This window comes from Rhamphochromis longiceps, linkage group LG14 (assembly GCF_057381845.1).
Source record: "Rhamphochromis longiceps isolate RC_006_pf linkage group LG14, R_longiceps_female_GT1.1, whole genome shotgun sequence".
Taxonomy (NCBI): domain Eukaryota; kingdom Metazoa; phylum Chordata; class Actinopteri; order Cichliformes; family Cichlidae; genus Rhamphochromis; species Rhamphochromis longiceps.
The window spans coordinates 21,338,377-21,399,015 of NC_140570.1; the positions used below are offsets into that span (position 1 = coordinate 21,338,377).

At 40.0% G+C, this 60,639-nt stretch overlaps 4 protein-coding genes and 1 long non-coding RNA gene across 5 annotated transcripts; 4 read left to right on the forward strand and 1 right to left on the reverse strand.

Annotated features, from left to right (window-relative positions):
* Window positions 1–2,040: 2,040 nt before the first annotated feature.
* Window positions 2,041–4,826, forward strand: dus4l (dihydrouridine synthase 4-like (S. cerevisiae)). Its single transcript, XM_085379837.1, has 6 exons — window positions 2,041–2,375; window positions 2,494–2,615; window positions 2,799–2,916; window positions 3,128–3,250; window positions 4,160–4,386; window positions 4,484–4,826. Exons 1-6 carry the CDS (start codon window positions 2,284–2,286, stop codon window positions 4,747–4,749), a joined length of 948 nt encoding a protein of 315 aa, XP_085235963.1. The 5' UTR covers window positions 2,041–2,283; the 3' UTR covers window positions 4,750–4,826.
* Window positions 4,827–5,313: 487 nt separating this feature from the next.
* bcap29 (B cell receptor associated protein 29) lies at window positions 5,314–9,619 on the forward strand. The gene is made up of 8 exons (XM_085380761.1): window positions 5,314–5,416; window positions 5,931–6,068; window positions 6,781–6,881; window positions 6,964–7,111; window positions 7,184–7,319; window positions 7,726–7,828; window positions 7,967–8,067; window positions 8,433–9,619. The coding sequence occupies exons 2-8, from the start codon at window positions 5,977–5,979 to the stop codon at window positions 8,466–8,468; spliced, it is 717 nt and encodes a 238-aa protein (XP_085236887.1). The 5' UTR covers window positions 5,314–5,416; window positions 5,931–5,976; the 3' UTR covers window positions 8,469–9,619.
* A 1,119-nt stretch (window positions 9,620–10,738) lies between these two features.
* LOC146653991 (solute carrier organic anion transporter family member 1C1-like) lies at window positions 10,739–59,131 on the reverse strand. Its single transcript, XM_085429178.1, has 15 exons — window positions 58,663–59,131; window positions 54,763–54,931; window positions 37,120–37,261; window positions 32,395–32,527; window positions 28,997–29,118; window positions 28,769–28,915; window positions 27,434–27,532; window positions 25,073–25,321; window positions 22,863–23,027; window positions 21,694–21,889; window positions 20,405–20,570; window positions 17,867–18,039; window positions 13,536–13,600; window positions 13,222–13,339; window positions 10,739–12,789 (listed from the first exon to the last, which is right to left on the reverse strand). The coding sequence occupies exons 2-15, from the start codon at window positions 54,856–54,858 to the stop codon at window positions 12,552–12,554; spliced, it is 2,109 nt and encodes a 702-aa protein (XP_085285304.1). The 5' UTR covers window positions 54,859–54,931; window positions 58,663–59,131; the 3' UTR covers window positions 10,739–12,551.
* On the forward strand, window positions 41,156–48,423 carry LOC146653992 (uncharacterized). The gene is made up of 3 exons (XM_085380539.1): window positions 41,156–42,001; window positions 42,195–48,297; window positions 48,365–48,423. The coding sequence occupies exons 2-3, from the start codon at window positions 43,014–43,016 to the stop codon at window positions 48,421–48,423; spliced, it is 5,343 nt and encodes a 1,780-aa protein (XP_085236665.1). The 5' UTR covers window positions 41,156–42,001; window positions 42,195–43,013.
* LOC146653993 (uncharacterized) lies at window positions 48,440–49,566 on the forward strand. Its single transcript, XR_014914750.1, has 2 exons — window positions 48,440–49,316; window positions 49,510–49,566. It is a non-coding gene; the product is annotated as an uncharacterized LOC146653993 (long non-coding RNA).
* Window positions 59,132–60,639: the final 1,508 nt, after the last annotated feature.

The window sequence follows — 60,639 nt, forward strand, 5'->3', positions numbered from 1 at the left end:
GGAAGAGTGAATCTACTATAGGCAAGCAGCTTGGTGTGAAAAAATCAACTGTGGGAGCAATCATCAGAAAATGGAAGACATACAAGACCACTGATAATCTCCCTCGATCTGGGGCTCCACGCAAGATCTCATCCCGTGGGGTCAAAATGATCATGAGAACGGTGAGCAAAGATCCCAGAACCACACGGGGGGACCTGGTGAATGACCTGCAGAGAGCTGGGACCAAAGTAACAAAGGTCACCATCAGTAACACACTACAACGGCAGGGACTCAAATCCCGCAGTGCCAGACGTGTTCCGCTGCTGAAGCCAGTGCATGTCCAGGCCCGTCTGAAGTTTGCCAGAGAGCACATGGATGATACAGCAGAGGATTGGGAGAATGTCATGTGGTCAGATGAAACCAAAGTAGAACTTTTTGGTATAAACTCAACTCGTCGTGTTTGGAGGAAGAAGAATACTGAGTTGCATCCCAAGAACACCATACCTACTGTGAAGCATGGGGGTGGAAACATCATGCTATGGGGCTGTTTTTCTGCCAAGGGGACAGGACGACTGATCCGTGTTAAGGACAGAATGAATGGGGCCATGTATCGTGAGATTTTGAGCCAAAACCTCCTTCCATCAGTGAGAACTTTGAAGATGAAATGAGGCTGGGTCTTCCAACATGACAATGATCCAAAACACACCGCCCGGGCAACAAAGGAGTGGCTCCGTAAGAAGCATTTGAAAGTCCTGGAGTGGCCTAGCCAGTCTCCAGACCTCAACCCCATAGAAAATCTGTGGCGGGAGTTGAAAGTCCGTGTTGCTCGGCGACAGCCCCAAAACATCACTGCTCTCGAGAAGATCTGCATGGAGGAATGGGCCAAAATACCAGCTACTGTGTGTGCAAACCTGGTAAAGACCTATAGTAAACGTTTGACCTCTGTTATTGCCAACAAAGGTTACAAAGTATTGAGTTGTATTTTTGTTATTGACCAAATACTTATTTTCCACCCTGATTTACGAATAAATTCTTTACAAATCCTACCATGTGGATTCATGGATTTTTTTTTTTTTTCATATTCTGTCTCTCACAGTTGAAGTGTACCTCTGGTGCAAATTACTGACCTCTGTCATCATTTTAAGTGGGGGAACTTGCACAATCGGTGGCTGACTAAATACTTTTTTGCCCCACTGTATATACACACACACACACAACAAAGACCTGAAACAGGACCTGAGAGTTGCATCTACCCATACAGTTTATCCATCTGCTGTTTGAGTCAATTGAGAGAGGACTGTCAAGAAGGAACTACATTTCCGTCACTTGTGTTTGGGATCTTGTCAGAACTGATGGAATTATGAACATGTAAAAATACCATAATATATTCATCCACTATGCAGTACCTTCTGGAAAGCATCTTAATGGCAACAGCTTTATTTTTCAGCATGTTAGTGATGCTAAACACTCTTCTGGTGCAATAAATGCATACCTACAAAAGAATTGACTTTCAAGCTCTTTAGTACAATACAAATTCTGCTTTTGCCTTATTATACTGTAATTCCACGCACGTACATTTTTCAATAAATCTATTTGCACTTATTTTCAATTTTCCTAACATAATGAAAAAGGTGTTTACTAAGCATTTGGGTGGAACTTTATTTTTAAAACATAAATCTTCACAGACTGTGTTTTTTGTTATTTCTTTAGCGTAAATATCTTCATCTTTTCAAATCTCACCTATCAATCAGCAAGCTTCTATTCCAGCATTGCTCTTCAGTCTCGCGCTTTAGTCTTTTGAAGGCTGAAAAGCTAACTTCCCCCGCAGAACCTGAAGGTCGCATTGCGTGACGTAAAGGTGTGGTCGGGGCGTCGAACAACATTTTCTTTATTTTTCATGATTATTTATTTGAAAAAATACACATTACACTCCGAAATAGCTATAGCGTATGTTTGGAGGTCATAATAAAAAAACAAATAAATTAAAAAAGATTAAATACATAAACATACATCTTGTTGCATGACGTAACAGTTCATAAGTCCCAAACACACGCCCGTATTTTTTCCTCCCCTGTACCACTGAGTGGGCACATTTCCGTGAGTGTCGTCTTGAGGTCCATGTAGTCATACCTGCGTATCTCTGTTTAGCAGAATGGCGTTTTACACTGTGAGGTGGGGTCTTCTTTTAGCCTTGAAGTAATACGTCGGACAATAGTACATTTAAACCGCGAAAGGCTTCACGTGCATATTGAGATAGTTAGCTTGTTACGCTACGTGGCTAACGTTTGGCCGCTTATGTGAAGAATGAAGACCGCTAACGGCAACACGAGTGTCATGGACATGTTTGAAAAGGGACAAGTACTGAAAATTTGTGCCCCAATGGTTCGATACTCAAAGTAAGTGAAAGCTGTCATTTCTTTAACTAATTTACAAATTTCTTTGCTTATGGATGAATTTTGGTGAAACACGAGTACAGTTAATGATGCTCACTGTGCTAATATTTATTTCCTTCAGGCTTGCTTTCAGGTCCTTGGTTAGGAAGTACAACTGCGATATCTGCTTCACTCCAATGATCGTTGCAGCCGACTTCTTGCGCTCAATCAAAGCCAGAGACAGTGAATTCACTACTAATGAACGTGAGTAACATTGTAATATGAGCTGGAATGAGCTACTAGGTTGATTTCTTGCACTTCATACCTAGTTTCTTCAAACAGAGAGATTTTCCCTGCGACATAATGTAAAATTTACTAATGCCAGTATTGTCTGTATTGCTATTGCTGATATGATGATAGTTTACAGCTCTTTGTTTATCTGCTCAGGTGACCGACCACTGATAGTGCAGTTTGCTGCCCATGATGCTCAGAGTCTGGCTGATGCAGCCTGTGCAGTGGCACCTTTCTCAGATGGAGTTGACCTCAACTGCGGCTGCCCCCAGAGGTGCAGCTACTGATAGTTTAAACTAATGCTGTCACTTCTCATTATTTAAACAATGTGATTGTACAGAGTAGCTTTTTCTTTGTTGATTCTTAATATTTACATTTTATTCCAGAAAGTAACTAAGAGTTACTGGGACCAGTAGTTAGGTACAAATCTAGTAAACTCAGTGTACTCAGAACGCTTCAGTATCTTTTTTGTGTGTTGTTTTCAGGTGGGCTATGTCAGCTGGGTATGGTGCATGCCTCATTAACAAGCCAGAACTTGTTAAAGACATGGTGAGACACGTCAGAAATCAAGTGGACAATCCAAACTACACAGCATCAATTAAAATAAGGTAAAAAAAAAAAAAGCCACACATACTAAACTTTGTTTCTTTTTGAAGAATTATGACCCCTTTATAATATATAACTTTATAACTGTACCTGTCAGTGATGTTTGTGAACGACACTGTTTAGGTACAGTATGGAGTAAATGGAAGAGCGGCTGGAGAGGTGGAGGTATGCACTGGACAGAAGAGGAATTAAAGTGAATAAAAGTGAGGCAGAATAGATGTTTGTGAATGAGAAGGAGACAGGTGGAATGGTGAACATTCAAGATGTAGAGGGTGTGAAGGTAGATGAATTTAAATACCTGGGGTCAATCATCTAGAGCAATGGACAGTGCATAAGAGAGGTGAAGAAAAGAGTGCAGGCAGGGTGGAGACGAGTGTCAGGGGGTGATTTGTGGAAGGATAGCAGCAAGAGGGAAAGGGAAGATTTGCAAGATGGTAGTGAGACCTGCTATGGTTTGGAGAGTGTGGCACTAACAAAAAGGCAGTAACCGGAGCTGAAGTTGGTTGAGCTAAAGATGTTCAGATTTTCATTGGGAGTGACCAGGGTGGACAGGAATAAAAACAAGTACCTCAGAGGGCCAGCTCTGATTGAGCAGTTTGGAGGAAAAGTTAGAGGGGCAAAGTTGAGATGGTTTGGACATGAGCAGAGAAGGGCTGGTGGAAGGATGTTGAATATGAAGCTGCCAGTTAGGGGGAAAAGAGGAAGAGCACCATGAATGTGGTGAAGGAGGATATGCAGAGGGTTGGTGTGACAGAAGCGGATGCTAGAAACTGAGTGAGATGCAGAAAGATGGTCTGCCCTGGTAACCCTAAAGGGAGCAACCGAAGGAAGATTATTTAAAACAATACTAGTTATGATTATGATCCTACTTATTATTGGTATATTAATACCGTTACTGTTATCTTTCACAGAATTCACAAGGACCTAAGGCAGACAGTGGATCTATGTCAAAAGGCTGAATCAGCCGGTGTGTCATGGATAACAGTCCATGGTCGTACAACAGAAGAACGCCACCAACCAGTCCATTACGATGCTATAAAGACAATTAAAGACAGTGTTTCTGTCCCTGTCATTGCCAACGGCGACATAAAGTATCTCCGGGATGTGGAGTCAATCCACGAGCTCACAGGTGTTGATGGTATGTTCGTTTTCAGCAACATTGTAACAAATATACTTCTAACTCTGGCAGTTTTCTTTCTATTTGGCTCATGGTTTTTTCTTATCTTTTTTATTAGGTGTCATGGCTGCACGTGGGTTACTTGCTAACCCTGCTATGTTTGCTGGCTATGAGGACACTCCTTTGCAGTGTATATGGGACTGGGTGGACATATCTGTTGAACAGGGCACTCCATTCACATGCTTCCACCATCATCTTATCTACATGCTGGAGAGGGTTAGCTCGCAGCCGGAGAGAAAAGTGTTCAATTCTCTGTCCAGTACTTCAGCTGTAATAGATTACCTCCAGAATACATATGGATCAGTACATGATCTCAAGACATGACCACATTGAAAATTAACGGCGTGACTTTAGTTTTTATTGTTACTGTTTTTATGCTCAATAAAATTTTTTAATCTATAGCTGTGCAATTTCTGTCTCTATTGCTTTCCTTTTTCCGCAAGTGTGCGATAGTAGGTTATTAAACAGAATATAGAATAATCGTGGGAAGAGTGCATCTCTGTACATGCGTAGTTTGTTTTTGTTTGTCATGTTTATGTAAAGCATTACTGAGATGCAATATTTCTATTGGCTTCAGGGGTTTAAAAGAAAAAGATATTTCAGTGTTCTGAGAGTGGATAATCAATATGAAGTGTAAGAAATTTATTTCGTTATTTCCTTGTCATGAAGGAAAAAACGGCTTCAAGTAATTAATTATTTGCCTTCAACGTAAATGTCACAATCTTCCCTATAACGAAAATCTTCAATATCATGAAATGAAAGGGGTGTTCAAACAGCACTACAGTTTAAAAATGAATAGCAATAACTGTGGAAAATAATTGTACATAGGACGGACCGCATTTATATTGTTAGATTAAAAATTGTAATAGCGCCGCGGCTTTTATTTTGAAAAACTGCAACGGAAGCTATTCTTTCGGAAGAGGCGGTAGGAGGACTCGCTGGTGCAGGAAGACAAACTTACTTTGCCCTGTTTGATTTCAGAAGCTAACTAGTAAGTATCTCAGTTGCTGCTTTTACGGTATTTTGGAAGTTTCATATATGTCTACTTGGAATCTAGCATAACGTGTTATAGCAGGCCTTATAATAGTCTTAAATAGTTAAAAAAAAAAAATGTATGTTTCTATATCACCTGCGTTAGTTGCATGTTAGCGTTAGCTCATGTGTTAATGCAAGCTTGATACTGAACCCTGGCTAAAGATGGAAGAGTGAAATCGTTGAAAGTAGCTAGCCGTTAAACATATAAACGAGCACTCTATTTGCACGTATTTGTTGCGGTGATGCTGTGAAACCAGGTTATAGTAACAGCGGTTTGACAGTTCACTCCAAGCCTCTGCGAGCTTCCGTTAAGGTAAATAGACTGGGTTCGAGATTATTGCAGTCTTTTTCAACGGTAGTGTTATTACTGAGAAATGGCCACGTACGATAGGTAGCTTACCTTCTCTGTACCTGATAGTTTGTTGAGGGAGGTGAGACCAATTCCTTTTCCTTTTCTTGTTTTCTGTTAGGTTTCCGGTCTTTTGGTTGGTTTATCTTCAGAAGCCATCAGCAAAGATGACGTTGCAGTGGACAGCTGTCGCTCTCTTTCTCTATGTGGAAATTGGCGTCATTGTCATCCTCTGTTTACCCTTTATCTCTGCCAGGAGGTAAGTATAACTGTCGCTCTGTTCTCAAGTTGAATATGGTTTTGCACTCAGGTCTCTGTTGACAAAGGAGATCCTTTCTTCTTCTTTTGGTAGCTCAGTTTCGGGGTACCCACAGTGGATCCATATCATTCTATCTCTTCTGTCAAACCAACCCTCTGCATGTCCTCCTTCACTACATTCACGGATCTCTTCTGTGGTCTTCCTCTTTTCCTTCTCCTGTTGAGTAGCTCAACATCTTTTGTCCAGTATATCCACTATCCCTGTGCACATGCCCAAACCATCTCAACCTAAGATGTCCCCCTGATCTATGCATTTCTAAGCTTGTCTGTTCTGATAACTCTCAAATTAAAATCTGCCAACATCTTGAACTCACACATCATAGCAGGTCTCTCTGAACATTTCCTTACACTTTTGCTGCCATCCTTCTGTTACAAATTACCCCAGAAACTCATTTACACCCACTCCACCCTGCCTGAACTCATTTCTTCATCTGTATTGTGCACTTTGTGGTACTTTGGATTGCTGAAAAAGGTACTAACTAAACACTAAAGAATGAATAATGACGACATTGTGCATATGTGTCAGGTTTGTCTCACCACTGGCAGCAAAGTGTGGTGTTTGATTCTGCGTCAAATATACTGTCAGCTGTAGTAATCCTGTAAGAAATGTTATGTTGTGCACCATAGTGATGTGACTTCAAATGTTTGTGCAGATGGCAGAGCATTTTCCATCTGAGGATCTGGAGTTGGATGTCAAGATTCTGGAATAAAGTGTTTCTCACCATGATCATAATACTCATTGTTCTCTTCCTCGGTAAGCAAACAATCATCCCTGTCTGTATTTTTAAGGCTACGTTTGGACTTATGGGGGATTTCTTTTTCTTTGGTTTTTAAAGATGCTGTCCGTGAAGTGAGAAAGTATTCATCTAAAGAGCACGGCGCCGATGCCAAGCTGCAACCAAATATGTTCGACCACTTGCACATGAAGCTTTTTAGAGCCCAGAGGAATCTGTACATCTCTGGTTTTGCCGTCTTCCTGTGGCTGTGAGTCTGTGCTCTAATACAACACCTGGACTTTGAACCTGGCTTTCCTCTAACCTTTGTGTGTTTTTGCAGCGTTATGAAGCGGCTGATCACTCTGATTAATCAGCTGGCGTCAGCGTCTGGGACTACGGCTGCTCTTCAAGCACAGGCTGAAAATGCTAACCAGACTGCTGAGAAATACATGAAGGACAATGAACTGTTGAAACAGGTAATTGCACAAAGATCTGTTATTTGTAATCAATAACCCACTTTGAACTGCATGTGGGGAAACTCATATAGGTCAGGGAATAAGTTACACAGTTATTGAATGATAAAACAGAATTTCAAAGTCCAGATTTTAATAGCACATATTAGCTTGTTGCTTACATAATCTAAAGCTATATTAACAGAGTACCCAGTTGATTGTAATCATATAAAGATGAATTGAAATGGAAGCTACCCAACTCAGCTTTAACCTTTAATCCACATCCAGAGCATATTTAATGTTTATAGACTGCTCAATGGTTTGACTGTTCAGTTTGTATGCCTGGAATATGCTTTGTGTTTTCCACTGGAGGTACTGGGATAACTATATTTGACTGAAGATTTGAATATATGTATTTTTATGTTATCAGACTCTGATGGAAGGGCGGGGTGATAGGGCTACTGCTGAGGGCATGGACCTGCTAAGGAAGGAAGTGGAGAAACTGAAAGAAGAACTGAAGACTTCTGGAGATGGTTAATATCTGTGTATATTTCAGTCCTCTACACCTTCCCTGGAAACAAATGTAGCTTTTATAACTTGTCAGTTTCTGTAAACAAAGACATGGGGGGTGGGGATTCCTTGTTCTCATGTGTCATTGTTTTCCTCTCCAGGTCTGAAGAAGTCCCAGTCAGAGGCAGATGTAATGAAGAAACAGATGGAGGGCCTCGCCAGGGAGTATGACAGGCTGTTGAAAGAACACCAGGAGCTCCAGGTAATGCTGAGCTCTGAACACAGCAGGGTGATGATTTGCTGGGTCGTTCACTAGCTAGATGTAACAATTCAAAGTGACATTCAAGACAATTAACATCAGGCAGGCAGCCTCAGATCAGCAGTGTGGTTCCTCCATATTTCGTGATCAAAGAAGCCATCAATTTATCGTTTAAGCTTAGGCCTCGAGTATGTTTTGTGGAAACATTTAAAGCACAAATCACTAGTGAAAGACTGCAAATTCTGTTCACTTTCAGGTTTTCATCCATTTCTTTAACAACTAACAGACACTTTGAACCTTTATGGAGTGTGGAATTGTATAATACAGTATAATATTTTAACTGATATTTTCATTTTCTCTCCTTTCAGAATCTGCGAGACAGTGGAAATAAAAAGGAAGATTAGATGAAAAGTTAAAGGTTAAAGTGTTTACTTAGCTCAGTCACAGACAATTGCACCACATGCTTGACCATCTGTAACACCGTGTGTCATACTATTTAATTACAAATTAAAGACTGGCTCATCTGAGGAACATGCTTTCGGCTGGTAGCAGCAATGGTTTCAAAAGTCTTAAACCTTTATTAGAGCACGAGACTGGCTTAAATGGAATGAGTAATATCTGTTTCTGCCTGGTGCAGCCTGACTAAGAGGATTTTCTTTTTCAAGGGTGCGCTATCGGGCAGATTAATTGTGCAAAGCAATTGGAGTTCAGTTAGTAAGTGACTCAGGACTGATCACAGAGCACCTAATATATCAAATATCAAACAAAATGAGTGTTTTCTGTCTCATTTGTTTTTGCCACTTTGCACAAGATATGGGGAAAGTTGAGTCGATCTATAAATGTGGTAAATGGTTACAAAAGTATTTTTATGCTAAAGGTTTTCTCTTGTTTTTGTGCAGCCACTTGCAGCTTAACTTTAGTATGCAAATACAGACTGCATGTACAGTTGCACTGAGATAAATGAGCTTCACTTTTGTTTTGCGGTGTTTCAGCCGATGTGCCAGATGTTTTTACCTGTACAGCTGTAATGGATAACAGTAGGTAGAGGTTTTAGCCAGTATCTGTTTGTTTTTTGTTTTTGTGTCTGTGTTTAGTTTTTTATTTCCTTTTATTTGAAGTTGTAAAAAGATCTGGCACATAAAGTAAAACTTTTTTTTTTTTTAAGTCCTAGTTAGGTTTTTGCCTGGATGTTCTTCACATGCTCAGTTTTGTGTTAAGGTGCACAGTTTGCTGGGATTCATATTTTATGTCACAAAAAAAGATTGTCTTTGTTTTGTTATATATATTTTTTTGTGTATCTTTTAATTATCCAAACAAAACAAATCCATGTCACTGTGAAACAGGACCTGCGATTGTCATCACCACATATTTAAATGTTTGCTTTTTATTAGTGATTTACCATTGTTCATTTTCCCGGTAATATAAATACATGTTCATGTTGCGCTCTGCTGTTTGGACGTAAAAATCAGATTTAAGTGCCTTTCCAGTGGATGTAGAAAGCAGAATTTTCTTTAATAAAGGTTATTTTTTCCTGCGCTTTGTTTTGACTTCTTAACACAAACTCTGTTAATCATTTATCTGAATTTCAGGAGCAGGACCACACTTCCCTTCTGGTCCGTGTGCCTCCTGCACTACAACCATTTTTTTTTTTTTTTTCATTTTCCCAGCTAATGAAACAAATCACAAAAAACCCATAATGTGATTGGGTATTAAAATTCTTTATTTTAATATTTCATTTAAGATATTCCTTGAAATTTTACAAAAATAATCCAAGAAAATTATTTACATTCTGATTTCTTTAATGCAAGCAAAGACCTTACATTATTGAGATAATGACTTTCTTTCTCTACACCGTTCTGAGTTTGTCAGCCTGAAACTGAACCTGAAGATGACACAGTCACCTCATGCTGCAACTTACCCAAATAGTACGTGTGTTGTGGGTCCACGGCTCCTTTGAAAAACGTGAATTCATGACCTTGAAATAAAACTGGTGACTGCAAAATTATATTGAATGCCTTTTTTGAGTTACACTGAACATTCTGTTACTGGAACAATATCACTTCACCCTGATATCTAAAAATAAAAAAATGGGACTGACTAAATCTGATTTGGCACTTGAGTGGAAAGTTGCAGGTAACTTCAGAATATTCCTAACAGCAGTGCAATGCAAGAAATCCTCCTTCAATCCACACGCTGTTTTTAAAGGACGCAGTTTAACATGTTTTTAAAACCCAATTTTGCCTAATTTCATCCATCCACAAATCAAGCAAATACTTTCAGTTAAGGTCCCCTAAGCTACCAAACCAGAAGCCATATTTAGATTACAGGTTCTCATCAGCGATGAGATGCTGATAGCCCACAGCAGAACAGCAATACAAAAGCTACATGGTAAATAGTGTTCATTTTCAATAGAGTTTATGCTACTATAAATATTATCTATAAATATTATAAACTATGAAACCAGCATATTACTTAAAACACACAGCTCCCGTTGAAAGTGACAAATACCACAACATGTGATGTTGAGGCAAGTTTTTTTCACTTGTAATAACAGGTCAGATGATGCTTTTTGTCATGAAAATATACAATCATGTAGGGACATATGTGTATAAATATATATTTGTATTTATGTATTTTATTTGTGTGTGTGTGTTGGGGGGCAGGGGGAGGGAAAGTGTGTCTGTATTAAAAAGTCTGTCAAATCCTTTACCACGTTTTGAATTTTAAACTGGGCTAATTTAGTCTTTCTGCTGATGTACATATTAAGGGCGTCTGGTATTACACAAATGGATGGTCGAAGGAAACTGTTTTCTGAATCATAGAGATTGGCAGCAGTGTACACTCGTACACTGCTGCACTAAAGAAAAGTGTTGCGATGAGTCTCAATAATCGGTACTCGACTTTCAACCATATCAATACTTTGGGCATGAATTTGAATGCATTCCAGAGATCACGACTTCATCAGTCATTGCAAAACATCACATCAGAGCAGCTAGTGTACCCTCAGATAATTTCATCAGATCCCTGAACAGAGCTCTAGTTTAAGCAGTCAGATATCTGATCATTTGCTCTCAATGAAAGAAAATGCTAAAAAAAAAAAAAAATGTCCAGGATTTCAGTGACAGACTGGGATAAAAAGAGTTCTTTAAAAAAAAAGTTGTATAAAATTTAAAAAATGCTATATACTCGATTCATACAACTGAGAAATCACTGTCAGATTTTACAAAAATGGGGTTAATGTTTAAGAGAAGAAAGGGGAGATAAAATTGTGACATTGGCATAAAGACACACATAAAGAATACAAAGGTAGAAACACCAACCAGTGAAACGCATGACGATGGAAACAGAACTTTTACATATCAGCAACAACAATCACACACAGTGTTTTCTTCTTCTTCTCCTTTTTTTTTTTTACAGTAAGTACTTTATCAGTGTTGCAACAATACAATTTCTGCCTTATCCAAGGCACGACAACGGTTATTTAATACCAGAGCCTGGGGAGCCCAACTGAGAAGTGTAAGATGCAAATTTGATCTGATACCAGCTATTAACAGCTTTAGTCAGTTGTGTGTGTGAAACTAAAACATTTGCACCACTCAGAGGTAAGTGTCATGGCTCTAGAATTTGACAAAAGCAGAGCTGTTTGCTGAAGCAGATTTCACTAAAATACAATTCCCATTTCTAGTGATTATGAATATCAACGGACCCAAAGTTCATATCCAGAAAGCACAAAAACAACAAACTGCTATACACTCACAACTTTGGGCTTTTAAGTAAAAAGCAAAAATCAATTGTTTTTTCCTAAACGAGTAAAGAGCCGATGATCTGAAATTTAAAAGTAAAATGAAATTGTTTTTTAAAGATCTCTGAAACACACATTAAGAGGTAACAGTTGAGTGAATGAGGCACATACCGAAACATCATATCAATATCCTCCAAGTGTTACTGAAACGAGCAATTCTACAACTCACTTAAAGGAGAAAAAAATATCTCAGGTCTCTAAAGGCCAGATTTTTCTTTTTAGGACATATCAGTTTGCTGTTGTGCCTCTGGTTTATAAGGCCACTTTACCTCTTCAGTTCTGTAACACTACTGTCAGCTGGAATAACTTTGAAAGAAAGATCTTAAAGAGGCAGCTTTTGAAATGCTGGTGTTTAAAATAGTACTGTTTTGCAGTAGTCTGTACAAGTCACATTTCCTAACTGATATTTTCTTCAACTCAAAAATATCGTGTTTGTATTTTTTTTTTCTTAAAAGGAAAAACAGCATGTACATTCAAGAAATATTTCAGTCATATCAAATTTCTGTCAGATTTACAAAGCCTTTACACATCCAGCAGTACAAATATAGAATTTCTGTTTTACATGAGATGACTGAACAAGTGATTCCCTGCAAATCTTGTTTTCATGTGAGCGAGCGTGCATGTGTGCAGCGGCGCTCTGGACATACTGTGGGTATATATGCGGCCGTCAGCTCTGCTGGCTCTGTCAAAGTCGTGTCTGCCTATCTGTGCTGTTCTCTGATGGGTGGTGTGGCTGGTCAGAATTAGAAATAACCAACTCTTCCTTCCTGAGCACCTCCAGTTCGGTTCCACCGTTCCTCAGAGCTCCGTGGATGGCGCTTCGTTCCTCCTCCTTCAGCTGTCGACTGAGCAGGATGAAGCCCGGGATGCAAATAATAAAGGAGATAGTCCGTAGGCTCAGAGTCAGGCCCAGGTATGCTATTCTGAGAGGCACGAAAAAGATTGATTTGATGAAAATTAGCAAAATTTGGCAAGACATCAGACAAGAGTTGGTTATTAATGCTGCAATAGATTCCCTATGTTGAGTTGTACCAGAAAATTGAGCTAGGGTAATGGGATAATATTTATTAATGTTTAATAATCATAATTTGGAAGCTATAAACAGGAATTATAATGTCTCACGTAGAGCTTCCAGGGGTTACAGAAAAACTAGAAAAAAAGAAGTAGGGTAGGCAAGAGGTTACTGCTAATTCAGTTCAAACTCAATGAAAGTATTTCCAGTAAAGCATCAGCAAATAAATGAGATTAAGTCTGGTCTACAGAAGGTCACACTTAAGGCTGTATTATGTTGAATGTTTGGACTAATTAAAAAAAGGGATTCACAAACGACTGAATAGTACATGTGTAAGTACAACCTGTAGGCGGTGGTGTTGTAGATTCGACAGGCTCCTATGCCCCCACACCTTTTCTGACCCCATTTTAGACATGTGGTGTCAATGATGGCTCCAAAGTAAATGGGTGCTGGGATCCCTGCTGTAAGACAAAGGAAACAAAGTCTTTTCACAGTCACGTCTCCTAAAAATGAAACAACAGGTAACAGCGAACACTATTTTGAAAAATCTGAACAAACATTTTATGACTAAACTTGGACAAACAAAGCAAAGGTTTTCAGGAAGAGTTAAACCAAGATCAAATCCCAGAACATTCCCGACTACCGAACAGGTCTTACCAAGGGTCCGTGTTGCCAGTGCGTGGAAACCCAGGGCCAAAGATTTCAGCTGTGGCTTGATGCACCTGCATAAATAAAATAAAATAAATAAACAGAACATGGTTACTATCATTTAAATCAGTTTCTATTGTTACTGGACAAAAAAAAAAAGCCTATTAGGTAACACCAGAAGTAATGCCACTGTTACTCAAGCGAGTGTAAATGTAAATACAAAATGTAAACCATAGCTGTTCCACTTAAACAACAAAATATATGACATTTGATAAACCTGTTAAGAAGAACTTTTACCATTCCTATGGAAACTAAACCGTCTTTCTGATCTCTGAAAATGAACAGAGGAATAATAAGATGACTATTCACGCACAGCGCAAAGTCACTACATTCCTGCCAGGCCACTGGAATCCAACAGGATCAGCTGACATGGCTTTAAGAGGTCCTACGTTTGTGTGTTAAGTGTGTGCTTATGTGCTCGCATATAGGAGGGTGTAATTCCCTTAGCATAAATCTCTTTACTTGAAAAACACACCCGAGTTGGATTTATAGGGAGAACAAAGCAGAAAATAAATGATTAGCACATGCATGTGTCACAGCATGTCACTGTAAAGTCCACAGTTAACCACCAGAGGCCGCTGTGTGGCAGAAAATTTGAAGCCTGGTTGATGACACATGATTTTGGGTTTGTATACCACCTTTACCTCTGGTAAAATCCTGAAGATGTGCGAGATGTTTCTGTACAACATTGATGCTGTTTTTGTGTACACAAATAAGACTGGTTGTGTGTCAGTGTATTGGATCCAGGAGTGGAAATGCTTCTATGATAAGACTTAGAAGATTACTTGTATCATCAAGCGGGCTCTCCGAGTGAACGGCCCTACAGCTATCCCACAGGCATGTGAACAACTTTCAGGAAAGACTGAACACAGAACAGCCTAAAATGCATTTTTGGCTTCAGATGGCAGGATTAACTATATAACAGGTACAAGGGAGCTGCTATAAAGCGTAGTCTTGGATTATTACATTTATTTTACTGTTACATGTCTACTTGACACTCAAGAGTTATTGTCATAAATCAAATAAATCAGTTTATTATCATCAGGTCAAAATGTTCACCTGTCACTTTCTAAGTAATGTGATTGTGGAAACTGATGTCTACTGACACTGGTAATTACCAGTGTGCTAAGGAGCATATCATAGTTTTCAATGATACGTGTGCTTCCACACATTGAGATCAGACATGTCAACAAGGTAACAGTATCTGTTTTAGACTTTCCAGTGTCACTGAAATCATTTGTGACTAGCAGAGCAAAGATTTGCCCTCACCGTCATTCTCAACTAACCACTAGAACAAATGTTGGGTTTTTTTAAAATATTAATTTGACAAAGTCCCTTTTTTATAAGTTTGGCAGACAAACAAATCCACAAACAAGTATGCAGCCACTGCTAATAACAGGAAGTTTATACAAGGCTTTATGAAAACAAGCTCCAAAGTTTGCAGTAGTGAAACAAGCAGGTATAAAATTGTGTAAGAGTCAATGGTAACTACAACAAATGACATTAAGCATTTAGGACTGACTCAACTACTACAGGAGTAGTAGTACAGTACAGGGCTTGTTCTAAAGAGTCCAAATTATATGATATGCCCTTCATATGCAAAACATGCACATGCAACAGGTACAGCATTAGGTCTTTTCAGATGGACTGTGTGGGCATCTCTGTGTAGCTTATTGTATCAAGCCTCATCTATAGTCTAACTCAGGGATGTCAAACATAAGGCGGCCTGGCAAAGACTCGAATCCAGTCCATCGGATAGATTTGGAAAATGTGCATGATGACATAGATTTTGGACTTTTTCTATCAGTCCAAACACTCCCACATGGATGTTCACAATATAAAGTAATTCAATACTAGCTTTCTGTAATTTAGGCTTTGTTTTTGCAGAAGCGTGTCATTGTCACTATGTGATTTGCTCACGAATGTGCTTTGTCAACATATTCTTTTTATTATCTCATATCTCATATGAGAAAACAAAAACTGTAATAATGACCTATATTAATTATTAGAGATCACCAAAATCTACAGATTTTTCTTTATCAATTAGAAAACAGATTTTTTAAATATTGATTTATATATTTATTAGGGGTGCAACGATACACAAAATTCACGGTTCGGTTCGGTTCGATACTTTGGTGTCACGGTTCGATATTTTTTCGATACAAAAAATGTTCATGCATTTTTAATTTGTCATTTATTAAAATTATAAATATATATTTTAACTCAAAAGTACAGTTTTTGAATTTAACCCTAACCCTTGTGCGTGTTTTTTATTTTGACAGCGAATGCGCACCTGCGGACCACTTATGTGCAGCCCTGGTTATTTAGCTCATCATATTGCAGCCACAGAAATTCTTTTGTCCATGAAACCATAAAGCTGCACTTTCTTTTTGCCTTATAGTCTGATTTGTCATAACTTCTCCGTTTTGTGGTAAGCTTTTCTTTGGCTGTCACTTCTTCACCCTGACCTGTCTTATTTGGCTCAGCAGAACTGAAATGCTTTTACACACTCACTCACATAAGCTCAGCGATTCTCTGCGCGATCAACCTCTCACATGTTTAAGCTTGCTGCGGGAGATTTCACTTGTCATGTTTGCATAGTAAGCTAACGATTAATAAGACGATGTCAGAGGAATTGGTGCACAAATTATCATCACTCACAGATCAGTGCTGTCGCTCTCTATACACAGTTCGCACGATTGCAAAGTGAAAGCAAAAAAACAAGCGCAAATTCAAACGCGACTTCAATATGTCACATATTGACAGTGGCTCACCGATGCCAATGACATAATTACCCAGCTACATTTCCGAAAGAATGCAGAAGCATTGACATATATTTTTCCTACAATAGCCCGACGGGCAGGGAAGAGATAGATTTTGGTAGCCCGACTGAAAAAATCGCTAGCCCCGGGACGTCGGGCTAGCGATATTGCAAGCCCTGTATCTGATTGAGGAATCACTCATCTTTGGAAAAGAGAGTTTATTACAGAGAAATGTCTCTTTCCAAAATAAAAGCTATACTATCCGCTTCTTCTGGGCTATATTCTCAGCAGCATAAGGAGAATCATGTGCTAACAGCTGTCTAAATGACTCGGCTAAAGTTAGTAGCATGCTTGTTGTTTTTGTCTTTGCACTAGGATGATGTCGGTGTAAATGTGCAGTCATATTCGTTGTGTTCCCGCTAGTGCTTTCAGGTTAATCTCGTTGAAATGACCTTAACGCCACAACACGGCAAATCTCCGTTAACGAGCTACCGCCGATCACTCCGTGCATGGGGCTAGACGGCCAACACGTTAACGAGCTAACTGCGCTAACACACTAGTTCACACCAATGTAATTGAGCATTGCATGGCACATCCAACATACTGTTTTACTTTAGTCCATGACTCGCTTACCTTCAGGGTCATACGTCACATGAAAACCAAAATAATTCCAAACGCCAGATCTGAATGACGTTCAATTTGCCTGTTGCAAGTAGAGCTTAACTTCTGTCTCGCTAGCTTGCCCTGCGCTCTTCCTTCTGACTATGCTGTCTGTGTTGAGCTCTCAGTGGATCTGCGCTCGACAGTGCAGCCTAGGCGGAGTAGTCCAACACAGATTCACTGAGCGCTCAACACAGACAGCATCGTCAGAAGGAAAATTGATAAAATAAATTACAAATGTTGTATTGTTCGATACATATGCGTACCGAACCGAAAGCACTGTATCGAACGGTTCAATATCGATACGAATATCGTTGCACCCCTAATATTTATTTATATTGGCTACAGACTCATGCTGCAGAGATGGCTGCAGGAAGTCTGTGCTCAAAGTCACAAGGCACAACTCCGTGTACATGCTGATTAATTAGTATAACAACATTTTATTAAATCTGAATTGGTTCAAGATGTTAGTATTTCCGTGTTTCTGTGTGCGGCAATGGAAAAATGTTCATCATGACCAAAGTTTTTTTGTCTTTGCTGTTTCGACCGCTGTTTGTCTGCATGCCAGGCGGGGCACAGCCTCAACAAGCCACACTTTCGAGCAAAATACTGGCAAGGAAATGTTGGCTGTCCTTTGAGTGAACCTCCCAATTGTCCACTGTTATCCCAAACCCAGGTGTGTGGGGATTTCAAGGTAAGGAAAATACTAAACAGTACAAGAAATGCTTCTTGTACCACCTTAAATAGACAGTTCTAAAAGTTTGAAATTGAGGCTTGATATAAATGCTAATACGAATACAGGGATAATGTAGTTATTTCAAGATCCTTTCTCATTATATGCCTTAAATTTAATCTGACCTGATAAGAAGCATGTATCCTGGTGTCCCCCCAAGAGAGATGATAAAGGAAGTGATGACAGAGAGAGCCAGGAAGTACGGGAACATCCTGTCACAGTCGTCCTTTTGAGGGCAGTGACCTGTACTGGCCGTATAGTTACCAGCCACACCGACACAGGAACAGTTAGAGAAGACCTGGAGAGACACGCATATTCCACACATATGACCATATAGCTAGACACAGACAACTACAGACAAATTAATGGAAAAACCAGTGTGCGTGTGTGTGTCAAAGCATTGTTGCCCAACACCTTACTGAGATAGAGGGAGTTCAGAGAGGGTTTTCCTTTATTTTGTCACTAGCCTGTATGCATAGAATTGCAAACTACATTTATATACAAATCAAAAGATGATAGTAGTCTTTCATGTCTTTTTTATAGGAAAAGTGCAGAAAGATTTTGCAAAACACGAGGTGCAAAAACAATGTCGCTGTATAAAAATACAATAAATAGTGAGAATTACCATTCAGACATACTGGCACAGGTCATGTTTAATGGAAAAAGTGATACACGGCATGTTATTTCTCAAATACAACCCCTGGGACAATAACAGTGCTATGTGCATAAAAGTGGACACTGTTCAAGTCAATATTCAGTTATTGATTTGGGATGCTGCACAACTCTGTCCATGTTTTTTAGATGCTGACTTTTGGCTTCCTTATGCTGACTTCCAGTAGAACAGATTTTAACATTTTATTACTTGTTTTTAAGTCACTAAATGGACTTTAGCATCCTCTTACCTTTCTGGACTTTGAACTATTCCTATTTTAACTATTCCTAATAGATCTTTAAACACAGAGCAGGCCAGGCCTTTGCTGTAGTCAAACCTAAACTTTGCAACAGTTAGCCTCTTCAAATTAGCACCTCTGCAACCCTTGAGATGTTTAAAACTCACTTAAAGACACGCCTTTACTCACTAGTGTTTAATTTTGACTGAGTTTTGACACGTTTCTTTTCTTTTTGGTTCTTGCTTTTCTTGTTATTTCTCTATTTCCCTGCTGTTTTATTCTATTTAGCTGTAAAGCACTTTGGCCAACCTGTGTTGTTTTAAAATGTGCTAATAAATAAATTAACTTGACTTAACTAACTTGTCGCAACATTTTTACACCATAAGACAGTTTTAAGCAGTTTAGTAAATCTAGCATTAAACTCCCTCATTTTGAATTTAGCTGGTTTAAATAAAACTCCCTTACTGATTAACAGAAAACTTCAAACCAGTACAAAAAAGCACAAGCCTTTAGTCAATCAAACTTTCTTTAAATAAAGACAATCATATACAGGCAAATAATACCCAGGAAGTAAGCAACCAAATTAATGTAAAAGATTGTGTACAGCGATTTAGAGAGGCTGCCTCCACTGTGTAAGGAACTCTCTGGCCTAAACTAAGTGGACTATTTCCTGCTGTGTGCTACATGTTAGAAAAAGGAACAGTGGAAAATATCCAAATCTCATTCTCATGAAACTCTCCAAGGTTCATGTGTGAACCTTGGAGAGCCCACACAGCCAGTGCTTGAAAGCACTGGCTGTGTGGGCTTCCCTTAAAGGCCCTCAGTCACATGCTTGCTCCCTAAAACAGCACTTAGTCATCAAAACTGTGAATACCCTTTCTTGATATCTGCACTAATCAATAAATAACAATTAAAGTAGACTTATCATAATTAATATAGTTTCACAAGGGCGGAGGATCATTTAAACACTGCCAAAGGTCTGCGCATGTGCAAGTCATCACCAAAAGCCGAAAGCATGACGTCAAAGAGAGGGGATTTCCTTAATATGGTCAGAGTGGCCTTAAGGGGAGAGGAGCTAAAATTGCCTATTTCAGACAGAAACATCCATGAATGTGAATCATGTAAAGTTAATTTAATAAAGTGCAAGAATTAGCATAAAAAGTCCCCTTTTAAAAACCAGCCATGAGCCGTAAAGACCGACATAGCCTGGTTCCAGATCACTGATCTGCTGCCCACGTTTGAGATTTTACCAGCAATTCAATTTGATGCAATGAAATTAGTGTCTTATTCTTATTTTTTATCTTATATTGGTTAAGTATACAGGAATAGAAGATTGTACAACTCATTTTGTTATTTTCTCATATTAAAGCATGTATCTTTCTCTTTAAACCAGCTGTGGGCAAGTTTTACGATGTTTTCTCATGAAAACTGTATTCATTCTCACAATGGAGAATAAATGAATGCACAGTCATGAATGAGTGACAGAAGATCTCTTCTCAGTAACATTTAGTTTTAAAAAAAGAGAGAGAATTATGCCTTGAAGTTCACGCCAAATGACTTTTATGGCAAAACAGTGTGTAATCCAAATGAAACGTAGAAACCCACTTCCGAGAAAAATGCATGTTTTTCTGAGCCAGCCAAGGTTACGCAGTTGGGATATAAGACTACTCCAAGTTTTAAAACAGACGAGACACTAACAAAGTTTTTTGCCTCATAATTTCCAACCGATTCTGGTTGTACAGTATTTACTTTCTGAGCCGCTTGTAAACTTACTGTGTTTTTTCCTGAGCCAGCAGAGGTGGTGCAGCCAGCCAGACACGGAGAAACATATGTGATGCCGTTCTCACCGCAGACTGGGTCCCAGTCGCTCGATGAACAAACGCACTTTGAGTTGCAGTCTGTGAAGAGCGGGTGCTTATCATACGATATCTTTTCGATGCTGGAAGATAGATGATAAGAAAGAAGTACAACTCAGAAACAAATACACTTATTTACAATTTTGTATATATTTGATATGGATTTTGAGTTTCTAGGGATACATTAGACATACGTTATCAAGGTGATATGGCAAATTTGTTAGCAAAGTGCAGCATATTCAGTCACTCTTCCTGGCCTACAGACAAATGTAGGTCAGTTTTTTTGGTGGATTTTTTGGTCCATCATCTCCTGAGAGGAATATCCTGCTGTTTATTTCCTAAATCGTCACCACCTAGTTTACACAGTAAGATTCAGACTATATCTTGAGCTCAGACTGTTAAGTAAGCTGCAGATTTAATTCCCACAGTTCTCTCTAGATTCATCACTACAAGCAACCCCCTTTTTATACGGTGACAATGTAATCTGTAATAAGATGAAATATTACTGCTTCAAATAAACACAGTCAAACGTGCATATTTCCAATCATCAGTGTCTTCAAAAATGACTGGCGCCAGAGCAATCCTCATTCATTTATGAAACTAAATAAGCAAGTTGCTGAGCATTAGGAAATTCCATATTTTATTTACCGCATGCAGTGTTTGGTTTTTAAATTGGTTTTCGAGCTTCGGCACATTCGCTGCATGGACTAATTAGCACGCTGCACCCCTCTGGCTACTTTTAACTTTTCATCTCAGCAGTGTCACTTCAGCTGTGTCTGAATACTGACATGCATTATTAGGCAAACCCAGAGGATGATTTTGTGTTGGTTTCAGCTTGTAATCACCTACTGGTTCCCAAATATGCTTAACAAAAGGGTACCTCGTGCTCCTTTATATGCAGCTCCATGGAAATGTTGCCAGTTCTGCTTAAATATGAGTCGACATCCTCATGATTAAATGGACTTTTATCATACATTTTCTTTTTTGAGAAATCCTCTTTTTTGAGAAATGCCAAAAAACATAGCAATCAACTCTGATGCATGATATGAAACATTTAAATAATGTGTTGCTTTCAGCCACCATAGTGAGGAATCATTCAAATATTAGATGGCTAACTCTGCTGCGTTTAATAGTTTGGAGGAAAAATAAATTTTCCAAACAAGTAGCCATTAACCTCGACACATCATATAATCGCCTCTGACTCACTTGTCATATGAAAGTGTCACCCCGGCCACCTTGGCATTCTCACAACTCATTGCGAAGAAGAACAGTGACAGGATGTAACCTATAAGGGATGTGCCAAAGGCGAACTTGGCTGCTCCCATGATGTTCAGCTTCAGCCTCTTCATCAGCAGACCTCCAGAAAACATCCCCAGTGCCACAGCTGGGATATTTATCACACCTGAGATTAAAGGAAACAGCAAAGCACATGATTAATTAGATGCTGTTTAAAAGGCTAGATGAGGATTCGAACAATGAATGACGGTAACATTTTAAATTTTTCATCAAAGCTTCACTATTGTTTTTCAGACACCTGCTTATCCTACCTTGCAAATGAGGCAGCTCCGGAGGTAAAATAACCCTACACTAGTTCCAAGTTACCATGATCAAAAAAGAACCCTGCTTTTTATCTTTTTATAGCTTTATTTAACATCAATGTGGAGACATGGTCTTTTATCTATATCCATGTCATTAGCTCTGGTCACTAATATTTATTTATTTATTTATTAACCTTTATTTAACCAGGAAGATCCCATTGAGATTAAAAACCTCTTTTTCAAGGGAGACCTGGCCAAGATAGGCAGCAGCAGATGTCTCACAGTTACAGAAATTATATTACATTCTCTTTCATATGCAGCCAGTCTGGTCAGCACAGGCATCTCCCTTGATGAGACCACATGAACCTAGATATTTTCATTTTACGCTATGAACTTCATTAGATATTTTATTTCATGTGCAAAGTAGTTCTCATATTCACAAAGCTCCAGTCTCTGCAGCTGTGGCTGTTAGTGGATTGAATTAGAATATAGCTAACCCAGCTCTCCTTTCTCTAACAAGATCCACTCCCTGAAGTTCTATTTCTGCTTCATCCAACAAATGTAAAAGCGAAGAAGGAGGAGGGTAACGCTGAATGGACAGAAAGCCCATAAATCTGTAATAATTACCATGTTAAACACATGATTCCTGCATTATAACGCCGTTTCCATACTTGACGCTAGAATTCATTTGATCAAACAAGGGACGTCCGAGTCCTTTTTCTCCCATACAATATGAAACAAGCTGGAAAGCTTTCCCTAGTCGTCTGTGATCATTTTCAAGTGTAACACACTAATAATTTATATAACGGCACAATGTTCATGAAACATGTACCATACCCATCAGAAAGTTGGCCTTTGAAGCTGATTGTCTGAAGTGCTGCTCAATGTATTTGGGCTTGTAAGTGACCATGCCGATGAGAGAGTTCAGCTGAATGATTGTCACGCACAGGTAGACCAGATAGACTGGGTGTGCCAGCAGCGTTCGCAGGGTTGGAATGAAGTCTGTGGAGTCAAAAATACAGATGAGTTAAAATTCATTTTAATTCAATTTTATTTATATAACACCAAATCACAACAATAGCCACCTCAAGGTGCTTTATTGTAAGGCAGGCACCCTTCAATAATACAGAGAAACCCTCAGCAATCACATGACCCCCTATGAGCAAGCAGTTGGTGACAGCAGGAAGGAAAAACTCCCTTTAAGCAGGAAGAAAGATCCTGCAGAACCAGGTTTAGGGAGGGGGGCAGTCATCTGCTGCGACTGTTTGGAGGTGAAGGTAGGAAGACAAAAATATGCAATACATACAGTATATGGCTAAAAGTATTTGGGTCGCACCTCTTTGAATTCAGGTGTTTTCTGTCCCATTACCACAGGTGTTTAAAATCAAATTCCTAGCTGAGCAGGATGTATTTAGAGCCTTTTTTGAAAGAACCAGTCTTTTTAAAGAGCTCGCTGGATTCAAACGTGGTACTGTTAACATCTCCAAACCTTCTCTGCCATTAACATCAGCACAAAATAAGCAATAACTCTCTAAGTCGTGACATAAAGCTGATTCAGTGTCTTGATGACGTAGTGGTGAGCTGCACTGTATAAATTCATTTAGTTTTCAAAGGGATAATAAAGCTGTGCAAGTGAAGTTTTGATAAGAGCCTCCACTTTTTTTATATTGTACAGAGTGTACATTGTCGGCATATTGATGTAATATGCCAAAAAACATAGCAATATGCAAAGGCAGTGATGCATCAGGTACACTATATCGCCTCAACTATTTTTTCATCTACCTTCATACACATATGAACTTAAGTGATTATTGTGTTTTGTGTGTGTGTGTGTGTGTGTGTGTGTGTGTGTGTGTGTGTGTGTGTGTGTGTGTGTGTGTGTGTGTGTGTGTGTGTGTGTGTGTTATGCTATGTGGTTATTATGATACTGGCCCACCCTTTGCAGTTATAACAGCTTCAACTCTTCTGAGAAGGCTGTCCACAAGGTAAGGTAGTGTTTATGGGAACTTTTGACCAATTTTCGCTGATATTGGACGAGAAGGCTTGGCTCGCAGTCTCCGCTCTAATTCATCCCAATGGCGTTCTGTCAAGTTGAGGTCAGGACTCTGTGCAGGCATATCTTTATGCACATGTGGAAGGGGCGATCCCCATACTGTGTCCACAAAGTTGGGAGCATGAAACTGTCCAAAATGTCTTGGTATTCTGAAGCATTAAGAGCTCCTTTCACTGGAACTAAAGGGGTAAGCCAAACTCCTGAAAAACACCATAATCCTCCTCCAACAAACTTTACACTTGCCACAATGCAGCCGGACAAATACTGTTCTCCTGGCAACCACCAAACCCAGACTTGTCCATTGTAAGGTGGAGAAGCATGATTTGTGCTTCCAGAGAACGTGTCTCCACTGCTCTACAGTCCAGTGGCAGCAAGCTCTAGACCACTGAATCCAACAACTTGCATTGCGCTTAGTTATGTAACCATGGCCATGCAAACCGATTACATGAAGCTCTCTATGCACTGTTCTTGATCTAAGCTGAAGGCCACATGAAGTTTGGAGGTCTGTAAAGATTCACTCTGACCTGAAATTCGGTGACCTCTGCGCAGTACATGCATCAGCATCCACTGACCCTATTCTGTGATTTTATATGGCGTGCCACTAAGTGGCTGAGTTGCTGTCATTCCCTGGTGGCATCTTATCACGGCAGCACACTGGAATTCACTGAGCTCCTGAGAGCGACCCATGCTTTCACAAATACTTGTAGAAGCAGTTTGCATGTCAAGGTTGGTTTTATACACTTGTGGCCATGGAAATAACTGGAACACCTGAATTCAGTGATTTGGACAGGTGAGTGAATACTTTTGGCAATATGATGTATAAGCAATTCTTCATCTAAAATGCGGCTTGTACTCACTTTAACACAAAGAAAATGTGTTATTACTGCAAGTTTGTGAAGTGTTAATCCCAAATACAATGTGCTCTGAGAAACATTGTTTTCCACATATGACATATATAAAAACATCACACCCAATAACCTATAGACTTCCTTACCTTTGGCCATCTCTATAAAGCTAGTGTGTTCATCTGCTGAGTACTTGTGCTTCAGAAGGGGAGAGCCTTTGATGAAACTCGTCTGCTCTGGTGTGCACTTCTCTGGGACCTCTGGCCTGGACACGGGTAGTGAGCGGGGCAGAAACCAGAATGGGATAGCAGAAAGAAGGGTGATAACCCCAGCTATGAGGTAACCCAGCCACCAGGCCCCCACCCAGCGGGAATCTGATGGGGTAATGGTGATGGTCTCTATGTTTTGGAAGAAGATGAAAGTTAAGTAATGCTTTCTGAAAACAAGGTACATGTATTATTCATTCTACTAGTTTTCTGATTTTCATCTATTCTAAGCACTCAGATTGTGTGTCCAGTCTGAAAATGACGTACTTTATGGTACTGATTGATATTTTTACTCAAGCTATTTTTTGTTGGGGTTTTTTTTGTTACTTTGTTATGAACATGTATTATGCAGCATAGGAAAACTATAGAAACTAATGTTATTTTTTTAGATTAAGAATAATAATAACAAAATCCAGTGCCGACGAACACGTGTTTACTCCTTTGTGTGTTTTTAATTGATCTGAAACTCTATATTTTTCTTCTCCTTTTTTTGTTAAAGGCTACTTTCCTTTTAGCTTTTTCCTGCTGTCCCCTTTTCTTTGTTCTGTTCTGTTCTGTCTCTTTCTCTCAGTCTTTCTTGCCGACCAGAGGGCTTTGTCCCTCTTCTTCCTCAGCTGGCCTCATTACCTAAGTGATGCTAATCCTGTACACCTGCTCTGTTTAGAATTGTGCACGCAACGAATGTGAGCCATTTTTTCCCGATAACATCAGGCCTCAGTTTTATGAATGAAAAACTCTTTTTCACAGCAGATATTTGAGCTCCAAAGGAAGTCAGGCAACAGGTGTTACAAATAACATTAACAATGGCCCTGTTGTATTTAAGTCTCAGTCTCTGTGCACAGTATCAGAGTTTAAGCGTATAAACAATGCATGTGCACAAAAAAGTGGTAATGCAATTTTAGACACTGCTGCTTTAGACATTGCTGCTTTTTCGAAAAATGGTACAGTAACAATGTGGATACTTTAGATCAGGTAAAAATAGAGTTTTATAGAGTGAGCTGCATGCAGGTGAAATGTAAAAAAAAGATTCAGTATAAACCAAGAAATGTAATCCCATGGCTTTTTTAAATTGGCAACTTTTCAGCAATCAGACTTCATTTATAATGCTAATGAGTAATGAGCTTTATAATTATTTAAATTAAGATTTCAGCACAAAATTCAAATTTAACCTTAGCTTTTTTTCCCCCACAGTCCTAAAATTAGCCTAATGTTTCTTTCAGTCTTGCAATTTGAGACCGATTATCTTTTTGACATTTAAAATCGAGCAATAATGCTGATTAGCCATTAGTCTCACAATGTAAGAAACCAACCAAGAGTCTGCTGACTCAGCCTCTGGGGGTGACTGGCAATATTTCTAGGGCCAGAAACTATCAAAAGATTTGCTGACATTTGCTGCTCGTTGTTTACAAACCCTTTTTTATCACTTGTTTGTTTTGAGGTATTAACATGTTAAATTACCTATTTTACACAGTGGGCTTTTTATTTGCATTGTTTGCCTGGATACAACCAAAGCAGCCAAAGTTTGCTCAAACATGTATTGGTCCATAGAACTGAAAGCTTCCAGTGCAGGAAATGTCATCCCTCTGCTACAGATTCTGCTCACTCATATGTAGATATATGTGTAGAAATATTATCACGTTCATCATTTAAAAATAAACATTATAAATCAGTAAAATAAATAGCCACAACCCCAATTGTCTGCAAAGCCAACTGTTCTGCAGTTGCACAAGTCAGTTTCAGTTGCAGATGTTTATCTGGGGGCATTTGTATATTCATTTAACTGTGGAAAAGCATATCAGGCTATGTATGATTACAATTTATTAAAACAGAAAACATTCTGTCTTTTTGTGTACACACAACCATGTCAGCATAGTTTTGTGGATCTGGCCTTAGGACCCTAAACCACAGTCAAATATGATTTATTTTAATGGGTACAAAACATTTTATCCACCTCTAGCTTTTTCCTAACGGTGATGGTGCTTATTATTATGATTTTATTTTAACATCTGACTGTTAGCTGGGGCTCACCCTTTAATGTTTATCAACTCTTATCAGCTATTGTGGCACCGTTGTTTTTTTTATGATATCAGCAACAATAATTAAACCAAAAGATGAATCGAGGGACTTTTAATATTCCACAGTCACTCAGATAATAATCAGAGTCATGGTGTTAATGGCAGCGATTTGTGTAGACAGTCTAGCCTCATAATAACAATTTAAAAAATGTGTTAGTATGAAACTCACCCATTTTTACAAATCCAATGTCCACATAGATTTTGGCACAAAGGGAGCCCAATAGATAACCAAACACAGGGCCAACCACTGAAATGGTCTGCACACAACCTAGGATGTGACAGTCATGCCAAAAGAGACACATGACATATAAAACAGTCAGATATCAGTAGATGAGTACATTGTGGTCATAAAAGGATAGACATAGTGTGCCAAGAAAATATCCCCCTCATCATTACACCACCACCCTGCTTTCATGTTGTTTACACCACATTCTGACTCTAACCTCTGCATGTTGCACTGGAAATCGAGACTCATTAGACCAGGCAGCTTTTTTCCAATCTTTTGTTGTCCAATTTTGGTAAGCCTGGGCAAACTGTAGCCTCAGTTTCCTGTTCTCAGCAAACAGAAGTGATAACCAGTGTGGTCCATCTCATTCAAGGTTTGACGCACTGTGCATTCAGAGGTGCTCATATGCAAAATTGCCCAGTGACATTGCATACCTTGACTGTAATGGGTGGTTATCAGAGTTACTGTTCCTTTCCTGAAAACAGTTTGGTCATTCTCTTCTGAACTCTTCTGCACATGGTTGTGCAGGAAAATCTCAGCAGACCAGCAGTTCAAAGTCACTTAAATCACCTTTTTTCTCCTTTAGAGAAAATCAGAACTTTCTGCTACCCTCACATTGTTCTGAGCTAATAATGTGTTCAAACAAAGGCTGTGTTAACTATTACATCTGAACTGTAGCTGAGCATTTATTGGCTAAATGATAGGAGCTGCCTCGTTTGTGTGTCTGTCTCTCTGTCCTCGAGCAAGTTTATGCAAAAACTACCAAGTTGAAACTTGTGGAAAGGTGAAGCACGGGCAAAAGAAGATCCTACCTAATTTCGGTGCAGAGGAGTATCATTTTCTGTAAATGTAGAAATAGAACACTGGCTTTGGCATTAGCCCTGGTAGCACATCCAATGCACATAACTTACCTTTGATGCAGTGCAGGTTTACAGTCTAGAACAAGTTTCATGTTCTCTACCTGCACAGACTGTTGCCCATGCCAAAAAGTTGGCACCAGAATTGAACCACAACATGTCTGAGCACATAGTTGCTACCTCTGACTTAGGAACTATGATAAAATGCTGCAGGAAAGTCATCAGTGATTTGCAGATAAAGCCCATAGATTATCTCCCCCATGACTTTCTTCCCACAGAAATAACCAAAACATCTGCTACATATCGTTCAGTTTTCAAATCTATCGCAATGTGGGATTCTCTCTGGTTGTGCATCTGCAGTATGTCAGTCAAAATAGGTAAGAGCAAATGTATCTCTACCACTAGGTGATGTTTTTCTTACCAACATAAAGTGCAGCATTCTCCTCAGTGGCAAAATCATCTATATACGAGATTCCCAGAGGCTGAACAGGTGTCTCTCCAATCCCGCGCAAAACATTTCCAAGGAGCACATAGATCCACATGGACAGGTTGGACTCGCCTTCACAACCTTGAGCAAAAGACAAGTACAATTAGACATATTTTTTATTTACACAAGTGTGTGTTTGTGTGTGTGTGTGTCAGCACAAACCTGAGGCTGGCACTTGAGGTAGTGTACCGTCTTCTGTCAGGTTTGCTAGTGAGTCTGGCCGACACGGAGAGGGGTTAAGAGTTGAGTTCACTACCCACCGCACTGATGTCTCAAACTCATAGCTGTTCACAAAATTCAAACAGTTCAGATCAGCGACAGAGACAAAAATACTCATTCAAACTAGTTATAGCTTCAACTTGTGCTGGGAGGGACGTTTGTACAGTTACATGTGACTATGTGCATTTGTGAAAGAAGAAAGGAAAGTGCTTAATGAAAAGGCAACATGCTGGTATAGGCTGACCCATGATGCTCTAAATAACAGATTAAGTACTAGTAATACAGGGAGTGCAGAATTATTAGGCAAATGAGTATTTTGTCCACATCATCCTCTTCATGCATGTTGTCTTACTCCAAGCTGTATAGGCTCGAAAGCCTACTACCAATTAAGCATATTAGGTGATGTGCATCTCTGTAATGAGAAGGGGTGTGGTCTAATGACATCAACACCCTATATCAGGTGTGCATAATTATTAGGCAACGTCCTTTCCTTTGGCAAAATGGGTCAAAAGAAGGACTTGACAGGCTCAGAAAAGTCAAAAATAGTGAGATATCTTGCAGAGGGATGCAGCAGTCTCAAAATTGCAAAGCTTCTGAAGCGTGATCATCGAACAATCAAGCGTTTCATTCAAAATAGTCAACAGGGTCGCAAGAAGCGTGTGGAAAAACCAAGGCGCCAAATAACTGCCCATGAACTGAGAAAAGTCAAGCGTGCAGCTGCCAAGATGCCACTTGCCACCAGTTTGGCCATATTTCAGAGCTGCAACATCACTGGAGTGCCCAAAAGCACAAGGTGTGCAATACTCAGAGACATGGCCAAGGTAAGAAAGGCTGAAAGACGACCACCACTGAACAAGACACACAAGCTGAAACGTCAAGACTGGGCCAAGAAATATCTCAAGACTGGTTTTTCTAAGGTTTTATGGACTGATGAAATGAGAGTGAGTCTCGATGGGCCAGATGGATGGGCCCGTGGCTGGATTGGTAAAAGGCAGAAAGCTCCAGTCCGACTCAGACGCCAGCAAGGTGGAGTTGGAGTACTGGTTTGGGCTGGTATCATCAAAGATGAGCTTGTGGGGCCTTTTCGGGTTGAGGTCAAGCTGAACTCCCAGTCCTACTGCCAGTTCTGGAAGACACCTTCTTCAAGCAGTGGTACAGGAAGAAGTCTGCATCCTTCAAGAAAAACATGATTTTCATGCAGGACAATGCTCCATCACACGCGTCCAAGTACTCCACAGCGTGGCTGGCAAGAAAGGGTATAAAAGAAGAAAAACTAATGACATGGCCACCTTGTTCACCTGATCTGAACCCCATTGAGAACCTGTGGTCCATCATCAAATGTGAGATTTACAAGGAGGGAAAACAGTACACCTCTCTGAACAGTGTCTGGGAGGCTGTGGTTGCTGCTGCACGCAATGTTGATGGTGAACAGATCAAAACACTGACAGAATCCATGGATGGCAGGCTTTTGAGTGTCCTTGCAAAGAAAGGTGGCTATATTGGTCGCTGATTTGTTTTTGTTTTGTTTTTGAATGTCAGAAATGTATATTTGTGAACGTGGAGATGTTATATTGGTTTCAATGGTAAAAATAAATAATTGAAATGGGTATATATTTGTTTTTTGTTAAGTTGCCTAATAATTATGCACAGTAATAGTCACCTGCACACACAGATATCCCCCTAAAATAGCTAAAACTAAAAACAAACTAAAAACTACTTCCAAAAACATTCAGCTTTGATATTAATGAGTTTTTTGGGTTCATTGAGAACATGGTTGTTGTTCAATAATAAAATTATTCCTCAAAAATACAACTTGCCTAATAATTCTGCACTCCCTATATAGCAAGCGCATACGCAGCTGTCCTCCGGATTTTCCACACACTCATCATGGGCATGGATGTGATGGGGTCTTTAATTATTTTTGAACTGTTCTTTTTCCACGGTGGAAATATTTGCAGCATATTTAATGATTTTAAAAAACAAGAACTTTATTTTGGATTTTCTCTAATCCACACAGAGTAAAAGTATACATATATGCTCAAATATATTCATACACTCCAATAATATTTGGTTAAATATCATTTGCACCTCATCCAGATATTTGTGGCAGCCGTCAACAAGCTCCTGGGATAATTCTAGCTGGATATTTGAGCACTCTTCTTGACTAGCAAGTTTATACTTGCTGGTTTTCTGGCATTTACCTGGTTTTTAAGCACAGTCCACACATTTTTAATAGGGTTGTGGTTTGTATCAACACCACTAGCAGCAAAACAGTCCCAGAGAATGATGTGACCACCACCATGCGTGAGAGCCAGTACAGTGTTCTTAGGTTTGAAAGCCTCATGTTTACTCTTCCAAGCATGCCTTGTGTCATAGTGGTCAAAAAGCTCAATCTTTGTCTCTTCAGCTCGTAACATTTTTCTCCAGAAGTCATTTGGCTTGTACATGTGAGCAGCTACAAATTCCAGTCAAACTTGGAGGTGTCAAACTTGGAGGTGTCAATTTTGAAGCGAGGCTTCTTCGTGGTCAGCACTCTCTCAGTCCACAGAGACGTAAAAAGCTTTTTCGCTGTGCACAGTGATGGTGTTCCATCAGTTTCCAGTTCATGGAAGGTTTGAGTCTTGGTGGTCACTGGGTTGTTCCTAAACATCATAAGCAATTTCCTCTTATTTAAGGGTGACGGTTTGGGTCTTCTTGTAGGCCTTGGTAAAGTGGTAATACACTGAATTACTTGTACTTGCATACAATTGTTTGACCTGATGATCTGGAATATGCAATTATTTTAGAAATGTCTCAAAGAGACCTTCCCAACTTGTATAAATCGAAAGTTCTCCCTCTTGGATCTTCACTGAGTTCCTTTGACATTCCCATTGTTTTGAGTTTTAGTCAGTCCAATGACTGTTGTCAAGAAAATCCTTTTTCTATGCTGGGAAAAAACAAACTGCCAGTCACAGTACACCATCATCACTAACGAGAAGTCAACAGGTATTGCCCTCATCAAGTTAAAAAACACTGCAGAACCTTCAGTATCCCTTATTAAAATATTTAAATTACCGTATTTATAATTTTGAGCCTGTGTGGATTAGACAAACTGCAAAATAAATTCAAACATGTACACTCATTTCTTATTAGAAATAAAAAACAGTTACAAAAATCATTAAAATTCCAAAATAACCATGACATTTATTTCCACAGTTACTAAAACTATCCCAAGTCATCACCTGACAAAAATGAATAACATTAATTGATTATTTGAGTCTTTCATACAATAATTAATATCTGCTATTAGGGTTATGGTTAAAGTCAAAGAGCAAACAGACCTGTTAGTTGGGATTACTCACCGACCAATGATGAAATGAGGCAGAGCTATGATGAAGGTGCCGATGGACATCAATACACAGCCCACTGCAATGATCTTTGGCCTGTGGAGTTTGGCTCCAAAGTAACTGACAAAAGCTATCACCAGTAAGTTGCCTGGAAAGTTTGAGCAAGAAATATCATTGATTTAGAGCAGAAAGCACAGACATGGGGGAAAAACCACATCATTGCCTCCATGCACTAGCTTGGGATTGTTTTTTTATGGGGTTTTTGATAGTGTTTGGTTCATATGTGGCTCTGCGTGCTGAGAATAAAATTAGCAAGGTCTTTTTTTTAACTTGCTTTCTGTACCTGTACAGATACAAATCATAAAGGAAAAGGCCGAGGCGATTATTTTCCATGCAGTAAAAGTAAAATATTTATCCTATACTATAGAGTCAGTAGATGTTATAATAGCATGCGTGACATTTAAATGAGTCAGAGTAAGGTGATGCATTAATTTTTCATGCGGAAATCCTAGTTGCTCAAGTGGCGTGAGATCTTACTTTGAGAGAAGAATTTACAGCACGCAGTAGCAAACATGACAGAAAAATTAAACAAGGCTCCCTGCTGCCACCTTTTTTTAGCGCATTCTGCCCACGATCAGTGACATGGAAACTCCATTTTAAATGGGGTGGTGTAGTGGTGAAGAAATCTCATCTTACATAGTATCCTACAATACTTATCACTTTTTGCAGTAGTGCCTTCTAAAGAAAATAACCACATGCCTCTCATAGCGCAGTCCTTATTATACTCGTAGATTCATCAATGGATTATGGGTATCTAAGTTTTATCTAGTAACAGATTTGTTTTCCCAAAACCTGTTAAAAGTGAGAGACAGAGGGATACAGAGGTGAGCTTGAAGCTAAACAAGTTTATAGAGGAATATATCAGCGCTGCCGGCTGCTCAACGCATGAAGATGACAAACTAAGAATGGTTCATGTAGCGTAGTATGTGTATGTACGTATAGTCAGTCACCTGAGCTCATCTTGCAGGCATGATCTCTCTGAAGATCAGCATCTATTACTATCACTCTCTGCTTCCCTTTTTTATTATTCTTTATTTCCTCCCCGACCCCCTCACACACCCCCTCTGTTGTCCTCTCTTGTTCCTTGCACTGTCCTTTTTCCCTTTTCTTTCCTCTTCACAGTGCCCTGCTCTGCCTCTATGTTACCCTGGCAACAGTCCTATAGAAAAAGCCTGTTGCCTAAGCCACATGAGACCAGCAGCTTTCACAGGAGATGGAGAGAATCAGGATACTCCGTATCGACTCCACCCAAGGTGCCATCACCATCTTCTCCTCCGGCAGACTACCAGGGTTCACACACATGTGCGACCCGCAATGCTGCAGATCATAGATGCTAATTATTCTTCATTACTATTGTCTCCCACTGTAACACAATGACTTTTATCTTCTGTAGCCTGTTTCTATAGCATGTTTCTTTGGGACTGAGTCTGCACTGCAAGCCATGTATAATTTATAACCTACAAGAGGCTTCAGATGAATGGATTAGACTTACGTATATAACTGCCCCAGAAATTGGTAAGTGGACCATTGGAGAACAACCTGATAACAGTATATACAGTGGTCATTGTATGCATGCTGTAACACTACTCGGACTGAATTTTGACTGAAAAATGTATTACAGATGATCCTATTATTACCATATGATTAAAATACAAAGAACTCATTTTTTTCTAACATCATATTTTCACATCCACACATTTCTTGCTCTTGAGGCTTGAAAGGGTGTTTACAACTTCTCAATAAATGTATTATGACCTCTTCAGCACACATTCTGATTTGTAAAATTCATTGAGTTTCTCTTTAAAAAGAGCGCCGTAAATGATCACTTCTGTTTTGGAAGTTCCTAAATGATGAGCCTGTGTGCTGATATACTGTTTCAAAGTACATCTGTGACTTTTCCTAGTAGTAACTCTGAGCTTGTAAAACAAGTAGGGTTGCCAACTCCCTGAAAAATAAATAAGGGACACCTCGTGGCCAGGGCCGGGCAACCCAGTTGTCTTCACCCTTCCCAGTGTGGTAGCTCTTTTTTTTGTGTGTGTGAAATTATTTTTTAACCATTTGACTTGAATTTGATTTAAGCAGATGCATATTCTTTGTGATATGACCATATGGGAAACAAATGATCATTTAGCCATTTATTTTTAGCTCAAAATGACAACATTAACACAGTAAAACAGGTCTCTTTCTTAAACAGAAGCCTGTCATGCTTAACTTTTGAGAATATAAGTAAATATTTCTTTAAAAGAACTTTGTCCTGCTTAACTTAAAATTATATAAATTAATAGAAAGCAATAGAATGAAAAATATTCTTGTAACAGTGCACATTTAGTGCATTTAGTACAATTGGCTTCAGTTGAGGTATTATTTCAGCTTTTCTAATGCTAATCAGCTGCTCCTGTTTGTAAACCCACTTGTTCCCATGATTACGCACCTTAACTCATCATCATTATTCATCTATGTATTACTTTTATGTATTAGTCATCTATTTGTTGTAATCATCCATCCTTGCAGTTGTTTATTACACAAAATAAATTATATTATCACACTTCTGGCCACATAGCGCTGATATTCACCGCACATGCCCATATTAACCTTAACCAGAGGGTTTAAACAACAAACCAGTGTTTACATACCATATCTGCTTCTGCCGTGGCCTGGTGGACAAAAAATTGGTTAAGGGTTCCCCGAGCTTTCACGCCCCTCATGTTCTTCTTGTGCCCACCATTAGAAGCATGCCTATGGAAAAAGTGCGCCGGCACACAGTGCAGTGCGCTTTATAGGTGTTATCGTGCACTTTCCCAGCCAGGTGTTTTCCTTTTCCCATTCCTCCCTGTACTTTTGCAGCCTTTTTTTTCTTTCTCTGAGCGAACAAACATTGCTGGTCTAATGCTGGGCTCACACTGTGCGATTTTTGGCCCATTTTGAGCCGATTTTTGAGTCGTGCGACCGATTTGGTGATCGGCCCGATTTTGGCCTTCATCGTGCATCGTGTAGTATACATGGGGTAACGAGAAGCGATTAACACCTCACGACCAGCTCCCGATCATCAATCGCTCGTGAGGGTGTCACCACAGCCGCTCACACTGCTCACGCGCAAACACGTAAACATCGGTGAAAAAGACGGCGCAGCACGGCTGTGCAGCGTGTGATCTGGACACAAGTGATGGAGGCACTTGTAGAACTTTGGAAAGCTCATCCGAGCCTTTTCGATGTGGCATCACAAAATTATCACGACCACAACAACCGTGAAAATAGTTGGATTTACATTGCTGCTCAATCACAGCTGCCTGATCATGTTTTTCATTAGCAATTTAGCAAAGTTGATGGTGGTGTGTCTGTGTGAGTGAAAGACAGAGAGAGCGAGCGACAGATTTTCTGTTATAACCTTCATGTTATGGAGGCACAGTGTGAGCACTCAGGTCGCATCAGAGCATCGGGCCGTATAGTGTGAGACCCTGCATCGTGACCTGCAAACTTCTAATCCCTGCGAGTCAATCGTGCAGTTTGAGCAAGAGCTGAATAACGTGACTGAAAAAAATCGCACAGTGTTTGCCCAGCTTTAGGTGTACTGTCATCCGAGACGTGCACCGCAGTGTCGGCGTTTGTTTCCCTGTTGGCCATGCTTGTTGTTGTGGTCATCTGTTGTCTTCCGGTATTTTCTCCGCAAGCGACCTTTCCTCGACCAATGAGATAATCTGAATTGTCATACTCGAATTGTCATAAGTGTGCTGTCAGCTCATTGGTCACAAAGCAGGAGAGGGGCTGGGAATTATGTTTTCAAACAAAGCGTTAATTCCATTAACATTTATAGACTACTTTTGATTCTCACTGTATTACGGGACAAAGTGCGTCCCTTATTAGCTCAATACGGGACGTGTACTTTTGTTTCTAAATACGGGACGATTCCGTTTTTTAAGGGACGGTTGGCAACCCTAAAAACAAGTCAAGCTAAAATTCAAATGGAAGAAATGTGATTTAAGTGACTGAACTTTGTCTTCCTCTCACCCCTGACTAGTCATGTTAGATAGCTACCCCTCCCTGAGCCTTCCAGAAGTTTCTTCCAGTAAAAAGGGAGGAAGCCCCCAGCAGCATAAGCCTATTACAGTGTAACTAAGGAAAGATTCAGGGTCCAGCCCTATCTATATCCTTTAACAAAAAGGAAAGTTTTGATCCTACTCTGGGAGAAATATGAGCTATCTTTCTAGTCCCTGCCAGTACTCTGATGTGACCTGACTCTCATGTCTTGTTAAATAGCATTTAGGAAATCAATTGAATGCATATGATTTATGTTGGAGTTCCATCCCAGCTGATTTTATATTGTGTGAAGGGTCAGTGTTTTTGTAGCCCATTAACAAGTGCACTAAACAAATATTGCATAACAACATCTTTCAAATTTTAGAATGTGGCTTTCCATAGCTTAAAAACAGCTAGGACCTCAGCTTATGTCCTTGCTCAACATTATGACTCATCATCTACGCACACAGACACACAAACACGCAAACACACCCCTCTGTCCTCTTCTGGGAACTCTGATGAATCTTTTATCTGAAGCTTGAATATCTTGATGACCCATTCATATTTTCGCCCCAAAGACAGAACGGGAGAAGCGAGGGGAGCCCATGACACAGAGGCTACAAATAGAACAACAAAATAACAGCAGTCACAGGCAGGCCTACTCACCTATCTCGAAGCTCCCGTCAATGACACCTATTAGGTAACTAGGGATGTCAAAGCGCCTCTCGAGCTGGGTTATTGTGCTCTTCATGTAGCTCCCCGACAGAGCCTTTGCGAAGTAGGCAAAGGACAATGCCACCAGAAACATCTAAAAAACAGAAAGACACACACAAACGCATTGATATGCATGAAACTCCAACAGGAGAAAACACACTGTTTTAACATAATCATCCTCCATAATATACTTGATTATGTAATGCTTCTGTTTGTGTCTACCCACAAAAGACGGAAATGAAATGCTTATGTCACCACTGTGGCTTCTACAATGCACGGACGCGCCACATTCAACTTCGTCAACTCATCCAAAAATCACTAATAATTAACATTTGCCAGCGTCACAAGAATAACAAGGATTTTGATGAGGGAAGGGGATAGAGCGCGAAGCAATGAAGTGCAAATAAGATTCTATGAACTGTGAACAACAGCGAGATGAAACAAACCTTTGAGTGTTGACAGATGAATGGACAACTTTGTTATACAGTACGTGACATGTTTCACATCTTCTATTCTTATAAGACAGTAAGTTACAAATAATTGCTGTTATAAAAATACTAAATTCAATTAAATTCAACATATTTTTTAATTCAGTTTGTATAGTAGCAGTTTACAAGGTAAAGACTGTGCAACACTAAAGGGAGAACATGACCTGTAACTTACTGTAAATCCCTTATAAGAAAGCCCTGTGCAATCGTGGGGAGAAAAAACTCCCTTTTAACAGGAAGAACCAGGCGCAGGGAGTCACCACTGAGGTCAGCACTTGTTATAGACTTATCTCTAGTGCTGCAGCAAGCACTTCCAAAAACAAGTCCAGAGTAGTTATGTGCTAAGTAGAGCCAGCTCCAATCTCCAAGAAAAAAAAAAGGGGGGGGGCCCATGACGTCTATGAAAAAATTTAATCATTTAGGCATCATTGAATTAAGTCGAAACCAACACTTTAACAGGCTGCTCTGTAGCATTCTGGAGTGGTAGATTGCACTCAGACAAAGAGACACAGTCAGTAAAGTTTGTAAAAACATCCCTGTGTCATGGCCCTAGGGTTTTGTGTTGTTTTGGAGTGCCTGATTCCTAGTTAAACTGTTTGTAGCTCCGCTTCTCTTTTATTGTTCTTCTAGTGTTTGGAGTTTTGATTTTCTGCCTGTTGATGTTTTTTTTTATTTCTGTTTTAGTTTCTTTATTATTCTACTATTGAGCTTTGTTTCTTGTGATGTTATTGAGTCTGATTCTCTACTTTATTGTTATCTGACCAGTTAACCTTTGTGGTTTTATGTTTGGATTGCTGTTAAATTTTATTGTTGTTCAATGTTACTTTAGGGGTTTGCATTTGTGTCTGTGTGTGAGTGAGTGTTTTTTTTGGTCTTTATTAATAGACTCCTCTGTTTCCTTGTTTTCCTTTCCCTCCATTATGTCAGTGCCTGTCTTTTCTCCCCCCTGAATTAGTTAATTCACGTTTACCACTTGATTTCTCATTTTTCAGCATCTCCATGTCGCTTATTTTACATTTTCTGTTTTTTTGATAGTCACTTTTCTCTCTTGCTTTAGTTTTTGGTTCGGTTTGCACCTTTAGCTCCTTCGCTAACCTGTCTCTAATCTCTAGTCAGCCCTCTGCCTGTCTATCCCATACTTGTCCCAATTCAGGGGATGCATCCTTCGATAACTGTGAAGGCTGGAAGTCACATTGTGAAATTAGCTGGTCTAGCCTATAGGACACACTCCTTGGTGTAATTAGGCACTATAAAAATAATTTAATTAATATATCAATCAATCAATAAATTAATTAATTTGGTGCTATATAAATAAAACTATATAACTAAAAATGAATTGGCTTGTGCAGTTTGTTGAGTTACACCGTAGTCACACCATCAAATGAATCCCAGCTGTAACGTTATAACAGTGCCTCACTATCACTGAAATTTGCATGCATTCACACAAACACCTTATGAGAACCCATCGATTTGTTAGAAGATGTAATTACAGTAATCGGTGTACATTTATAACAATTCCCTTAGAACCTTAAAGCTCAAAAAACGACTGACTATACCTTTAAAGTGTTAAAGAAATAAGAGAAGAGAAAATCACCACATCAACCCCACATCAATTTCACTTAAAGACCAAATCTTAAATTCTGCAGTACTAAAACTGTTGCACTGTGGCTGCAGGTGTAATGAAGGAAATCAGAATCTCAAACTTATTTCTTTCATCCTAAAATGTGATTTGAATTGATTCTTTCACCATGACGTCAACAAATACAAAATGACCCTTAAAAGAAAGATTGAGGAAATCGAAGGAGTGTTGTGTTTGAGCAGCAGGGAAATCCCCTCTTCAATACCTGGCCAAAATTCTACAACAAAAGCCAGGAGGGGAGCATCTGCAACATACAGCTTTAGATTGGTGACAATTCATGAAGGATGGGAAACTATAAGTTCAATACAATATCTGCTCAATATTAATGGTAATAATGTTCATACAAAGGAGGAACACTGTGGTAATGTGTGAGCCGGTAAACCACAGCGCAGGAAAATGTTAATACATTTTGGCTTTCTATAAGTGGAGGTAAATAATTCATTAAACAGATGAACAAATCAGAGATTCTGAATATATTAACTGATAAGTGGTGCTGGTAGAGCTGCTATATGAAGAACCTTCAACCTGAGATTGTACTGTTTCTGAATATCAGCAAGGTGTCAGTTGCTGTGTCGCTTCCTGAAGATCATCATAACTGCCCGTGTATTATACTGCTCACACTTGACACATGATATTTTCTTGTGATCCTCTAAAGACCTCAAACGATTTCAATTAAAAAAGAAAAACATTCAAAATCAAACTGCACGTCCTCTGCCTTATGCATTATAATAGCTGGATGTTTCAGGATATATAGTGGAATATTTGAACTCTGGGATTTAGTGTTTTATAGGCTGATTACATAATTAACCATCATTATAAAAAAAAACATTTGTTAAGAGAACACAAAATAAACTTCATACTTGAAATGTCTTTTACTCTTTTTCTAGTGACTTTGTGATGTAGTCTCCTGTACATTTAATGAAGGAATGGATAACGTAGAGCTGTTCCAGTCACTAGATGTGTTTTAAAAGATTCACATGAAATGGATGATGGAGTTTAATCTATAGGTAAATGTTTCTCCCTGCACATCCATGGGAGCAAATCCCCCTATGGTATTTATTCTCTGTCTCCTGTAATCTCATTTCTAATTAAGCGCAAAGAGATGTAATGTGCACTGTGCACACGACTTATTTCCCTCCTCTCTACAGTGTTTGCACTCGATGTACTGTAAACAAAGCTACTAATTATCCTGCCTGTGAGGTTCCCGATTTTAATGATTTATTATTGTCTTTTGAGGCAGTAGGTATAATATTGTGTCTAAAAGAAACATAATTATCTGTCATAAAACAATGGCAAAAAGAGCTCAAATCATTTTTGCTTTAATTCTCCTTGATCGTTTCTTTCACAGAAATCGGCACACAAACCTTGTGTTTACAACCTTCATTTTGTGCTTTATGAGCCATTTCACTAGCTGGGCCCACGTCCTCATTTTAGGTTTGACAGCGTTTTAGTAAGTAAAGGTGAATGCTTGGACATGAATTGAGCTGCGGTTTGAGGAAGGCCTCAGAGGGGACTGGTGACGGCTCCCGGGCCGGGCAGATCCCCATGTACTAAATAGAAATAAAGAAGTTAAAGAATTGAGAATAAGGTGGGAGGGAGGGTGGGGCACGTAAACTAGAATGACCAGCTTGCAGTACTGTGGGAACCTGACAACCGGAAGGAGCGTGTGGTCCCGCTCCTGAAATTCCAATACATAATCTCCAATTAAGGTGGACCTGCTGTCCTGTTCCATAACCCAAGTGTGCCTGAGCATCAGGGCCCAAACTCCAGCAATTACAGGTCCTGACACAGCAAAGCAGCCCCAGACCATCACAGAACCACAATGTTTGACTTTTGGTATGATGTTCTTTTTTGGAATGTTGTGTAAGTTTTATGCCAGATGTTAAGGGATGTAACACTCCCAAATAATTCTCATGTCAGTGCACGTTATATTTTTCCAAAAGTCCTGGGTATGATCAAGATGTTTGGTTTTTTTTGGCGAATGTGATACGAGCCTTTGTGTTCCTTTTAGTCAGCAGCGGTTTTCTCCTTGAACTCTCCCATAGATGCCATTTTTGCCCAGTCTCTTTCTTATTGTTGGATCGGGAACTTTAACCGAGGTAAGTGTGGCCTGTAGTTTTTTTTTTTAGGTTGGGGTCTTTTGTGATCTCCTGTATGAATTGTCATTTTACTCTTGGAGTAATTTTAGTAGGCTCGCTACTCCTGAGAAGTTTTCTCCATTTGTGGATAATGGCTGTCACTGTGCTTCACTTGAGTCCCAAAACAGTTCTCTGGGCAAACTTGTCTTGTTAATGCCAGAGGTCAGGAGAGAATGACCGGACTCCTTTGAGCAGAAATAGAGGCAACGCTAATTCAAATAACCATTTCTTACAACCAAGTTATACATAAGAGCATCTCTGACCACACAGCAGCAGAAGATAACACCAGTTGCCACTCCTATTCAATAAGAGCAGAAAACTAAGCCTACAATTCACACAGAGTCACTGTAAATGACCCAGATTATTTGTTTATTTGATATTTTTCAAATAGTTAAATCCCTGAACGAATTATACCTTATAATATAGATTAGACTCTTATTTTGAAATTCGGAACGGGCAACTTCCGGGAAGGAAGATCGTACCGCAACTGCTTGCCGCAGAAAGGATTAATGAGAAGGTTATCGTTTTCCATCCATCTTAAAATTAGCATCTAGCTGGAAGGCGAACAGGTATGTTTGTGTGTTGTACTTGTTGTTTACATTTCGGACAATTTGTAAATGTATTACTTGATTGTTAATAAGTTTATGAGCGATCTAGCAGGCTGATGCTAGCACCTCCTGTGCCTTTTCTGTGAATTGATTAGCATAACAGAAACGTGGTTATATCAAGTGAATGTTTATTTGTTTTATGTTATGATTACAGCTCTTACGATGTGTCTATGGCAATTTGTGAATAAATGGGTTGGAATACCCCACCATGGTCCATCCGTAATGATCATTGAGTGCATCGTCTGAATAAAGTCCGGCTGGAATGCTACAGTAAGAGCTCATCCCCCGCATCATCCTGCTGCCATCCTGCACCACGGAACCACGAGGACGAGTCACGGAGCTGTGTTGCTATTTGTCTGGGATTGACAAGACATTTCACGGAGCAACTCAGTGCCATTCTATGGGTCTTCTAGACAGAGACTTTATAATCATCATGCAGCTGGCTTAATGGTTTGATGTGACGGTCAGAAAAGGTATGGAACATTTCATTCTAATCGACAAGGAAAGGACATTCATTCTCATCAGTGGTGGTTAAAGGGAGAGAGAAGGTCGTCAACTACTGTGGACATCTGCTGCATTAAGACACAACGGACATGAAGTAATAACAAGTGAAGTAATTTTGTTTATTGGTATTTACCACCACTACTGTATATTTATCATTCTTTCTACTGACCCAAAAGGGGGTGAAAGAGGGGCATTTAGTTCAATTTGTAACTGTACAATAGTAATGGTGTATTGATCTGTGTTTAGCATAAGAGGTTTACTTTACCACATCAGTTTGCAACAGCTAGCAGGTTGCATTTATGATTTTATACATTTCTTCTCAATGTTGTGTTGGTTATCCGCTTCTATTTCAACTTGGTTTAAAGTGCAAAGATTCTCCTCCCTTCTGTTAATGCAGCCTTTAAGTTATAGTAACCACAAGCAGCTCATTAACTAAAGCCTGCAAATTAGATAAGTAAATAACATAAACATGAAGGAAATGGAGACTCCCTCCTCACAAGCAGAACTAGAGCATCAGGTAGTCGACCTGCAGAATAAAATCAAAGGGCTTAAGGCGTCTCTTGAAGACACATCAGAAACTACGGAAATAGAAATTTTAGAGAAGGAAATTCAACGCAGAGAAGAAACGTTGAACAACTTACAAGGTGAGCTTAAGGAAGGCCTCCGACGTTCCACTCGAACAAAAATCCCAACTCCAAAGGCGCTCGAAATGCAACAGGAGGAAGCAAGAAAAAGGGAAAGAAAGTTCATCTCAACGTACGAAAGATGGAAGATTCGAGCCCGAGAGTCAAGAGAGCAGCTCAAGTCAGACATTAGTAAAGGCGAGCTGGCATCTTTGATGGATTCTTTGGAGAAAGAGAAAGAAACTGTGTTAAACACTTACCTTGAAATACGAAGTCACATTACACCTTCTCCAGAATTAAGACGTCACGTTGACAGTTGTGAGGCAGTTACAGCCGAAATTATGAAAGTTACCTACGAGAGAATGTCAGATCTCGATGGTGATTATGATGCAGAACAAGTACATTGCCGTCTCAGGGAGCTGCTTAAGAACAGCTACGCACGCTCCATCTATGGATCCACTGCATCTAGAGTGACAAAGTCAATCCGTAGTCACAAAGGCACTACTCTAACACTCAAACAGGCGGATGCAGCAGCAGAGCTAGCTGCTAAGGAAGTCGAATTTGAAGGGTTGCTGGAAGAAGAGAGACAAATGGAGAAGATAGAGGAACAGCACAGAAAAATGGAAGTAGAAAAGCGCAGACTTGAACGCCTTCAAGCAGAAAGGAATCTGAGGGCTGCTCGGGCCAAACTGCAAGTCTACAGCCAGGTAGCCTCGCAGGAAGGCAGTCTCCATTCCTCTAATAGTTCAGTGGGAAATCATCATGTTCCCCCTGCTATCAACCCTCCAACTCCCACCGTCACAGCATCGCCACCCGACCTAAACGTGTCATCCCTTGCCCAAGCCCTACAAGACAGTATGGCTCTAAATAGACTTCCAGTTCCAGAGCCGTCTGTATTTAGTGGGGACCCCATTCAGTTCATTGAGTGGAAAACTTCATTCATGTCACTTATTGACAAAAAGGCCATCTCCCCAGCAGACAAACTTTATTACTTGAGGAAGTATGTAGGCGGCCCAGCTCGTAAAACATTAGAAGGAACTTTCTATAGGAATGACAGCGACGCTTATAAGGATGCGTGGAACAAACTGGATAACAGATATGGCCAAACCTTTATTATACAGAAAGCCTTCAGAGATAAGCTCACAGATTGGCCAAAGATCCAACCAAGAGATGCAGAAGGATTAAGAGACTTCTCAGATTTCTTAAACGCTTGCCAAGATGCAATGACACATGTGAAGAGCCTCGAAATACTGAACGACTGTGAAGAGAATAAGAAGCTAATCCTTAAACTACCAGAGTGGATAGCATCTCACTGGAACAGGAAGGTTACTGAAGCCTTAAAGGGCAATAAGGAATTCCCCAGTTTTAAGGACTTCGCCGCATTTATGGCGACAGAGGCAGAGATTGCTTGTAATCCAATCACCTCAGCTTATGCCCTCCGCAGCTCTGAGTCGAGCACTGCAAAACAAGGCAGCAGAGACCCTAAGAGGAACAAGGCAAGCGTTCTAAACACACAGACTGAGGCTGACACCGAGAGGCTCAAGCCAGTTAAAGGAAAGGAAAGGTCTCCTTGTGCCTTCTGTCAAAATAATCAACACAGACTACATGGATGTCCCAAGTTTATTGCTAAAACTCTGGAGGAGCGTCGAGATTTTGTCAGAGAACATAAGCTCTGCTATGGCTGCACCAAACCTGGACATAGTGCAAAAGACTGTCGACATCGACACTCATGCAACACGTGCAAGGGTAAACATCCCACTTGTTTACACGATGACAACTATTTAAAGAAGGAAAGAGTTCTGCCACAGGAAACCACTATCCTGAGCAATGCCGGCCAAACGGAGGCTGCTGCAACTTCAATGTCAGTGATTACTGGACAGCCAACTAACACATCAATGATTGTGCCTGTGTGGGTGTCAAAAAAGGATACAGGAACTGAGAAACTGGTTTACGCCTTGCTGGACACGCAAAGCGACACGACGTTTGTTGACCAGGAACTGAGTGATGTATTAAAGGCAGATTCCTGTCCAGTTAAGCTGAAGTTAACTACGATGATTGGACGCGACGTGATCGTAAAGAGCCAAAGAGTCTCAGGGCTTTGTGTTCGGGGTTATCGCTCTTCCCTCCTCATCGACCTTCCTCCTGCTTATACCAAGGATTGCATACCAGTAAACAGAGCCCATATCCCAACATGCGAGACAGCTAAAAGGTGGAATCATCTCTCCAAGGTCATAGAAGAGATTCCACCTCTACAGGACTGTGAGGTTGGTTTATTGATAGGCTATAACTGCGCACGAGCAATGGCACCAAGAGACGTCATATCAGGAGGAGACGATGAGCCTTATGCAATTCGTACCGACTTAGGATGGAGCATAGTTGGTGGTACGTCGACATGCCCCGACACCTCAAGTACGGCGGGACAGTGCTTCCGAGTTGCAGTCAGGGAGCTCCCACCAGTCACTCCGGCAGATGCCATTCGCATTCTAGAGTCTGACTTTAAGGATGCTAAGGAAGACGGCAAACCAGTGTCTCAGGAGGACATCCTGTTCCTGGACAAACTCAAGAACCACATCGAAAAGAACAGTCTAGGTCACTACGAGATGCCGTTGCCCTTTAAGGAGAGACCTACCTTACCTGACAACAAACAGCTTGCAGTCATACGTCTGAGCCATCTAAAGAGGAAGCTGTTAAAGGATGAAGGGTACAAAGAACAGTATATCAAGTTCATGGAGGAGGTCATAGAAAGGGGTGATGCAGAGGAAGTCCACGATGATGGGAAAGAGGGCGAAAAATGGTACATACCTCATCACGGTGTATTCCACGACAAGAAGCCAGGCAAACTGCGCGTGGTGTTCGACTGCTCTGCCAAGTACCAGGGAACCAGTTTGAATGATCATCTGCTCACTGGTCCTGACCTGATGAACAATCTCAACGGTGTACTTCTTCGCTTCCGGTTGCACTCTACTGCATTGATGTGCGACATAGAGAAAATGTTTCACCAATTTCATGTGAAGAAGTCAGACCAGGATTACCTGCGCTTCCTTTGGTGGAAGAAAGGAGATCTCGGTGCACAGCCCCAAGAATACCGTATGAGGGTGCATATCTTTGGCGCAGCCTCATCGCCTGGCTGTGCGAACTACGGATTGAAGCATTTGGCTACAGAAAATAAAGACCGATACCCATTAGGCTCTCAGTTCATTCTGAGAAATTTCTATGTCGACGATGGAGTCACAAGTACAGACAGCTCAGAGAAGGCTATCAAGTTAGCAGAAGAAGCCAGAAAACTTTGTGCCCTGGGTGGTCTTAGGCTCCACAAGTTTGTGTCCAATGACAAAGCTGTCCTGGTAAGCATACCAGCAACTGAACGTGCATCAGACATTAAAGACCTCAACCTTGCCTTTGATAACTTACCTTCAGAGAGAGCGTTGGGTATCCAATGCTACGTCGAATCAGACTGCCTGAAGATCAGCACCAACCTTAAGGAACAGCCTGCAACACGTCGAGGCATATTGTCCATTGTTGCATCCCTGTACGATCCCTTGGGTCTCATAGCCCCCTTTTTGCTCATTGGAAAGGAAGTGCTGCAGCAGATGTGCTGCCATGGAACAGGTTGGGACGACCCTCTAACCAACGAACTTCGTCCACGGTGGGAGAAATGGAAAAACGACCTCAACAACTTGGAGAGGATAAATATACCCCGAAGTTATGTCCCGGCAGATTTCGGAAGGGTTATTAAACGTGAGTTACATCACTTCTCCGACGCAAGCACTACTGGCTATGGACAGTGTTCATATCTGAGGCTTAGCAATGAAGAAGGAGACATCCACTGTGCTTTAGTCATGGCCAAATCTTGCGTCGCCCCAACAAAGGTCACCACGATCCCAAGATTAGAGTTGACGGCTGCAGTCATCTCTGTGAAAACCAGCAATGTTTTGAAGGAAGAACTTGGATATGCGGACATTGAAGAGCATTTTTGGACCGATTCCAAGGTTGTACTAGGGTACATCAATAATGAGGCTCGACGTTTTCATACATTCGTAGCCAACCGTATCCAGAAGATACATCTCTACACGAATCAAAGGCAATGGAGATACGTCCCTACTGACCAGAATCCTGCGGATCGTGCTTCTAGAGGTTGTTTTGTCCATGAGCTAATATCATCGGACTGGTTTACCGGCCCTGCATTTCTATGGGAAAAGGGAGTTGACCTCTCAGAAGAGGTGGCTCCGGAACTGTCAGTCGGAGATCCAGAAGTTAAGGAAACACGGACTCTAAACACGGAAACTGTAGAACAAGATTCTCTTACTTATCGGCTGGCAAAGTTCTCATCCTGGACTCGCGCCATCTGTGCAGTGGCTCGCATTCTTCGAAGGATCAACAAGGATAAGTCAATCGGCCTCTCTACAGTGCAGGAAAGAGAAGAAGCCGAGCGCCTCATCATCAAAGATCTGCAGAGACAAACATATTCGGAGGAAGTGCGGCTACTGAAGAAAGGTTGTCAGCTGCCACCTCATAACAAGCTACATCACCTCAACCCCTTCTTGGACAACAATGGTGTGATTAAGGTGGGAGGTCGACTCCGTGATTCAAACCTTCCTCTCTCAGTTAAACACCCTACCATCATTCCAAAGGAACATCATGTTACAAGGATGATCATAGCATACTGTCATGAAGAAGTCAAACATCAAGGCAAGGGGATGATTCTCAGTGCAATTAGGACAAGAGGTTACTGGATACCAGGAATTGGCAGGACGGTTGCATCCTATCTTCGCCGATGTGTAGTTTGTCGGAAGCTTCGGAGACGGACTGAAGAACAGAAAATGGCCGATCTCCCTCCAGAGCGAGTAAATCCATCTCCACCCTTTACCTACTGTGGAATGGATTGCTTTGGACCCTTCTATAGCAAGCAAGGACGTAGTGTGCAAAAACGATATGGTCTCCTTTTCACCTGCTTCTCCTCCAGAGCCATCCATATTGAAATGCTGGAGGATCTATCTACAGACTCATTCATAATTGGACTGCGCTGCTTCATTGCTATACGTGGAGCCGTACGCCAGATCAAATCTGACCAAGGCAGTAACTTCCTAGGAGCCAAGAATGAACTGCAGGAAGCCCTCACGGAATTAGATGGTGATAAACTGACGAACTTCCTTTCTAAGAAGCAGTGTGACTTCATCCTAAATGCTCCTGGATCAAGTCATGTTGGTGGAGTGTGGGAGCGTCAAATTAGAACAGTCAGGAGTGTTCTCAACGTGACCCTTGGACTCTCACCTGGAAACCTACCTGATGCTTCCCTCCGAGCATTCTTCTATGAAGCAATGACGATAGTTAATAGTCGTCCTCTCACTATTGAAAACCTACATGATCCCAACAGTCTTGAGCCACTGACACCAAACCACTTACTTACCCTGAAGTCTACCATGGCCCTTCCTCCCCCCGGCAAGTTCATAAGGGAAGATATGTATGCGAGAAAGAGATGGCGCCACGTACAATATTTGGCCGAGCAGTTCTGGAGCCGTTGGCAGAAAGAGTACTTAGCCAACATTGCCTTTAGACAACGCTGGCACACCCCAAAGAGAAACCTGCAGATCGGGGATATAGTCATAATGAAGGATGAAGACTTGCCCAGAAATGAATGGAGGTTGGGAAGAGTCGTAGAGACTACAATGGACAGAGATGGACTGGTTAGGAGAGTGAAGCTCTGTCTAGGTGACAGGAAACTTGGCAAAAATGGTGAACGTCTTACTAAGCGGTCAGTGCTCGAACGGCCAGTTCAAAAACTAGTCTTATTGTTGGAAGGTGACTAGTCCATTCCTTGCATACTATGCTTCTGTTGTTTGGTCATTATTTGTATTATGAAATCATTGTGTTCTTTCTTCCTATGTTTATGGAGTTATGTTTTTGAACACTAATGATTTGGTGGGAGTGTAAATGACCCAGATTATTTGTTTATTTGATATTTTTCAAATAGTTAAATCCCTGAACGAATTATACCTTATAATATAGATTAGACTCTTATTTTGAAATTCGGAACGGGCAACTTCCGGGAAGGAAGATCGTACCGCAACTGCTTGCCGCAGAAAGGATTAATGAGAAGGTTATCGTTTTCCATCCATCTTAAAATTAGCATCTAGCTGGAAGGCGAACAGGTATGTTTGTGTGTTGTACTTGTTGTTTACATTTCGGACAATTTGTAAATGTATTACTTGATTGTTAATAAGTTTATGAGCGATCTAGCAGGCTGATGCTAGCACCTCCTGTGCCTTTTCTGTGAATTGATTAGCATAACAGAAACGTGGTTATATCAAGTGAATGTTTATTTGTTTTATGTTATGATTACAGCTCTTACGATGTGTCTATGGCAATTTGTGAATAAATGGGTTGGAATACCCCACCATGGTCCATCCGTAATGATCATTGAGTGCATCGTCTGAATAAAGTCCGGCTGGAATGCTACAGTCACTAAAACTGAACGGCAAGAGATTGGAAAATCTTTGCTTGAGTCTGATGAGTCTCCATTTCTACTGTGACATTCAATTGATAGGGTCATAATTTGGTGCAAACAACAAGAAAGAATGGATCCATTCTGCCTCTTATCAATAGCTGACACTGTAGTGATGGATTAATGGGGTTGGGGACATTTTCTTGACACACTTCTGGCCTGGTAGTGTCAACTAAGCATTGTTTAAATGCCACAGCCTACCTGACTATTGCTCCTGACCATTTCCATCCCTTCATGGCTCCAGTGTATCACAGTGCAGGATAGCGCACCCAGTCACAAGCTCAAATCATCTGGTTTCTTAAATGTGACAATGAGTGCTCTGTGCTCAAATGGCCTCCACAGTCACCAGATCACAGAGCACCTTTGGCATGTGGCAGAATCTGCATCATGGATGTGCAGCTGACAAACCAACTGTGTGATGTTATTATGTTAAAGTGGGCTAAAATCTCAGAGGAGAATCAAGGTTTTTAGTTTCTTGGTGAATCTATGCCACAAAGAATTAAAGCTGTTCTGAAGGCAAAAGCGGGTCCAATCAAGTACTAGCAATTTACACAATCAAGTGGCCAGTGAGTATAAATATGTAAATCTAAAATTACATCTGAAGAAATGTTTGTTGATATGTTTATTTATGCACCACAGTACTCTGATGACTCACGGAGACACACAGGGGACGCCTTAACAATCCTGGCATAACATCATAAGGTTAAGGGCTAATCCTAGTTATTTAATTGTGTTAATCAGTGCCGGTTTCTAATGCCCTTAATAAGCTAGCAGAGTTAAGAAACTGCAGCTAGACGTCAGTAATGCTAATAGAGAACAATTATGCTATGATGCCTTAATGTTTTTAAGTTAATATTGTATAATCAACTTTGTCATGATTTAATGAGGACTAGAAGAAGCCTTTGCATGCCACAGATGCCGCAGAGAATTGAAACGGGACAAACAAAATGCAAATATCTGTCACAAGAGTACTACCTAAAGTTGCTTGTGCACATAAAGAAAGTACGTTCTTGAAGTTGTTTAGCAGAAAGTCCCACTTTACCAAATGAAAGTTTGGAACTTGCTGCCACATCTTAGTTCCTGTATGGACTTTTTGTCTGTTTAGAGGCCTAAATCAATCATGTGTGAAAAGACTTGTAATTGACTTTGTGATTGCTAGATGATTTAAATCCTGCAAACAGAGCTCGCAGACTCACTCTGAAAGCACCTAAATTATAATTTGATGAAGGGCTATTATGGATTTATTGCTTAGAGACAACACATTCATTTAATATCCTATATGTCCTTTTCTTGTGTACTTTGCTATTACTTGATGTTTTATAACAAATCTGATTTGAGGTCACAGATTGGCCTTTTTGACCATTTAGTAGTCGCTTTATTGGAAACAGTTGTTGTAAAACTACATTAACAAATTAGACAGATGGAAGTAACTCTGAGTATATTTAACATGATATGTTAAGATAATAATGAGTTTAAGACTGTGACTAATAATATGTCTTATGTCAGCACCTATCCTTAGAAGCAGGATAGACTGAGGGACCCCATCAATGTGAGGTGAGATCATGCCGGCCAGTGCTAGCTGTAGAACATTAACACCAGTAGGTCATGACATGACATTTAATGGTGGGGATGAAGCAAGCATGCATACACATTTTTTTCTCACCAAGCGAAGGCTCCTTGCCACCAATCAGCAGTGACACTTAGAGGGAATTAAGCCTCTGTGTCACACATGACTGTTTCTCATCTAAGTCGCATTTAAATCAGTTGGAGTCAGTGCACTGTGTCTATGTTAGTTCAAGCTCACACCAAATATCACTTTTATTGAGACACAAGTTGACTTTACTGCAGTCATAAAGTTCTTCATTTATGTTCAGTAACAGCAAAAATCAAAGTGTTTGTATTTTGGTGAGTGGCAAAATCTCCTGGAGATGTATTTATAAAAAGTAGTCTCTATGCACCTCTGCATTTTTCCAGGTAACTCATGGGTTTACCCATTCTCTTTAATGTGGTACCAGCGTAGAGCTCATTGAAGTTGAGCCAGATGTCTGATGCATGTCAACTCTTAGCATAATTCATATTTTTTTGAATTATTTGGTACAGTTATTCAGCATGCTTTTCAGAATTAAAGTAGGATTGTAAAAGAAATGTTCTTAAATGAAATTGATCAGCAAGTTAAACTGCATTGTTACACAACCAGTAAATTATGTAATGTGTGAAAACACCCAATGACACAACATCTCTCTAAAAGAAGTAGCCAAAGAACCGTAATACACCTCATTCTGTTACAGATAATACTGACAATGAAGGTAATTGCTTGTATAATAAAAAGTACAATAGGCACTCAAAAGACCTAGTCATCAGGAACTGATTATTCCTTCGTGAGTAAGACATCCTAACAATTTAACAAAAGTATAAACGTGGTAACGGACTACTTTTCTTTCTGAATAACATCCTGCTTGCTTTGGGATTTTTCAACAATGGCAAGCATTGTGACCTCCAAACCAGTGTTCCACCAAGTGGCAAATAAGCAGTGGCCTCGACATGATTAGAAATCACTAAAAAGACATTCACATTAAGTCTGTGTGAAAGTTGAAGCAAAAGCTTCCTCGTGACCTGTGACCTGCTTTTGTTCTTGGCTCATTTGATATCATCCACCTAATACGCTTAAACTAACAAAGGCGTCTGACACACACACAGAAAGAGGTTTTAGGATTTTTTTGTTCTAATCTAACAGTGAGATCCAAAAGAATAAAATAATTAACTATACACGATTAGAAAGTAAGAATGATTTAGAAGTAACAAAAAACTGAGGCGTTATGACACCAAAGTTTGAGACTCCGGTGGATTTAACAAAAAGCAGAGAATAACACTGAGCACCTGATCGGAGTTGAAACGGGCTGTGCCATGTCCCACCCTGCCGGTCAGGGAACCAAACAATTCTGAGAAGAAGTAAGTCTGTCCTGCCACTGCAGTCTGTATTATGATAAGCTGCTTGAACACCATTGTCTCACATCACTTTCAAGTGGGGAAAAAGAAACAACGCTGTCTGATCTAATTTAAGGTTTTATAACTTTCATGTTGTTGGCAGAGACATGCTTTGAGCAAATTGGAAGTTTTTCTTATGTTATATAAACGCTTAAGTCAGGAGAAGGGAAAGACTGAGATGGAAAGCCTGAGGTGGTCATTATGCGACAATATGAGATTTGCATCTTGCTCTGTGCTATTTTTGTTAATTTCACCTCAACAAAATTTGAATAACCATTATTACATTTTTACTGTAGCAACAACAAGACACGGGAGGGAGATTACTGTAAAAAAAAAAATCATTTAAAAAATCACTACCCTGAGAATGCTTGATTTGAGCGTCTTTATTCTTGGATGACTTTTACTGCTCAACAACAACAAAAAATCAGGAGTGTTTAGTGTTTGTAGACAATATTGTTAAGATGAATAATTGCTATTAGGTGGCTGATTTTACATGTTTTGTGAGGAAAAGAAAAAAGAAAGCACTGCAAAGATTGGAAAATTGTTTTGTGGTTACAAGGTGTTGTTCTGTGCTTTGAGATGATGAAACTCCTCAACAAGTGAAATCCAAGAGACGAAAAGTTTCAAACTAATACAGACAGAGATTATGGCCATGAACAGATCAACGGTGAAACTGCAGGGACAGCATATTCAGTAGAAGACAGAGATGATTCATTCATTCCCTCTGACAATTGGTTGTGCTCTTTTATTAAGAAAGAAAGGTCAAAATTTATTAAATACAGTATTCGTCATGCACACATGGAGTACGGTGTATAAGTCTTGAGCCCCAGTTCCTTTTCTTACATTTTGCTTCCAAGGACCCAGAGTTTTAGTATTCTTAAAGCTCTTGAGCATTAATCCTCCAGGCTTCCTGAAGGTCTTTCAAAGTTTTTCTTTGGACATTGTTGCTTTGTTTTACTCATTTTCAGTCCAGTCCTTGTACCTGACCATTTTCAGAGGAATGTTTTTTCTCTTTTGTTCATTAAGCCACTTAACACTGACCCGTGAATCATTCAAGTATAAAAAAGGAACCTAATGCAAAACATGAACCCGTGTTGTGTTTCTATTACATAGCTTAGCAAAGAGCTAATTTTGAATCTAGTAGAAGGCAATGGCAAAAACACATAATTTGTTCTTCTTTCGTTAGCTGAAGGTATACAAAGCTAAGTTTTGCTTTTTTTTTTTTGCATTAACAAGGTGATTCCCAAAGGGCAGTTAGCTGAAAATGTATTCATGTGTCTGCCTGGTGCGCAGTGTGTCATTAAGAAAACTGGACAAGTGGCAGGCCTAAAACTCAAAGACTTGACACAGAACCTGAAAAGTTTCATTGAAGTTTCATCAGAAATGCTGAGATGAGGTTACACAAGAACAGGAACCAGGTTTTCTGGAGTAATAAATCCAAATTTGAAACTTTTGGTTCAAATTATTGTCAGAATACGCAGATGAGATCAGGGGAGAGAAAGGCTAGCTATAAAACACGGTGGAAGCTCTGTCATGGTTGCAACTGCATTTCAGTCAGTAGTGCTGGGGATCTTGTCAAAATTATGAACGCATAAAAGTACCATCAGATTTGGATCCACCATAAAATAACATCTGGAAAGTGTCTGATTTACCAAGGCTTTGTTTTTAAGCATGCCAAGGACCCCAAACACACTGCCAGTGCAATAAAAGCACACCTGGAGAGAAAAGCACTCAGTGGAACACTATCAGTCATGGATTGGTCTCCCAAGAACCCAGACCTTAATATTATTGAATCAGTGTGTGATCATCTCGACAGAGAATGGAATAAAAGGCAGGCAACATCCAAAGAAGAGCTTTGAATGGCCTTTTGTCTCATATACTCTGTTTCCATATTTAAAAAATGAAAGGGTACGTGCTGTACTGCACATCATTCTTGCAGGAAGAGGCTTGCTGGATTATTGGACTGCTCTAATTTAGTTATTTAGTTATTTCTGGTCTCCACACACAGACATGTCTGAAAGCGTACACAGAGAGAGCATGTGACTCCACAGCAGACACACTTACACACTCACTACATCTACAAAGAGGACATGGCAGTTTGTGTGTACCCTCAGACTGGTGCAGGGAGAGGTGCGAGGCTGTCTGGCTGCACAATCACTGCCTCCGTTCTCCTGTGTGTGTCCTTCCTCAGTTCTCTCCTCCATCCTCCACAAATGTATTTCTTCTTAGCAGAGGTCTCCCACGTATTGCAATTTCTTGGCACTGAGGCATGCAACCCTGCAAATGGATAATTCAAGCATGTGACCCACTTCTCATCCTCAGCACACAAAAAAACAGAAACATGTCTTTGGCGGCTGGCAGAGAGGAAACTAACTCATAATCCTAGAAACATAACAAAACATTAAAGACAAACAGGTTTCTGAATTTTGTTTTAGTAAGCTTAAAACTGAAATACCAAATAAAAGGTGATGACTTCTGGATTCTCAGAAGAAAAAAATACAGTTAGCTATATTAAACCACAATATGTTTTTATCTTTAAACGAAACATTCAAACATATCAAACTACACACCCTGCTGTATTATATGGGTAGTAACAGACCACAAGACAGAATACAATGAAGCATAAACTCAGCTATGAGGCATGTTAAGACTGTAATCTTATGTCTAAGAACTTCAGTGCACTGAAATGATATCATATCAGAGGTAATTTGATTTCCTAGAAGATAAACAGTTGCTTCTGGGGGCCAAAAATGCATTCTGTCGGTGTGGGAAGGTTTTCTATAAACTTGGAGAAAATGCGTCTGAAATAAGCTGAAAGAACAATGATGACTAATGATAGATGATGATAACCGCCACGTGCCCGCCACTAAACTGCTGATCTAGGTTTACTCCGGCTTGCCTCTACAGTCAGTAACCTGCCCATCAAGTGGCCACACTGTGGCCTGAGGAAAGTAAGTATTTGCCTTAATTTATCCACTGAGACTTTAAAGTACTTATACTAGATGATAGATGATATTAGAGCTTGACCAATGTTGGATTTATAAAACTGATGCTGATATTTGGTTTAAAAAATCCAATATTCTCTGTATTTACTCACTTACGTGTTGCCTAACTGCATTCGCATCTGCTGAAGGTATGTATTTAAACAGGGAAATTGCAGAGTTCTGTAGAGGGCACACTATGCTGTGTCAACACAAGTAACACGGTTGAAGGGCGTTTGCCTCGTCCATTCTTCACTTTAAAAATTTCATTTCTAAACACCAATACAAATAGCCAATACTGGTGAATAAAGTGGTCAGGCTCTAACTGTTATTTATTAAAGTAGTTAGTTGTTATTTTGTATTTAATGCTACATAATCCAAAAGTTCAGAACTTAAAAGAAAAAAATAAAACGTCCCTGAGATCTCCTTTTAGATACATCAGAGCAGAGTCAACATGCTGCTGTTGAATACTTCACAGTACAATCCACACACTTAACCTCATCATTTTTAGCAAGCATAGTAAAATACACACAGTACATGTACCGTTATCGCCAGTCTTGTTAGGGATTTTCCATAACAAACCTATCCAGGCACTGCTGGAGCGCCAGGTCATTGCGTGTAGTGTCGCGCAGAATAGAACTACACTGATATGAGCATCATCTGTGTGAGTAAAACCAAAAAACAGAATCGGTTTCCCATAATATACTCATGCTTGTGCTAACCATTCGGGTGTTTTATAGCTCTATGCAAAGATTTTTATGTCCTAGTTTTTACAATAAATCTAAAGACAGAGCCCTCTTTGTCTAAATCTGTTTTTTCTTTTTATTTGTCTCATTTGTCTCACTGGCTGACGACAAATCAACACTTTGTGAAAACAGCTGATTCACTGTAAAAGCCCCACAGTGGTGGTGTTTTTTTCTTAATAAGTCTATAACTTTTGACGGCAGCATTTTATAATGTTGTTCATTCTTGTACATTTTTATATGAAGCTGTGAGTGTAAATCAGGAATGAAAGGTGTTTTTAGATTCTGGTGAATCAAAAAAGAATTTTTTAAAAAGCTGTCGTCTGCAGGCAATGCCTTGCATGGCAAACTAGAATACTATGGTTGTTCTTCGTGAGTATACTGAAAACAAAAAGGCAATTCTAAAGGTGGAGAAATAAAATAACGGATGCTGTGTTTATCCTTTCCTTTTAAATCTCTTTCACTGGTCCCTCTCTGACCCTTTTCTCTGCCCGTGTATGAATTCTTTATCTCTAGCTCCTCGCATTTGTCTTGCTTATTTCACGTTTTGCCTTCTCCTCCCTCCTCAGTCCATTTCAGCAGTCATGTGAAACAGTGAATGTAATTGCTCCAGGGAAGCGAGCTGACGATCGCTTTGCAGAAAATAACACAAACTCATTGCTCTTAGCATTTATGTCAGTGACACTGCTGTTATTACTATTACATGTAACACATTTACATTTCTCTCTGATTGGCTCTTTTATTTAGAACAGACTAAAATGAGCTGGCTTATTGCAACAGGTCTGACCTACTTTCAAGGAATTTGACCAACAGTAGATGACTGAGTTCATAAAACAGCGTCCCAAAAAAGATATACGTTAGTCAGCTGTAAGTACTCAGCTAAATAGCATTTAATCTGGCTTTATTGTGCCATATTTCATTAAATTACCTAAACAGAATCACTGCTGAAGGAGGATGACTTCAGCTTCTGAATCTCTGGGTTAATAGGCTGGCTTGTAAGTCAGCATTGAAAGAAATGTTCAAATCACATACAAATATAATTCTGATACAAACAAACTGAGCTTCTAGTGAGCTTCCACTATCCACTAGACCACTGAGAGGACTTTTGCACTTCGCATACCTGTATCATTCCCGAATATACACCTGTCTACACAAACGTTTCTTTCTTTTTAAATAAAACAATATACCATGTACCATATACACCCGACACAAGCTGTGACTGACTGAATGTGCTGCCCTCTCGCTCATCAAGCCTCATTCTTTATCTGTTCCTTATTAGCATGATAGACATATGTGTCCTCATCTTGTATTCTGCATGCAAAATCTCAGCGCAGAGCAGAAATCTAAACAGAAACGAACGACTCCTTCCAGTAATCAAAGGTGCAGCTTGAAGGCAGGCAACATCGTGGGAAATTAACAATAACAAATCTGATCATGCCTTTATGATGTCCATGTCACCAGCTGGATGAGAATTGCAGTAAAGTGCATAGATGAATCACCACACTTACGGCATTTTGCTGCCTATGTAAAAATAACACTTTGTACAGGTTAAACCGTGTACAGCTTAAGATTTCAGGTAATGAAAATATTAAATGTCTGGATTATTTGGATTTAGATGTTGTGTTGGTGTTAGGAAAAGTTTGGAAATGATGGTTAAATTTGGATTATATCTCCATCATATTTGCTATAGTTTGAACACAAATTAAAGCACCCACCAGTTACCCTGCACATCTGTTTCAACAATATCCTTATAACTGCTTAGGCAGTAAATCAGGAGGATCTACTCAAATTGAAAGCTTCTAGTACCTACAGGAGGGCTTAATGTCCCCAAGCGCTATTCCTGCAATTTACGAACGTCCTTTTTGAGACATTAGTTAAGGTGGCATTTTAAAGCATTTCATAACGCAAGCAGGTCAAACTTCATCAAAGGAACATCTTTTAGTGCATGAAAAACCTCTGGCAAGTTAAAACTCAGGATCCTGCTGTAAGGCTCCTTTGTCAGGATGCCATGCAGGTACTGCAGGTGCTTTGTGAGACACACACACACACACACATACACAATTCCCTGCACGTCTTATAGGTCACTACTGTTAACTAGTCCCGATCACTACAGGTTACATAAACTTCAATTTCTTTGATGAAACTCTAGGTTGATGTGTTTTAAAATGAATTGCTGGCATTTAGCGTGAGAATTTAATCGAATGCAGACATGTTAAAAGTCTGACTTGACTTAGCCCACAACAGCCTACAAAACAACAGCAACTGTTAAAAAACCCCAACTCACCTCAGTGTCCTGTGGAGCAGTGGTCGAGTTCCGACCGCGAGCTGCAGCCTGCAAAGTGAACAGCCTATCGGAAGCACTGGTAGACTCCCTTCAACCTGCTCCTGTCAAACTTCTCATGTGGACTGGTGATGAGCAGAAGCGCCGATTCTTACGGTGAATGCGCCGACACGAAGCCCACCTTCAGAGTTCATTTCCACCCACGGCAACTCTCGGGCACAGTGTTCCAAGTTACACAGGCGTTTTAGTCCCGTGACACAAGTCTTCACTGCGTGATGTGGGCTGTGTGTTAGTGAGATGCAGGGCGTAAGATGCGCTCAGAGAGGTCGCCCTACAACGGGTTTCCCCCCTTCCTCTTTTTCTTCGTCTTCGACTGACTGCAGACAGAGAGGCGTTGGTACGATGAGTCTACTCGGTGTCTTTCATAATATACTGCTCTCTCTCCTTCGCTTTCTCCTTTCTTTCATTCTGTCTCCTTTCCCCCTCTCTCCTCAGACAGTCTGCCCCCTCCTCCCTAATTTCTGCACAGTTCGGCGGAGCTTTATTGGAATCATGTAACCTACAGTGTCGTGCGTTTGTCAACAAGCTGTGAGCTGGTCATTCACCGGGTTCGTGTGAGAACATCACGCTTCTTCAATTTAAATATATGTTTTTCAAAGAATATTTGTCCTGAGCTTTGATTTGGTTTACAAAATTTGATAGTTGAGCCTCCGCTGTGTACATCCCCGCTCTTGGTCTCTGTGTAAGCCTTTTATAATGAACTGTATGTTTGTGTGCGCTCCTTTCATTAAAGTGACAGTATGTTTTTGCCGATTTGATCCTGTTTCTCTGCAGCTGTGCACAAAGAACAAATGTACCCATTGTCACGCCAGTGCAGATTCATAAAAGTCCCGTTTGGTTCTTCTCAACTGCTGAAATCTCGACTCTGTTCAAATTTAGAACAGGCTAGTGAAAGGATATATATATATATATATATATATATATATATATATATATATATATATATATATATATATATATATATATATATATATATATATATATATATATATATATATGAAGAAGCTACTGTTAAGCAAATTCTAATCAACCCAATACATCCACCTAGACACAAATATGAAATGCTGTCATCAAACTTTACTTTTTTCTTCTATTAGCAGAATAGTGTCCACATCATGTTGAGCCCAACAACGTGCCACTGCTGTCCCTGTGTGAAGTGTTTAGATCTTTATGCATGACAGCAGCATACACCTTAACCCCCTCGTCCTGGAGGACAGCTCAGTTTTACGTGGGTAAGTAGGAACAGGAGGTGACGGGTAGCAGATTTCCGTAGTGTTCGTGTAGCACCTGTCCTGCCAAGTTGTATCTGATTGCACTGGCGGTCACAACTGTCAGATGGTGCACATTACAAAAAGCATACAGACACGCTGGAGTGTCCTTGAATTTTCTCATTCAGTGTCTCATTCAATCTCTGTCTTCAGAACCTGCAGCTGTCTCATTAAAGTAGGTTAATGTACTGCAGACGAGGGCTCAACCTGTTGCATTAATACAATTGACTTGCAGGGTTTTGTGTGGCATCCTCATTCTCATTTAATCACTGATGCATAAAAATGAAGCCCTCACAGGTTAAAGAGTCACACTTGTATATTTTGATTGTTTAACACGACTTCTAAAAATGTTGGGATGCTGTGTAAAATGTAAATAACAACAGAATACAGAGATTTGCAGATTTCATAAACTCAACATATTATTTGTTTAAAGTGAGAAATGTTATGATTTTAACAAAAATACTTTGAATTTGATGACAGTAGCACATCCCATAAAAGCTGGGACAGGGTTACTGAGTACTAACAACGGTCCATAAACGTTTGGGAACTGAGGAGACCAGTTGGTTGAATTTTTGTGAGAGGATTGTTGTCCCAGTCTTCTCTACTTAATATTCCCGGATCTACTTTTTGGTCTTTTTCATTTCATGATGCA

Bases quoted from the DNA above. Each gene is read 5' to 3' on its own strand.
- bcap29 (XM_085380761.1), top strand. From the start codon at position 5,977: ATGACGTTGCAGTGGACAGCTGTCGCTCTCTTTCTCTATGTGGAAATT. The intron at 6,882-6,963 runs GTAAGCAAACAA...TGGTTTTTAAAG, and splicing joins ACTCATTGTTCTCTTCCTCG to ATGCTGTCCGTGAAGTGAGA. The intron at 8,068-8,432 runs GTAATGCTGAGC...CTCTCCTTTCAG, and splicing joins AAGAACACCAGGAGCTCCAG to AATCTGCGAGACAGTGGAAA.
- LOC146653992 (XM_085380539.1), top strand. From the start codon at position 43,014: ATGAAGGAAATGGAGACTCCCTCCTCACAAGCAGAACTAGAGCATCAG. The intron at 48,298-48,364 runs GTGATAAACTGA...TCCTGGATCAAG, and splicing joins AGCCCTCACGGAATTAGATG to TCATGTTGGTGGAGTGTGGG.
- LOC146653991 (XM_085429178.1), bottom strand. From the start codon at position 54,858: ATGGAGGAGAGAACTGAGGAAGGACACACACAGGAGAACGGAGGCAGT. The intron at 27,533-28,768 runs GTAAGAAAAACA...GTCACATCCTAG, and splicing joins GAATGCTGCACTTTATGTTG to GTTGTGTGCAGACCATTTCA. The intron at 21,890-22,862 runs GTATGGTACATG...CTTTAATCTCAG, and splicing joins AAAGGCCAACTTTCTGATGG to GTGTGATAAATATCCCAGCT.
- dus4l (XM_085379837.1), top strand. From the start codon at position 2,284: ATGAAGACCGCTAACGGCAACACGAGTGTCATGGACATGTTTGAAAAG. The intron at 2,376-2,493 runs GTAAGTGAAAGC...TATTTCCTTCAG, and splicing joins CCAATGGTTCGATACTCAAA to GCTTGCTTTCAGGTCCTTGG. The intron at 4,387-4,483 runs GTATGTTCGTTT...CTTTTTTATTAG, and splicing joins CGAGCTCACAGGTGTTGATG to GTGTCATGGCTGCACGTGGG.